At 40.5% G+C, this 60,948-nt stretch overlaps 2 protein-coding genes across 4 annotated transcripts; both read left to right on the forward strand.

Moving 5' to 3' along the window:
* Positions 1 to 2,734: 2,734 nt before the first annotated feature.
* On the forward strand, positions 2,735 to 7,846 carry wdr89 (WD repeat domain 89). Of its 2 annotated transcripts, none has more exons than XM_036575137.1 (3): positions 2,735 to 2,796; positions 4,333 to 5,048; positions 7,121 to 7,846. In XM_036575137.1, exons 2-3 carry the CDS (start codon positions 4,349 to 4,351, stop codon positions 7,615 to 7,617), a joined length of 1,197 nt encoding a protein of 398 aa, XP_036431030.1. In that variant the 5' UTR covers positions 2,735 to 2,796; positions 4,333 to 4,348; the 3' UTR covers positions 7,618 to 7,846. The 2 variants fall into 2 exon arrangements, with proteins under 2 accessions (XP_036431030.1, XP_036431031.1); XM_036575138.1 differs by lacking the exon at positions 2,735 to 2,796 and adding an exon at positions 3,534 to 3,926.
* A 5,931-nt stretch (positions 7,847 to 13,777) lies between these two features.
* Positions 13,778 to 60,320, forward strand: ppp2r5eb (protein phosphatase 2, regulatory subunit B', epsilon). 2 transcript variants are annotated; one of them, XM_036575139.1, is made up of 14 exons: positions 13,778 to 14,167; positions 33,171 to 33,331; positions 47,503 to 47,699; positions 48,385 to 48,486; positions 51,208 to 51,300; positions 51,451 to 51,581; positions 51,784 to 51,843; positions 52,021 to 52,129; positions 53,783 to 53,836; positions 54,680 to 54,730; positions 55,261 to 55,380; positions 56,561 to 56,688; positions 56,925 to 57,026; positions 58,571 to 60,320. In XM_036575139.1, exons 2-14 carry the CDS (start codon positions 33,175 to 33,177, stop codon positions 58,668 to 58,670), a joined length of 1,404 nt encoding a protein of 467 aa, XP_036431032.1. In that variant the 5' UTR covers positions 13,778 to 14,167; positions 33,171 to 33,174; the 3' UTR covers positions 58,671 to 60,320. The 2 variants fall into 2 exon arrangements, with proteins under 2 accessions (XP_036431032.1, XP_036431033.1); XM_036575140.1 differs by lacking the exons at positions 13,778 to 14,167; positions 33,171 to 33,331 and adding an exon at positions 39,431 to 39,683.
* Positions 60,321 to 60,948: the final 628 nt, after the last annotated feature.

Raw genomic sequence — 60,948 nt, forward strand, 5'->3', positions numbered from 1 at the left:
TGTATATATATATATATGTGTGTGTACATATATGTGTGTGTGTATATATATATATATATATATATATATATATATATATATATATATATATATATATATATGCAAAAGTCAGAGACAATCCTACAGGAGAAAGAAAAAAACCTACAAGTCAGTGGAACATTTTTCCAAGTTGAAATTAACACACAATGTAAAGGACAACCGGTATTTTCAAGTCATTTTTCAGGTCATTTATGTCAAAAACTGAAAAACAACAAAAATGGAGATTTGAGGTATTCTCCTGACAGCAGATACACACACACACACACACATATATATATATATTATAATATATATATGTGTGTGTGTGTGTGGGTGAGAGAGAGAGAGAGAGAGAGAGAGAGAACCTATGGAATAATAGGTTTATAACTGTTGGACAGTTGATTAGGGACAGTAGATTAATGCAGGTATTTTTATTTTTGCCTAGTTTCTCTCTGGTGTCTCGACCCAAGAACAACAGCTTTGAGGCCTTTTTGTGTTTAGTTCACTATGCAGATCATACAGAGCTGATCCATTACTCATCACTCATCTGTTAAGTTGTCCTGGCTGTCACATTGTATGCCTGGGCAGACCGACTTGGGTTGGTTAGTTGTGGGTCATAGTTACATATTACTAACTGTTATTTCTTATTTTCTGTTTTCTTGCTGTACCAAATGTGTCTTGAACAGGTTTTTTGCTGTTGTTCTGTGTGAATCTGCTTCTTTCACCACCAGAGCTTCTAAGAGCTTTAAATAGCAGCCATTCTTCCTGCAAGGTAGTGTGTGGCCTCCCTCCCTGAGCCACCTGACCGCCACATGACACTGACTGCAGCTGTGGATGAGGAGCGAGAGCGCCCACCTGCTGCCCACCTGCGGAACAGCACTGTCTGGCTTTGGAATAAAGAAATGCAGAGGAAACATTAACAGTGTTAAAGCGAATGTGGGTCCAAATTGGTTTAAACTGTTTATCTGGTGATTTTTTTTTAATGTTTTACTAGATTGTGATGTTTGAATAATTTCCTCAGATGCAAAAAAAAAAACAAACTGTCATTTTGTCTGTTTTTGAAGTTAAATAAAATAAAATAAAAATAATGCCAGCTCAGCAAACTGTCATGTCATTTGTCAATACGTTCTTAAATGTGACTAACACTGCTGTTACTACTAATAATGATATCACTATTTCACTTTCTCCTGACTCGTTTACATCCTTTTCACAACTACAGACACAATCAACTTCTTTAATCTCTGACTAATTAACACAAATGGACAGAGGTTTATTTAATTGACCCTTCATTTTTAATATGAAAGCGTTTCTGCTGAAATCAAGGGCATTAGTAGTGTATTTCCCCCTCCTGGGCTGCAGTAACAGCTTCTGCTCTTCTGGGAGGGCTTCACACTAGACCAGTGGTCACCAACTCTGGTCCTGTGCCGTCCAGTTCCAGCCACAATCCGCCACACCTGCTCCAGCTAATTAACTTCCTCAGAAGCTCTTGATTGGTTGGATCAGAGCGTTAGTGTTAGGTGAGGGGAGAGCAGCAAGTAAGAAGTGGGTTTGAACTAAACACTGCAAAAAAGTAGATCTCGAGGACGAGCGTTGGGGACCACTGTCCTAGATGTAGGAACATTGCTGTGAGGATTTGATTGCAGCCACAGGAGCATTAGTAAGGTCACGTACTGATGTTAGATGATCAGTTCTAGATCCCAACTCATCTCAAAGGTATTGGATGGAGCTCCATCAGCTGCCTGAGAACACAGTTCCACTGCTCCCGATGCTGGGGGCCTTATACCCCTCTAGCCGACGTTTGGCATTGGGCATGGTGACCTTACGCTCCTGTGCAGCTCCTCCGGAGTGTCCCATTCTGTTGGTTGAGGCTTTTCTATGGAGATTATACAAACTCTGTGTGCAGCTGAACACCTGTGTCAGCAATGGATGCACCTTATAGTGGTTGAATTTGCTAATTAGAGGTCATACAGTGTGACATACACAGATCAGGCATTACATTATGTCCACCTCCTTGTTTCTACACTCATTGTCCATTTTATCAGCTCCACTTACTGTATAGGTGCACTTTGTAGTTCTACAGTTACAGACTGTAGTCCATCTGTTTCTCTGCATACTTTGTTGGCCCCCTTTTATCCTGTTCTTCAATGGTCAGGACCCCCATGGACCCTCACAGAGCAGGCACTATTTGGGTGGTGGATCATTCTCAGCACTGCAGTAACACTGACGTGGTGGTGGTGTGTTAGTGTGTGTTGTGCTGGTCTGAGTGAATCAGAGACACTATATAGTAAGTGGAGCTGATAAAATGGACAATGAGCCTAGAAACAAGGAGGTGGTCATAATCAGTGTATATGTTGATATATGGCTGAAATATATGTCCCATATTTGAAAACGGACAATTTAAAATAAGTTGGCTTGTGTTACATATATGTCCATGTGTGACTAATATAAGTTGGCTGTATAAGAGAAATCCAAATATGCTAATCTATGCTATATATTTGAAGCTCATATACTACCATATATCAGATTTCTGTGTGGGTTCTCCACTGCTGATCCTTATTGCCCATTTTTCTCTGTTCACATTATGTTTCTGGCCCTAAACATCCTGCAGCGCTGTGTTTAACTGCGCCCTGTATGTTTCGTGATGCACTATCTGTGGGGAAACGGGCGGAAAGTGCATTTGGAAACTGCGTTCCGGGGCAACAATTTCCGTCGAGCAGTTTACGGTGTTGCACACGAGCCCAAGCGTGTTGACAGATGAGTTCAAAGCGGAGCTGAACGGTAAACAGAGCGCGTGCTTGTGTTTATAACTGTGTTTATAAATGTGTTTATAACTGTGTTTATAAATGTGTGTTTTCCGTGCACTTTCCGTGTTTTGCGGTTTAAATTCTGATTAACTCCGCTGTTGTAGCGAAGCTGACCGCAGTTTTCCTGAAGCGTTTAAGGTGGAAAATCGGGAAAAATTCAGAAGCTGCCTGAATATTTCAGCCTCGTGCGGCGTTTTAGAGCCGCTGTTAATAAAAATAGTAGACCTCGAGAATAAAGTCGTAATATTTAGAGGGAAAAAGTAATATTACGAGAAAAAAGTCGTAATATTACGAAAAAAGTAATATTTAGAGAGAAAAAGTAATATTTCGAAAAAAAAAAAGTCGTAATTTTTCGAGAATAAAGTCGAAAAGTGCGCTCAGACTTTCAGAACTGTCCAGTACTCAGCGTTACCCCTTGACACCAGCTTTTAATCCTAATGTTTATTATTCAGTAGCTACTATGAAACAGTAACTACTGTTCACATTACACTGTATGACCAATACCGTTCTTTAGAAATCCTCTAATTAGTTAATTCGGCCACTTTAAGGTACATCAATCGCTGACACAGGTGTTCAGTTGCACGCAGCATCTCCATAGAAATGCATTGACCAACAGAATGGGGGCACTCTGAATCAGCCCCACATGACCGTAAGATCACCAGGTGTGATGCAAAGTGTGGGCTAGAGGGGTCTGTGGAGCAGTTGAATTGCGTTGTGTGGAGTGATGGAGCTCCATCCAGTATCTTTAGCCACTGTTCCACCGCTTGGTGCCAGCTCAGCTCAGCTCAGCTCGACTCTGGTTGCCTTCTTTGTTTTTTCAATAGGCAAAACTGGTACCTTGCGCTATTTTTAGTATCACCACCGTCAAGGTTCTTAGTGAGCTAAGCCGATACCAAAAGGTGAGGCAGAAAAACTAAAGACTGACCAGGTTACCTTCCCTCTTGCATCGCCAACCAGAATCGTCCCGTCGTCTAATGTAGTATTTCCCAAAACTTTTTTTTTTTCCTTTTGTCTTGCTGCCATCATCCTCTTCTGAACAAAATTTGTCTCTTTCAGGTCACGGCAGTGTCATGTAGCATCGCTATGATGTCCAGCTACAATAAGGTATTAAAAGGTGTTAAAACTGCAGAGTCGAGTCGAGTCGAGTCGAGTCGAGCCGTGCCGTACTGTGAGGTGGAAAAGTGCCATTTGGGATTAGTTAAGAATCCAGAACTAATAATCCAGCATCGGTACCTGACATCACTAATGCTCTTGTGGCTGATTGCAATTAAATCCTCACAGCAATGTTCCGACATCTAGTGTAAAGCCTTCCCAGAAGAGACGAGGCTGTAACTGCAGCAAAGGGGGACAAACTCCCTATTAATACCCTTCATTTCAGAAGAAATGCTGAATTTGCAGGTGTCCACATATATTTGGAGATGTAGCTTGTGTAGTTATGAGTGTGAGGAACTGAACTGGGCCTTTTAATCAGTGAACTGCAGGGTGATTTTGTCTTCATTAAACTCTGCAGGTCATTGTCCAGTCTGATGGATTCCCTTGAAGACACCTTCAGGACCCTGTCTATTGCTAGACGCCTGCAGCCAGATGACCCTTCCTACATCCTCGACGTGGCACTGCCACGTAGAACCAGCAGCTCCACTTCTACCCCAGGATCTGACCTGTTAGCCGCGTGCTGCTCGAACCACACTGTCCGTCTGCACAGCAGAGAGACGTTGCGCATGTGCGGGGAGTACCAGGGCCACACGGGGGCCGTCTTTGGGGTCCGTTTCTCCTCGTCCTCTTGCGACCTGATCTACACCGGGTCTGTGGATGGGACGCTCCGGTGCTGGGACGTCCGGCGACCCGGTTCTGCCCCGGCCCGAGTATTCCAGAGCGATCCGGAGCACGCCTACTGCTCCTTCGACGTGAGCTGTAACGACAGGCTGCTCTGCGCAGGTACAGAGCAGGTGGGCGAGGACAGTTTTCTGGTGTTTTGGGACACTCGCATGGTGGGTGATGGTGGGACCAAGACTGAAGCCAAGCAGGACCAGTTGCTGGGCGTGTTCTCTGAGTCGCACAGCGATGACATCACGACCGTGCGCTTTCACCCATCTCGAGCAGACAGACTGGCGTCGGGGGCGACTGACGGCCTGGTGAACGTGTTCGATTTGAGTTTGGGGAAAGAAGACGACGCCCTCGTCACAACCTGTAACTGTGACTCATCTGCTGGCTCCCTCTGCTGGTCAGGTAGGCAGTTCGGATTCACTCTGCCTCTGTAAAGAGTCCATATCAGGGGTCAGGGGTCCTGACCACTGAAGAACAGGGTAAAAGGGGGCTAACAAAGTATGCAGAGAAACAGATGGACTACAGTCTGTAACTGTAGAACTACAAAGTGCACCCTATATAGTAAGTGGAGCTGATAAAATGGACAATGAGCGCAGAAACAAGGAGGTGGTCATAATGTTATGCCTGATTGGTGTATGTAAATATATAAATGTAAAAAACAAAAAGTGGGTGGGGCTAAACTGCCGTAGACTGAATAGCCAGATATATGTTATGCGTTGGTTTTCATGGCATCACAAAACGGTGAATTCAAAATGGGCTGTTTTTGCAACTTAGTAGCCATTTTTATAGACAGAGAAGTAAATGTCGGCACCGATGAGGCAAAACACTATGACCACCTGCCTAATATGCTCTGACCTGCCTAGGCATGGACTCTGCGAGACCTCTGAAGGTGCCCAGTGGTATTTGGCACCAAGACATTAGCAGTAGATCTTTTAAGTCCTGTAAGTTGTGAGGTGATGCTGCTGTGGATGGGACTTGTTGTTCCAGCACATCCCACAGATGCTCAGTTGAGAGCCGCATAATTTGGAGGCCAAACGTGTTCGATTTGAGTTTGGGGAAAGAAGACGACGCCCTCGTCACTCCAAGGTCCAGCTCCAACACTCGTGTGCCCATTGTAGGTGCTTTCAGTTGCGGACAGGGGTTACCATGGGCACTCGGGTGTTGGAACTGGACCTTGGAGCAATGGAAGAAGGTCCAGTCCCAAACACTTGAGTGCCCATGGTAACCCCTGTCCAACGCTCGTGTGCCCATTATAGGTGCTTTTAATGGTGGACAGGCGTTAGCATGGGCACTCTTAACTGGTCTGCAGGCCATGCAGCCCTATATGCAGCAGGGTGCGATACACTGTGTGTTGTGACACCTTCCACATTCCTCCATCATTAAAAACTTCAGTGTCTTGTGCCACAGTAGCCCTTCTGTCGGTTCAAACCAGACAGGATGACCTTTGTTGCCTTTATGCATTAATGAGCCATGGGTGCCCAGCACCCTGCCTCTGATTTGTGGTTTGTTGTTCCTTGGATCACTGTCGGTAGGTACTCACCTCTGACTGGTAGCTCCTCAAAAGCTGTGCTGCTTCAGAGATGCTCTGACCCTTAACGGTTTGTCCCTGGTCTCAGTCGCTCAGGTCTTCACGCCTGCCCACTTCTCCCGCATCAGGCACATCGACCGCGAGAACCACTATTCGCTTACTGTCTAATAAATCCCAGACCTTGACATGCACCAGTGTTATGAGATATCATTATTCTCTTCATCTGTGGTCGTAACATTTTAGCTCATCAGTAAAAATACTACATCAGCTCCTTGGGACCACCGGTGGTTCCAAAACGCATTTCGTCATATTCTTCATAACTTTAATAATTCATAAGCTACATTCATATAAGAGCTGTAACTGTCTTCTTTCCAGTCAAATAGATGGGTGATGTAATTTTAAACCCTTATAATAAAAGAAGCTGAACTTTTTTTATCTGCTGAAAGTCGACCCATTTTTCCACAAATCTGGGCTATAAACTGTAAACAGATGGCGTCTCTTCAGTGATCTGCTCTGTAAACATTATTTTATATATAAAATAATACAAAGATCATCTAAGATTTTTGGCTGTCAGCTGTAAATTGTAAGCATATAGCAATATGTGTGATCATAAAACACATGTTCTGTTAATTTGAGGGGAGCTTTATAAATAAATAAATAAATAAAAATTAACATTTTTTTCATGCAGTTACTGAATAATTTGCCTTACGATTTGGTCATGGAAATTCAGATGGAAAAACCAAAATATACCCTGGAGAATAAGAGGTTAAAAAAAAGTGAGGGAAATTTGTTTTTTAATGATATGAGCCCTTCAAAAGAAGAGCATGGTGAAAAACATTCGTCCATCTGCTTCTGGTCATCTGTTTGACAGGCTCTTTTCCAGAGCTACTGATTTGTTTACAAGTCGCACAACATAACTCATGATTTTCTGGACTCTGTTTGACAGGAACAAACCTGGACCGGCTTTTGTGTTTGAGTCATGATGAAGGCCTCCACCTGTGGGACTTGTCTCGGCTGGACAGCGACGATCCCTTGACCCTCCTCAGTTCGCTTGATGCACGGACCCTCGTCTCGCTCCCCGAAGTGGCTTCACTGGACTACTTTGTGGGCGGGACTTGGTTAGAAGAGGCGGGTCATCTCCTTATCATGGGCGGGTCCCACGAGGGAGAGCTTCACCTGCTGGAGTGCAGCGGGAGTGAACTGAAGCTGATGACGTCATTGAAAGGAGGGCATTCTGCAACAGTGAGGTGTTTCCAGTGGGATCCTGTCAGCGGGGCTCTGCTGACCGGTGGAGAGGATGGAGAACTTTTGCAGTGGAAAGCAGGAGCGGAGGAAATTAGTGTAGGAAAGAAAGGCTCATTTAAAAGCATCTCATCCATGCAGCTTAAAACGAAGGCACACAGAAAGCATGTCACCAAACGAGACAAAACACTGACCGCATGATGAACCGTGCCAAGACTTTTTTGTAGATCGCTGGCATTTTTAACTGTACTTCTCACATGTACTACATAAGATAAAGGGCTGCACAATATGGACGAAAATATTACTATCATGACTATCGTTGTTGACGGAATCTCCAAAATGACAACTTTACACAAGAAGGGAAAAAACTTCTTTACTTTTAATGTAAGTCAATGGAACCAGACTTTTTTCCCAAGTCATTTTGGGCCGTTTATCTTGGTCCATTCTTCATGAAATTTACACACAATGTAAAGATCAATTTTCAAATTATGTCAAAAAATGAAAAACCACAAAAAATGGAGATACGAGGTTTTCTTCTGACAACAGTGTTATACTGCTACACATTGTGACTGCAGTATGTCTTCATACATTAAAAAACATTATTAAACCTTATTAAAGGAATCAGATTAAATGGCTTGGCCAAAAATTGGATTTACACAATTTTCCACTTAACCCAGATGTGGTCAATCAGGCAAGACATCTTTTGGTGTCTAGACTTTGCCTATTTTCCTGTTTTACTGATTTTTCCAAATTTCTACATGATAAAATGGTTAAGATGTAAACAAAGTCATTCAGAGTGGTTTGGTGTGAAACGCTTCGTTCTAGAGAGTCAGAATTGTTCACAGTGGTGGTGATAGGAACCAGACGTCCACCTCTAAAAGCTCCCTCAGAGAAGGTTACTACACAAAGAATTTTTTTGGGGATTTATCAATATTTGACAATTGGCTATATTTGTGTTGTAGTCATGGCGACCCCTGGTTCCTATCACCACCAGACCAAATCGAAATCTTTCAATTTGTCTACAGTGACCCTTTACACCAGGGGTGCCTGTCAGTCCTGGCAGGCCGGTGTCCAGCACAATTTGGTGAATAACCTGCTCAAACACACCTAATTTAACCCATCTGTTAATTGTCAGGTTTAGTGGGTGTGTTTGAGTAGGGAAACCACCAGACTGAGCTGGACACTGACCCTCAAGGACCAGAGTTGTGTACCCCTGCTTCACACACTAGACCACTCTGAATGACGCTGTTTGCATCTCGACAGTTTAGTTGTACAGAAATCATGAAAAATCAGTGGAACTCCTTTTTGGGGTCATGCAGACTTGTTGATGTGGTTTAGGCCGCAGTGGTTTAGGGCACCGTGTAGCCAAACACTGTGAGCTGCCACTTTAAATCACAGGTGCTGTGCCAAATTCGGGCTCCTCTTTGCATGCCCACCCATCACGCTGTCATACGGACAAATTATGTTCGTGATTTCCGTTGTTTTTATGTATAAATAACTGTTAATCTTGAATTTTATAACTGAAGAAATGTGTTTAAAAATAGAATTAACAAAAATTGTGACTGTAATCCACACAGGGAAGATTTTGAAGTTTGCGCTTTGAGCGAGTTTAGAGACGTTTTGAAAGCTATGGAAAAGATTTGGGTGACTACTGACGTCTAGTGTTTGTTAGCAACGTTAGCCTCGTAGTCGTTTTAGCCTTCGGTGATATCAGTATTGCAATACAGCGATAACAATGAACTAATTGTATACTTTGCAGCCCTAATTGGTTCCAGTTCACTACAACATTCTCACATACAGGTTTTCACACGAAGTTTGCATAATTTAAAAAAGGACTGACTGTATTTTACACATGCCAGCCTCTGTGCCAGCTTTATGTTCGTTATGATAAGCTGTGCATTTATATTGAGTGATTGTTTTAGAGTGTGTGGTTAGAAATGGGAGAACTGAAACAGTGCAGCAGTGCAGAAGTCGTGTTTAATATTTTATTAAGTGAATAAATTGTGGGTTCATCTCAGTCCACACCATTAGGATCCTTTATCACTGCTGATCAGCCAATCAGGACTTTATATTTTATCACCAGCAAGGCACACATATTAAACGATTTAACATAAATACAGAGTAGCTGTAGACTAAGCCAGTCTAACTTTAACCTTGAATACCAAGCAGTGTAATTCAAAATTCAAGAGTTTTATTGTCATATGCACAGCAGAAGCAGGCAGTTAGACTGTACAATGAAATTCTTACTTTGCTGTTCCTCCATTCACCAATATAGTCTTAGAAAAAAAATAGAGTATAAGAATATATTAAATACACTGAATAAGTATAAATACACTAAAAACAAAAAAGTAAAAAAAGGGAAAAAAAGAATATATATAGAATATACATATAAAATATCTAATATATAAATATATAAAATAATATTTACATAAATATATAAAATAATATCATCTGGATTCATATCAGCCCTCCTTCCTGAGGGACGTCTGGTTTTTTATGGTAGAAATCAAAGGCAAAAGGGGGCCATGAGGGGAGTAGCTGCGTTCCAAAGTCTAGGGTAGTAGTGGTCGGTAGGACCGTCTTATGAAGACTCCTCCAAAGTAGCCTATTGGTCACACAAATGGAGCAGCCCTAACAAGGCTGTGTGGTGACATCACCAGAAAGGCCCCGCCCCTTGCAATTGCAGCACAAAACTCAAGAGGGAACCAATGAGAGAAAATGGAGCCCACTGCATGGAGTTTGTTGCTTTTTCATTTCTTTACGGAAATGGAGGAGATGTTCTTATGTAGTACGATAAACTAAATATTTACAAATACTTCTGATTAAAATACGATCTTTGGATGATGTACAATATATTGAGGAATGCTTTAATTAATGGGTCACTTTACACTTTATAATGTAACGAAGACGAATTTAAGGACTGAACAACTTACGCTGTAAAACAAGCTCTGCTGCAACGGCTTCGTTTTGCGCCATTTTTGCGATGCTTTTTTTTCCCCTTCAGTCGCTTCTCATTCGCCAGCTTCTTGTTTGAATTTTCCCGTTCCACCTTAAATGGTGCCTGAGACGCCAGAATGTAACTGCTTCACCATTTAAGGTGGAACGGGAAAATTCAAACAAGAAGCTGGCGAATGAGAAACTGACTTCAGCTTCGTGACTTTTTAGTGTTTCAGTTTCTCGTTGCAGATTAAATCAGGAAACCAGCTGGAGTGATTATAAATGTAAATAAGTCCATTTGTCTCCAAATTATCAATGCACTTCTTAAATCTCTCTCTTTAAACTGTGTTGCTATGGTGACCAGCAGTCTGCGAGCCAGTATTCAGGGTTAAAGGGTGAATTAGCAGTTCTACATTAACTCCAGAGTTTAAGACCATTTATTGTTAAACTGTGTTGAACGATCAGCAGAGCTTTATTTTACTGTAAAGGAGGATTATTTTATTTTTACCTACAAATCTAATTCAGCTGTGGAGCCACAACGGGACAGTAAAAGAGCTGCATGTTGCCGACCCGAGTTAGACCTTCAGCTTCTATGCAGGAGCTCATGCTGCTCATTCTGCTCATGATTCAAAGCCACATTGCACTTCTACAAACTCTTAAACTGAGCTGTGAGAATTAGAACCCAGTGATAAAATGATTTGTTTTCAATATCTTGACATGTAAATTGAAACAATCCATTTATTCCAGTGTTAAACAAATCTGGAATTTGTTTAAAATTCTCGAAGTGGTATTTTTTTATTTTTTGGTACGAGCAATTTCTAATTGTAGGTATGTAGATTAGATTAAGATTAAGTGACCCTTTCACCTCCGCATTTAACCCATCTGTGCAGTCAAACACCACATACACACTAGTGAATGCACACACGCACACACTAGGGGGCAGTGAGCACACTTGCCCAGAGTGGTGGGCAGCCCTATCCACGGCACACGAGGAGCAGTTGGGGGTTAGGTGCCTTGCTTAAGAGCGCTTCAGTCAGGTACTGTCAGCTCAGGGAATCGACCCGGCAACCTTCCGGTCACAAGTCTGGTTCCCTAACCTCCAAAAATTTTAAAAACTGATTTCTTGACATGAAAAAAAATCTAATTAACAATATCATTTGACGCTGATGTTGTGGAATAACAACAGAAACCAAATTTGTGTTTTTCATACCGAACAACAAACCTTTTGGCAGTTTTACAGTTTATTCTTAATGAAATGTAGGGGACACCAGGGGTTGTTTTTTAAAATGTTTGCTCTCTGCAGTAAATCTCAGGCATACCGTATAAATTAACAAAGTTTCTGATTACATGATGTAATACATCAATAGTTTGGGTTCAGTTGGTTATTTTGTTGAGGTAGATTCACTTCTTACAGTGATCTACTACAGTACGGCCTTCTGACTGTGTTATTTACTGTGAGATGTAGTTTGCGTGCATACATACACAAAATATTATGTTTATGACAGTAGCCTGTCTCTTGGGCAGGCTGACACATGTGCCAACTAACCCCGCCCACATCAGGACACAGCTCTGTATTTACTTAGCTAGCCGTCATTACATATTACTGTTTCTACAAATGAACATGAGTGCAATTCAGTATCTCGCTTTAAAGCATTTCTATAATGAATTTACTCAGTGAGACTTTTTGTGTTTTAAAGGGGAATTCCACTGATTTTTCAAAATTTCTGCATAATAATTCTGTGTGATTAATGATTAAATCTTTGAGATGTAAACAGAGTCGTTCAGAGTGGTTTGGTGTGAAACACTCTGTTCTAGAGAAACTTACTGAGTCAGAACTGTTCACAGTGGTGGTGATAGGAACCAGACGTCCACCTCTAAAAGCTCCCTCACAGAAAGTTATAACATGAAATGGTCCTGAATTCACTGCCTGATGCCTGAGACATTGTTTTATGGTACTTCTGAGAGAGGACTTTGGCCTAAAAATGTATTTTTAAAAAGCTATTCATGGCGGAGGAGTACATTGTGAGGCAAAATAGTCCCCAAGGAAAACATATTTTTTTCAGATTTCCCTCTATTTTACCATCATCAACATTACATATAAAACTCACAAGGCATGTGTACGTTCACTGGTGGTTTGGATAGTAAATTAAAAGGATATATTTGTATATATGTGTTGTCATCATGGCAATCCCTGGTTCTTTAGTAAAGGGAATGGTTCTTTGCCTGATCAAATGGTTCTTCAGATTGACAGAGAATGTGTTATATCAGAATCAGAATCAGAATACTTTATTGATCCCAGAGGGAAACTGCAGTTGTTACAGTTGCAACCATTAATGTAAAAGAATAAACAGTAATAATTTAAAACAAGAGAGAAATTTGCAATATGTACACCTTTAAATTCTTACAGATACAGTAAAATGACAGTGGCTGTGATAAATAAATATGAAACATACTGTATAAAGCAATTATTGCACCTCTGAGTTATTGTACACATAACTAAGAAAATTACATCATTATTATTTTTATTACACATATAAACAGTACAATTTGAATATTGCACAGATGAATCATAGTGTCACACATTGAGGGAGGAGTTATAGAGTTTGATGGCCACAGGTATATGGCGCTCCATATATGGTTCTATAGCACACCAAAAAGGGGATGTCAAGCTTTTTGTTGCTATGTAGAACCATTTTCATCCAGGTTCCACATAGAAGCATATACAACTCATTCTCTCTCAATGAAAAGTCTTACCAGGCAGAGAACCATTTAAGAATGAAATGGCTCCACAGTGGACTCATTGTTCTAAATAGAACCATGGTTTTTAGAGTGTACAATGAACCATTTCACAACAAACCACTCTGAATTACTTTGTTTACATCTCAATGATCAAATTATGCAGAAATTTTGAAAAGTTGGTGGAATTCCCTGCTAAGTTATCCCACCTTAACCGAGCCCCTGACAAATGGGGTGGATGTTGGTTACATTTTTTTTCCCCGTGTTGAACCAGAAGTTAATAACACTGTGCCAACACAACCCCTGTGCTAACCAACCCCGTTCTCCTCTACTTTGTAGAAAGAGTGCAGCGATGGGTTTGGCTGTTCTTTGCCTTGGCTTGTACAGGTCTAACTTCATTCCACACGTTAACGTTTTCTACCCGTTTTCCGCCCAGGCCCATCCTAGCTAGCCAATCCTAGGGCAGGATGCCAACTACTTCCAGCCAATCCTCGAGCAGCGTGGGCGGGGATTGCCTGAATACAGGTGGGGAAAAAAATAACGCCCCTCCTTGCGCCACACTCGCCAACCTACTTTCGTGTTGCGTTCGTCCCGTGATTGACGTCGACGTCGTCCAATCAGACCGCGAACAATCTTCAAACTGGCCAATCACGATCGCCGGCAGGCCCAGCGCCGCTCTGTGTTATGCGTGCCATGGACTCAGCCCTGTAGTATTGACAATAGGGTGAAAGGAGATCATTACCCTTAAAACTAGAGACACTTAAGGAAATTAAACATAACCAGAAAACACGGGCTGCACTGAGGGGACGCAATTTCATCAACAAAGCACGCGATGTGTCCTTTTTTCGTTTAAATGCATCCATATTTTGTCATTGATGGGATTATTTCACTAGAAGGTAGAGAGCTAGTTGTGGGATTGGCAGTTTAAAGGCCAAGATTAAGACATTTTTTGCCTTTCTCTCTTGGTTTTTCTGCCTCTTAAAACGGGACCGGGAGCCTTTTTCGTGTTAACAGAGAAGTGTTAATAAAGGATCACTCATCATCATCATCTTCGCTCACCTAAACACAGAGGATCAAGGTAAAGTTTCTTTACTCGCTCTCCGTTTTATCGTTTACTTTCTGCAGCGCCTGGTTTGGTTTAACGTTAGCGAGCCTAACCGAACAGTTAGCCTCAGTGGAAGCAGAGCTGGCCGGCGACTCGCATTCATTTACGATTTTTTACCTGTATTTCCTTTTAGTTTCTCCCTGGTATGAGTTGTTCACACACGCGTAATTTCTCATGGTTGCTTTTACGTTTTTATTTATTATTTTATGTATTTTACATTTGTCTTTGTCCCCCCGCTACGCTTCCTTCCCTGAATGTATTCGGTTTAGCCTGCTAGCTAAGCTAAGCTAACCGCTAATTAACGTTACAGCGCATCCTACTAACCACTTCGCCCAAAGGATAACGTTACTTTTAATACTTGTGTCTCATTTATAAAAGGTTGTTTTTTTTGTGTGTGAAAACTAATAAATACTCACGTTTATCTTTTAAATCTAGCTGGTGAGTTGGCCAGCTAGTCAAGTAGACCGCTAGGCTCAGACGAGGCAGATTGTCGGCTTCCTAGTCGCCAGCTTCTTGTTCGAATTGCCCCGTTCCACCTTAAGTGGTGCGGCAGTTACGTTCTAACTGCTGCGCCGTTTAAGGTGGAACGGGGCAATTCGAACAAGAAGTTGGCGGATATGCTAGGCTAACAAGCAAAGTCAGAGGTGCAGAAGGACAGGGAGGCTGATTATTTGAGCAGATTTCAAGCTCGTCGCAGTTAATAAGGCGCATATTTGACACATTTAGCTGCTCATTGGTGATCCTGCCGGGGCTTTCATGTTGTTTTGGAGGCTAATGTTGTTAGCAGGCCTCCGAGTAGCGTTAGCCGGAGGTCCACGGCTCCCACATCAACGTTTTCCAGTCATACTCTGGAGTAACGTTACTTTGCCATGCACTGCACATTTTAAACATCCTCTCCAGCCTTCCAACACATTTTTAGCTCCTCAGCTTCTTACCGAGCCTTTAATGAGAGTAATGTGGGTGTGATGGAGCCGGAAAACAGTATAACGTACAGTGCAGGAGCAGGAATGTGATCCAGTGCTTTGGACGGCGTTGGTAGGCAACTTAGGTTGGTCACAGTCAACTTGGAGGTGTTTAGTATTAACAATACTACAGAAAGTGTCTGTCAAATTGTTCTTAGAAAGCTTGTGATTAACCGTTGGCAGATTTAGAAAGTCTGCGTTAGAGTAACTTTACTAATCAGGCCTCTTTGCCCAGCTTTTTACCCCACCTTCTTGGATTTGCTTAAAGGGGAACTCCACCAGTTTTTCAAAAGTTCCACATAATTAAGTTGTGAAGATGTAAACAAAGCCATTCAGGGTGGTTTGTTTGAAATGATCCGTTTTAGAGAAGCATACAGAGTCAGAATTGTTTACAGTGGTGGTGATCGGAACCAGACGTCCAGAAAGTTAATGCACAACAAGGTTATGAATGCCTGAGACATTGTTTTGAGATCAAGTTCTGGCCTAAAACGTCTTGTTAATTCATTTATTTTCATCCATGCATGGAGGATGGGTACACACACGGCGTTGTAAGGCAAAATGGTAGTTTTTCCAGATTTGCCACTGTTTTACCATCATCAGCATTACATATGAAAACTCAGACACGTGTAGGTTCACTGTTGGTTTTGGATAGTAAATAAAATGTTGGACCATTTTATATTAAACCACTCAGAATGACTTACATTGCAACAACAGTTTTATACAAAAAATGAAATTCCCTTTAATGACAGCCAACGAAGGCTCTCACTTTCCTTCCTTTGTTGCCATTTTAATCATAAACATTAATGGTAAGTGCACAGGGCACTGAGCTGAATGTGCTTTTTCAGTGCTGCTTATTTGTATAATGGTTAAACGTGTCTCTACACTTCAGAGTGGTTAAACACACATTCAGGGGGGACGTTTTTGTTTTCACGTTTAAAGGGGAAATCCTTTCCCCCCCAACATTTTTGCATATAAAAATGGTTAAGATGCAAATAAAGTAATTCAGAGAGATTTGATGTGAAAAGCATCATTCTAGAGAAACTTACCAAGCCAGATTTGTTCAGTGGTGGCGATAGGAACCAGACGTCTGAAGAATTTACTGCCCCCAGAGGCCAGAGCGCCGTCCAGACAGACACCAACAAGTACGAACATTCACAAATTCGCAGTTGTTCTTAAAATGTCCAGAAAAAGAACTGAGAAGTGACTGAATCAGAGTGAATGAGATGAAAGACAAACATTTTTGTTTGTTCATGTTTGTCTGTGTTTGTTTGGTCAGTGTACTCTTGTCTTACCTTGCAAATGATTAGGGACACGATTCAGTTTCGCCCTAAAGCATTTTTTAAATCAGTTAGTGTCAGAGACGTACATCTAGGGCGTTGTCAGGCAAAATAGTCCCCCAAAAAAGTAATTTAAAAAAAATATATTTTACTGTTTTACCATCAACATTACATATCAAAGCTCAGAAGACACGTCTAGGTTCACTGGTGGTTTTGTATAGTAAATAAAATTGTATTCGCATTGTAGATATCGTGACCCCTGGTTCCCATCAACACACATGTGAACTGTGTGTTGGTGAGAACACATTTTTATGAAGGTCTGCACCAAACAGAGGACTCAGCCTCAGAGCAGCACCAGATGAACAATAGCGAAGCATTATATTTTGTGACGTGGGCTGCAGGAAGCAAGTTGGGCCGGAGCTGACTAGTTACATTCAATCTGACAAATAATCAAATCAATTGAGCACAAAAAAGGAGAGATGCTTTATTTTTATTGCACTTATTGCAGAGCCTGTAGACATTGTCTTTTCATGCAATGTAAATGTAGGATTATATATATGATAAAGTGTGGAATAGACTATGATGGGGCAGTGAAAGTTAAATGTAGTTAATTTGGTGGAGATAAATGTGAAAATAGCCAAATTTCTGACAAATCAAAGAACGCAAAAACACCCATGTGTAATATCGGTGCGCATCGGTGTGAAATCAAACTTTAGACTTCAGCCAATGTACTAGGTACATTGGAAAATGTGTATATTTAGAGTGTATATAAATATGCAGGGTGATTTAAAAGATTAATCCGATTTCAAAGTGATTTATTTCCCTTGTAAATCATTACGGAGCAATGCAGTGAACTGTAAACGGTTTAAGTGAGCATAAAGTTTATAATGTAATTGTACAAGGTCTCAGTATGAACCTCCTCCAGCTGTACAGACAACATCAACACCATAGTCAGATTCATCCTATACTGGATTGAGCATGTCGGGTGTCGCTGCACTCACGGCTCTTTCAGTGCGATTTCGGATGCAGTGTTGTGGAACCAACGCCGAACGCTCTGAGCTGTTGGAGCTTCACTGCCCACGAAAATCACGTTGCACAGTTATGACGGATTCACTCTTATTGAAGTGGAGAACGCAGAACGCTTTCTGCTCAGGGGTCTCATCTCCTCTCAGACTGAAGGGAGCCATCTTCCACTGACAGTCAGAAACTCTATGACCCCCTCTTTCAGTTGGTATGTGATTGGTTCCTAGGCGCCTCATGGTTGTAATAATATGGCGCTTTGAAATCGGATGAATCTTTTTGAAGCACCCTGTGTGTGTGTGTGTGTGTGTGTGTGTATGTATGTACATGTATATATGTATATGTGTATGCACACACACATACATACATATGCACATAAGATCTTTACTCACTTTTGCACTTGTATAAATATGATGACAAACATGATTTGATGTAAGGTTTGAAAACAGCCTTTACATCTTATACGTGCTTAATTTCCCACATAATACTCTTCTGTCCAATACTGAGGTGTGATGACAGAGGTTTTTGACTCGGTTGTTTTAAGATAGGGTTGAGGGGAAGGTTGGACAGTGTTAGTGAACTTAGTGAATACATATATCATTAAACACCTAATTTCTGAAGCTTTTTTAATATAAGAGTTTGATGTAGTTTATAAACTTTGCAAATGTTTTCCAATGTATCTTTAACCCAGTCCATTTTCCCAGTTTCCCAGTTACCAAACAGTTAATTTAGTAACACACTTACACCCGCCCACCTATACAGCCTAGAGCAGTTTAGCTCCACCCATTTACACTGAAGTAATAAGGAGTGTTTCAGCCTGGGCCACTTTTTGAATGAGGCTTGTTTAACTCCACATACAGAGAGGTTGGAAAACGGCCATGTAAAAATGGATTATGACTGTTTGTGTTGATATATGTAACAAAAATGTCAGAGAACGAGAAAAAGGCAGGATCTGAGCCCTTGAAGGTGCTCCTTCTGAACTTCATGATGCCTCGGCGTCTTTAGGTGGGCACGTGGAGATACTACTAGAAACGTTCATTCAAAAGTGACAAGCAAGTTTGGTATGCCACTGTAGGGAACGTGTTCAAATTAGCTTTGGGCGTGTCGAGTCGTTTCGGTTCTCTCAGTAGCTCTGTCACGTTTTGGGTAGACGCAGATTAACCCATCAATATCCATGTGTGAAACGTTAAATTTTCTTTGGTCCATATGTTCTCAGAGCATATCTGGGCATAAATTGGTCTAAATAAGTGGCTAAAATGTGAGTTTAACTCATTTTTTTTGTTGTCACATTGGGCTCCTTATTTTTAATACAGCTATGGAATTTCTAAGCTTGGCTGTGAATAGATGTGTGAAAATGAGAGATAATGGGGGAAAAAAATCCTGTTATGTTCATCCAGAGTGCAGCTAGACAAAATCTCATCGCTTTAGACAGTCAGAACAGGTTCTGAGCGTCATACTAAATGCGTTTTTTGTTCATGAATGGGTTAATTAGAGTTGCAGGTTTACCATGAATCATTTATATGCATTGAACCAAGAAAAGCACGACTGGTATGATGAGTGTTGCAGCTGAAACGAGCAGCAGGTTGGAGGAGTCCATGAGAAATAAGTCCTCTAAAGATCTACGCTGCCACTGTACAGTTTTAGTTTTCTGCCACCAGCGAAACGTTGGCAGTTAAACATGATTATCATGAAGATTTAGCTGTTTGAATGTGTAACTGAGCTGGTTTGAAGCCGAATGATTGGTTGGGGAGCTTCATATTCCACAGTTGCAGTCTATTAAAACTGCTGCAGCAGTTCATGACACTGTTTAGGACTCTCTTGTGGTCTACAGAGCAGCGTCTGTGAAAGGCAGTGACTTGAGGTTGTTTCTTTTAACGACAAATTCTTATCGTGCTTCAGTGCAGTGCTAACTTGGTGCTGTAACCAATTAGTGGTTAAGTTAGTCTCGTACTGGTATGTAGTTCTTGACGTCTGTTTGAGTCAACTTGAGTCGGAAATCATAACACATTTTTCTTCTGTACCGTGACGTTTTTTGACTGCTACAAGGAGCGTCTCTGAGCTAGCAGAGCGTTTTAGCTCAGTGTTGGGTATGGTGGGGTAAGGTGAAACACTTTGTATTACAACCCTATTTCCAAAAAAGTTGGGATGCTGTGCAGAATGTAAATAAAAATAAAATGCAATGATGTGCAAATCATTTAAACCATATTTAAAGCAAAACATTACAAAGACAACTTATCAGATGTTGAAACTTAGAAATTTTAATGTTTTTTGAAAAATATTTGCCCGTTTTGAATTTGATGCCAACAACACGGTCCAAAAAGTTGGGACGGGGGCCTGTTTACCACTGTGTTTCATCACCTCTTCTTTTACCAACACTAAGTGTTTGGGAACTGAGGAGACACTGCTGTAGTTTTGAAAGTGAAATGTTTTCCCGGTCTTGCTTGATATCGGGTTTCAGCTGCTCATCAATTCAGAGTCTCCTTTGTCGTATTTTTCATTTTATAATTTTATGTTATCACTGCAGACAGGCCAGTTTAACACCCAGGCTCTTTTAATATGGAGCAGTGCTGCTGTAACACATGCAGAATGTGGTTTGTCATTGTCTTGCTGAAATAATCAAGACCTTCCCTGAAGAAGACGTCGTCTGGATGGCAGCATATGTTTCCAAAACCTGTATATATCGTTCAGCATTAATGGTGCCTTCACAGATGTGCCAGTCACCCATGCCATGTGCACTGATGCCCCCCTATACCATCATAAATACAGGTTTTGAACTGTGCACTGATAACACGCTGAGTGGTCTTTAGCTTGGAGGACACAGTGTCCATGATTTCCGAAAAGAATTTCAAATGTTGATTCGTCGGACCACAGGACACTTTTCCACTTCACCTCAGTCCATTTAGATGAGCTCAGGCCCAGAGAAGGTGGCAGCATTCCTGGATCCTGTTTATATTTGGTTACTTCTTTGCGTTTAAGAGTTTTATTTAGCATTTGTTGATGCAGTGATGATCTGTTTTCACAGACAGTGTTTTTCAGAAGTGTTTCTGAGCCCATGCAGTGATTTCCACTACAGAATCATGTCTGTTTTTAATGCAGTGCCACCTGAAGATCACGGCCAGTAAATACTGGTTTTTGGTCTTGTCCCTCACATACAGAGATTTCTCCAGATTCTCTGAATCTTTTAATGATATTATGTACCGTAGATGATAAGCAAAAGTTCTTTCTATTTTATGTTGAGAAACGTCATTCTTGAATTTTAGTCTTTCACAGAGTGGTGAACTCCTCCTCATCTTTACTTCTGAAAGCCTCTCTGGGATTCTCTTTTTATATACAATCATGTTACTGACCTGCTGCCAATCAACCATCAGATGTTTCTTTTAGCATTAGACAGCTTCACCAGTCTTTTGTTGCCCCGTCTGAACTTTTTTGGAATGTGTTTTTTGCATCAAATTCAAAATGGGCAGATATTCTTCAATAAACAATAAAACTTTTCAGTTTCAACATTTGATATCTTGTCTTTGTACTATTTTAAATGAAATATAGGGTTTAAATGATTTGCACATCATTTGCATTTTGTTTTTATTTACATTTTACACAGCTTCCCAACATTTTTGGAAATGGGGTTGTAGGTAGGGGTGGGTAAATACATTTTAATCCTTATTGTGATACAGTACCCTTTTGAAATGACCAGTACCCACTGACCAAGTTACAAAGAAAGCCTAATTAGTCTTGCTTAAGTGGATTTAGTGCAGTGCAGTAACTGAAATGTTTAATAAAAGTCATTATATGCATTGACAGTGTTTTCAAAATGTGGTATATTGTGGCTTTTTTTTCTGTTCCATCTTATTAAATCTCAGAAAAACTAAATATCCCGATACATTTCATATGTCATGAAATTGCCTTTAAATATTGCAATATGGTAGGGGGACACAACGATGTTGGAGTCATAACATGGAGTCATAGCATGACTGATATTTGATGATATTTGATTTTCCTTTTTTTCTTTCTTTATTCATTTTATTACGTTTATAATCTTACAGAAAAAATGTTACATTTCTCCAACATACTAATCCAGGTACATTACAATTTCTGCTGTTTGTGTCGGCAGATGTTTGCACATATATGAGATCTGCATCGGCCCACGCTTTCCTTATTAGGCATCCCTAGTTAATACTTTTTGCTGTCTGGTCTGCAGTGATGAAGCCAAAAATCAGAAGTTGGTTTAGAGTCAGATGCTGAATTTTAACCTGACTTAAAAGTTCTGAATTTGCATATCAGTGACCATAATTTATGATTTGATTAAGAAAAAAAAGCTTTCATGCCTGGTCAAATGTATAAAAATCAGACCAATCACTAATTTAAAAAAAAAAAAGTTTTATAAACAGTTCATTCTTAAGGCCTTCCAGATGCGACGGTTACTGTCTGATTATCAGTATACTGAAGTGAAATTATAGGAAATCATTTAAACAAATGTAGCCTACTTTATAAAAAACGTTGTCTTGTTGTTTTAAGTTACATCACAACCGTAACTTACTGGTAGTCTGGCACATTACATTCTGGGGTCAAACTTCAAGCCAGAAGAAAGTGGATACTCTGGCCTGAACGTTAATTTATAGATTATTTTTTATAAAATAGTCACAATTTAAATCACACTCACAATATCAGTCCAAAAAAATGGCAATTTGGTATTTTCCCCAAATTGATCAGCGTTATCCTAAATGGTTCAAGGCTTGGACCTACGGTTCTAGGAAAGTAGTGAGGGTAGAATTGCTAAAATTCAACAATATTTTCCAAAAGAAGTACAGTATGAAGTTTAGGGTTTAATTGTATCCTCTTTTTTTCTCTTAATCATCTCTGTTGCTGCTCTTTCGACAATATAAAAGAATGTATCTACATATTGCAGAAGTTACCCAGACATCAAGCACATTTCCAAAAAGGAGTCTTGGGCTCCGTTTACACAGCAGGTAAAAGTGGCCCAAATCTGATTTTTCTGATTCTGTTTTTTTTGTTTGGCTGTTCACATTATCTTTTAAATGTGATCTGTATGCGACATCAGTCCGAACAGATCAGCTCCTAAACCGACCCGCATGCGCAAAAGAACAGTGCTTCACGTGGCTCGTCCAGAGGTAAACAATCATGACAGCCAGAGAACGCCAGTCGCTCCCGGAGGGGTCAGTTTCATCTTGCCCAGCATCACAGGAGCTATTCTAAAGTTCCAATGGCTGATAGCTGGGCTCATCACCCCCAATGCGTTCGAGTCTCCTTAAGAAGGGCACATTATTCGGCCACGGCCACTTCTTCGGTTTGTGTCCTCAGATACTTTACTCTTTTTTTGACCCTGCAGCCTCGGTCTCCTCCGGCCGTGTCGGCCGTTTCGTTCTAAACCTCTTCGAACACGGAGCGGTAGCGATGAGTCTCTCCTAATTTTTGGTACAGAAACATCAGCCTAAATGTTTGAGTCTCCGCAGCGTGAAATTATGACGAATGTTGAGTTGGACTGACGTAAAAGCCGCATGAATTCTGATCTGGCTGTTCAGACTGAGTTGCATTGCCGCAGATCGGATTTCAGTACCACATATGAAAGCGTCTCAAATTGGAATAGAAAATGTCAGATTCAGTGTGTTTATCTGTTCACACTGACACACAGACACACATCTGTGTCACATACGGAGAAAAAGATCTGATTTGGGACACTTTTACCTGCTGTGTGAACGTAGATTTACTGTTTATTTAGTTTGCAGTTAGTTTTCTGTGCTGAGCTCAGGGCTCACAAACACTCCCCTCAGCTGTGATGCTGGAGTTTGTTATTCAAAACCTAGACTATATTCAGAGACCATACAAGTCCAACCACACAGCACAAAGACAGGCAGCATCCCATGCAAATCTCATAACACTTTAGACATACAGATTAACCTGAACAGCCTGCAGATCAACACTGCTGTCTCTGTCACTGGTTGGGCTTCCATGCCCATATTTGTATGCATATTTTGGCTCAGTGAATAAACAGGATTTGATTTTAATGGCAAACATTTGAACAATGTCTTCTGAGACGTTTGTACGCTTGAGACGGATACACTTTTTACAGATAGAAAAAAATACGATACATCACAATGGAAACACATTTAGAGTAAATAACGTAAAAATAAATGTAGAATAATGAAGTGATTTCAAAGTTAAAATGCCACAGATTTCTTAACATTTCTGCCTAATTAAAATGGTTGATATGTGAATGTCATTCCGAGTGGTTTGGTGTGAAATGGTTCGGATGTCTTTACGGTGGTGGTGATAGGAACCAGGGGTCGCCATGACTACAACACAAATATAGACATTTTATTTGCTATCCAAAACCACCAGTGAACCAACACGAGTCTTCTGAGCTTTTATATGTAATAAGTTGAGCCAGTTATGGAGTTCGCTGAAAATAGTGTACTGTGACGAGAAGCTGCTCAACATTGAAGATTTCTCTGTAAACTGTCTGTATTTTTAGAAATGTTGTCATAAATGTTCCACAGAGAGTTTTATTCTCTTATTCTTTTAATTCTCTGTAAAAATTGTTCACAATTCTAGTATTTTTTCTGTGCAACGTTTCAGTTGTTCACTTGAACCCATTTCGACAGCTGGATGGAAACCTGCAGAAGTATGTGGAGCTCTAGAACCATGGTTCTCAAACCAGGCACTAGCAGTGAAGGTGGTGATGAGTCATTCAAAATATTTCAGCAAAATGAATCAGTTGCTCCGATCTGATTCAAAGTTGTGAAACCCAGATTTCACACGTGGCCTGATCTGGGCCAGCGCTCTCAGGAATGTGTATGTATTTGGCACGAGCTGACAGCTTGGTGGAAAGCAAAATAAAACGTAAACAGAAATAAAAGGGAACAGAATAAAACGGAAAAGAACCGTTCATAAGTTCGTTGTTTAAGGAACTCAAAGTATTGTATTCTACTGAGTTTAGTCTGTTTAACCACATCATTTAACTGTTGCTGAGAATTCAGCCTGGAGAGTGAAACCTTAGTGGGTTGAGGCCGTCGTAATGCCAAACCATTCGAACAGTGAAACTTTCTCTCTCCCAGACACTTTCCCAAATGGTGTTTACAAACATGTTCATCTTTAAAACTTTCATTTCAGACTTTTAATTTGGACGCTTTGTCAGTTCATCATTAATATATCGCTGTTGTCGGAAGAAAACCTCGTTTGTCCAAAATGGTAACTTTACAGGAGAAAGGAAAAACAATTTACTTTTAATGTAAGTCAATGGAACCAGAATTTTTTTCAAGTCATTTTGGGTCATTTCTTTTAGTCCATTCATCATGGAATTTACACACAATCTAATAGGAAACAGGCTTTTTCAAATTATGTCAAAAACTGAAAATCGTTCAAAATGGAGATACGGGATTTTCTTCCAGCAGCAGTGATATGCAAAAGCAATAGGGGCTCAAATCATTCTGATTGGTCCAGTATGTGCATTTGAAATGGTCAAACTCTGCTTTGGACACAGCGTTTGATTTTGTCTCGCTTGTCTCTACCATCCTCAGTCCTCAGGAGCCCCTCAGGTTTGCTTCAATCCAACGTGCCATACATTGGGATTCTATCCTGTTTATTTTTAATAAATACATTCAGATTTATTGCTTTGTCTGATTTAAAGACATACATCATCCATTTCTTTTAGTTTCAAGCTCTCTTTTAAGCTCTACTTGTTAATTTTTTGTGTTTTTATTTACTGAAAACAGTCCTAATACATTTCTGCAGATCCATTTTCCAGCTTCTCTCTATGCCCTAGAATTAAACAGGCTGTTTTTGTTCTTGTGCCTTTAAGATGTGAGTTCTGTTCTGATTGGCTGTCCTGTATTGAGCCTCATTCAAAAAGCACTACAGAGTGAAACACTCTTTATAACTTCAGCATGAAAGAGTGGAGCTAGGCTGTCGTTTACGAATAAGGCCAGAAACACTCTTTACATAAGTAAACAAAAGCAAATTACAGCACCAGGTCAGCTCCTGTCCTGCTGTACAAACTCAGCATGAGCTCTTACTATACTGTGGCAGTTCGGTACTCAAGGGGGCAACAGAGGACGAATCAGGACGACTGTGAACGAGATGTGTTATTTCAGCAGAGCAGCTTGAGGTGTGTGTTTGTGTATGTTTCTTGCTTAAGGCCTCGTTCGCATGGACAGTTTTATATCAGTAAAAAACAAACCTCTTGCCATTGATTTCAGTGAGAACGACGGGCTGACAGACAGCAAACACCAACACATAGTAGTGCATGAAAATTATGCTTCAATAGCCACGTTTACATGCAGCCTAATAATCTGATAATAATCCAACTAATAGCTCAATCGGAATAGATTACGTCCATGTAAACACCTCAGTCGGAATAGTCTAGTCCGATTGAGGCCATTCGGAATACAATTTCTATCCGACTGATCGAGGTGGGTAATCCTGTAAATAATCTGTTAAATAGAAGAATAATATCTGTGTAAACGCCTGAATCCGATTACATTCCAATCGGAATGTGTAAGTACGTTCTGATCATGTTTGTCGCGTCATGGCAAAAGTTTATACCGTTCAACATGGCGGAGCAGAAACTGGTCTGCAGAGGAGACGAAGTTTATGCTCTGATCTTTAAAAGACGGCGGTGGGACGGACGTCCAGCTTATGTGTCTCAGAACACGACGTCTTCCTCTCGGCCTTCTTTAATAAAGACATGTGAAGGACGTTTTCCTGAGTCTGACATCATTTTAAAGTAATTAAAAACACAAGCACTGCTCACTGCTGCTCATCTCACTCTGACTGGACTCACGTGATGCTGGTTGTCATGGTAACGTCTACACTAAGCGGTTCTCTATGCATGCGTGTAATTTTGGATCAGATTACTTGTAGTGAGCATGTAAACGGAGATTAGTGAGCACAAACACCTCAGTCTTAATCTCTAATCGGAATGTATTCAATCAGATCTTTGCATGTAAGCGCAGCCAGTGTAGGCTTCAGTCAGTCCTGTCAGCTTTATGCAGCTCCTTGATTTAGTCATGTGTGAAGAACAACTTGCTTGATTTCATGAAAAAGTTGCAATGACCAGCTGTGGTTTTCACTTAGGAGCTTTGAGGTTTGAATGAGTTTCCCTCTTGCAACTATATCTCTGAATACACACACAGCCATAACAAGCCAGCGATGTCTATCAGTGCGTTTCTTTGGATGGATATCGGTATTTCTTGTGAACATTGTTAGTGTCGAAACCAGTATAAATTTCTTGCGTTCACAAGAAATTTTGGCATCCATCCAAAGAAACGCACTGAAACACATCGCTGGGTTGTTATGGCTGTGTGTGTATTCAGAGATATGGTTGCAAGAGGGAAACTCAGGCCCAACCCCATTTCTTATTTTTACCCTGTTTACCTTGTTTTTGAGTGTCACCTTACCCCTTGGAACTGAGACACAAGTTGTAGTGGCTGAAATCTTCCCTACAAAATGGGACCCTCAAATAAAAAAATTAAAAAGAAAACAAAACACTGCTTCATTAACAACTGCTAGTGCTGCTCTGTAGGCGACCCTGCCAGTCTGCAGTGACAGCAGAGGAGGGTAAAGTTCAGCTCCTCACTGCTGGGCTTTAGTTACATTTAGGGCATCATATGCCTTCAAAGAGGGGGCAATTATTTATTATCACCCATCACTAATTTTTCAGTCATATGAAGCTGAATCAGCTGTTCGCCAGCTTCTTGTTAGAATTTTCCCGTTCCACCTTAAACGGTGCAGCAGTTACATTCTGGCGCCTTGTGCATCAGAACTGCTGGACTATTTAAGGTGGAACGGGAAATTTAGCTAGCTAGCTACCGAGACATCAGTGCACTACTAGAGCTGTTTTATGCTTGTTATGAAGAAAACGACCATAATACACTGAAACGACATTAAACTAAAGTAATACAGTGGTTATCGTGATGTTTTAACGGAGAAAATTCTCACATTTGTGGGTTTTTTTGGTCTCTTGCGCAGCCATCTTGCTCGTCGTTGTTCCTTTTTTCCTCTCATAACTCTCTGTTTGGAGTCTGGAAAACCTTCATTTGGAGCGCCATGTAGCCCCAACACTTCGCCCTACCCCTCATCTCAACAAGAATTGGGACACCCTGCCCCTAGACATGAACACGCAAAACAGAGGGGTAGGGCTCAGCAGAAGGGGTGAGGAGTGAAATGGGATTGAGCCTTAGACTGGATGTGGTTTGAGTTAGTGCAGGTCCTGCAGGCCTCATATACAAAGTATTTCCAGGGTTGTCAGACACTCATTGGCTGTTTTATCCAAAATGCCTACTAAATAGCGCTCTGTGTAGTTTCAGTGTCTGACTGTCTGACTTGATTTGGACTTAGTTGGGTACCAGCGCCACATACACTGTCATGTCCGTGTCGCTGCTGTGCTGAGAATGACCCACCGTTCAGATAATAAAGTTAATAAATTGTACTGCAGCTTATTTTATTTTTAATGTTAAGGTTTCCAATTTTCAGTTTTTGTAAATTTCTGTAAATTTCTGTAGAAAACATTACACGGCATATTTTTCAATGTGCAAGCAAGTCGCAAAGATGAATGGCATTAAAGATGCGCGCGCGCTCTCTCTCTCTCTCTCTCTCTCTCTCTCTCTCTCTCTCTCTCTCTCTCTCTCTCTCTCTCTCTCTCTCTCTCTCTCTGTTACATAACAGACCAGCTGACACCATTATACGCATGTGAAAGGATTAAGAGAGAAGAGAAGGGAGGAGCAGAGAGAGAGAGAGAGAGGGGGACAGAAAGAGACAGTACAAGGGCGAGCAAGAGGTCGATAGGAAGTAAACAGGCTTGAACAGGAAGTCAGGTGGAGCCAAGACAATCCTTCAGCTTTTAGAAAAGGGGGAACAAAACACAGTTGACGGTAGAGACTGTACCGGAAAACAGGTCGGGTTATCACATTAGGTCAGAGACCAAATTAGAATAATTCAGTTTGATCCATTTTTACACAAATAAATAAAGAAAACTAAATAAAGTAAAGAGAGAAATTAATCGATAGATTATTAGAGAAATTAATTATTTTTAATACAGAAAAACTAATCAGTTATCAGACCATATGGATGGTGTTTCTCCAGGCTTGTTCCTGATACCTCTGGTTGTTTTTGTCCGTCTTGTTGTCGGCTGCACTTTTCAGCTGTTCCAAGCACGATTATCTCTTCTAATGAATCTGTTCTTCTTATAATCTGTCCAAAGTAAGAGCTTCACTTTCGGCTTCTAGTGAGAGGCGAGGCCTGATTTGGTCAATAATCTATCAGTGTGTCCCAATTCAGGGGCTGCATCTTTTGAAGGACGTGTCCTCTGAAGACTGTGAGACCCGCGAAGGCTAAACTGAAACGGGACGGTCTGCTCTACGGTGGATTTCCTGTTTGCGTCACAGCACCGCTGTTCCCACCCTTACCGCTGCGTCACGAAACACCCCTCCTGTCAAGTTCTTTTAAAGTTCTTTAAAGACGGAGCCAGAAATTCTGATTTTATTTTAATTTTTTCGTTTATTAGAGCTGGAGATGCTTCTCTCTGCTTCTTGCTCCCTAAAACAAAACGAAACATGAGCATAAATTTAGCTTCAGACCACATCGGCTTTTTTAACATCTCTATCATTCGCTATTCGACTCAGTTTAAACCCAGTACTTACATTTAAAGCGTCTCCTCAGCCGCCGTTCGCTCCTCTGCTGACTACGCCATGTTCTCGAATCCTTGCCGGCACCCAATGAACCTCTGGATACGCCGGCTGGCGAAAAATCCACCCGTTGGATCCTACGTCGCCATGGAGAAGGACACATTTCTCGGCCGCATATGAAGGAGCCTTCGAAATGGGACAGTCTAGTCGCACCATTCTGACGCAATCGGCCCTCAGATGCGGCCTCCAAAGGACGGAGCCCCTGAATTGGGACGCAGCTTATTTGTTTTACTTTGCCACTCAAAGTTCTCTCAAAAGTCTTCAACACCGAAGTTCAAAGGAATCAGTACTTTTTCTCTCCTGCTTTTTATTGTTCAGCTTTCACAGCCATGAAAGACCTCAGAGGAGACCACGTCCTGGACTGTTCTGATGCTTTTTGGAGAGACACTTCATTATATTTGAAGATCTTTTCAAGCTCGTCATCCTCGCTCTGCTGAGTGCCCGTCTGTGTTGTATGTGATGACCGCTGGATTGTAGGGTGTTAATTATTGACCCAAGTAGGCAAATGCTGTCCACCACTTCTGCATCTCCAACACTAAATCGTTAAGTTAACTGTCTTTCCTGTTGTGACCTTTTTTCTTCATATTGAACTGAAGACCAGTTTATTCCAGTCTCTTCAACTTTCTTGAAGCCTTCCTGAGTTTCTGTTACGAGTGTAATGTCATGTCATTTGCATATTAAAGGTTATTGATTAATTATTGGCTAATTAACTGCACCTGGGGTAGGTAATGAGTCATGTTGGTTTTTCACCAAACTATTTCTGTAAACTATAAAAAGAGAGGTTCTTTAAGGGTTCTTTAGTAAAGGGAGGTTCTGTATAGAACTGACAATATAAACAATAGTTTGAATGCTTAAAAGGTTCTTTTCATGGTTAATTTCCTCTCCATGGGAGACAACCTGCTGTGTATGGTTATTTAAAGAACCTTTGAAGATGGTTCCGTATAGCACCATACAGTATAAGTTCTGCTATTGTTGCACGACTCACATTTTATTAAATACTACCGATACCTGTGGCTTTAGGTTGGAGACCAAATCAAAACTCATTTAAAATTGTGTTGTTCGTTCGATTGTTTGATTCATTGAGTGTTTTAAGATCATCTGTGCTTAAAACCACAACCACAAAGGCTGGACAGCCTACATCTGGCCATCCAGCTGTCCAGTGTCTGCCCAATTTAATCCCAAGAACTTTATATGTCACTAATCATTTACAGACTGCCGGAGTAAAAGGCCTTTCCCGGCTGTCTTATTATTTAAAGGAGCAGATTTCGGTTATCAGTAGACGCTGATAACCAGCTGTAATTACACTGAAAGACGTTATAAAGAGATTATGAAGCTATTTGCCACTCAGGCAACAGTTATAACGATTCCTGTGAATCAGGAAGTCCAGTAGGAACATGACAACTCACTCAAGGGTCAGTAAAGTTGGTGAACTTGTAGCCAAGGATAGTCGGAAGCTGCAGTTGTTCTTATAAACACTTTGGGGAGTTTTTAAGGAACAGGGATAGATTTTCCTCGAGGTTAGGAATCCAGGTTTTTTGCCTTGTGTGTTTTGTCACTGGTCTTATTCAGCACAGTTCATCATATATCTTTATGTCTAAAGACCAAATTCTTTATCCATCAAAATGTATTGCCTTTGTCCACCTCTAAAATGTTTTGAGTTTTGATGACCTCCTTGTGCAGCAGGGGGCGTGGTGAAATATTAATCACTAAACAATAATAACCAGTAAACCGACAATGACCTTTCTTCCTCTCACCACTCCCGCTTATCAATGAGCGCGTCTACATGTACTTAATAATCTGACAACTGCGAAAAATCGGACTTTGTCAGTAATCCGATTAATGCTTTTACATGCACTTAAAGTAATCAGATAATGTGGAAACTCTGCGTCTACATGAGTCAGACAGTTATCAGATTTCTGCTTTGAAACCGGCCAATAAACTCAGTTTTTGTTTTTTAACTTTGCACCACTTTACCAAAAAATATGAACCTATATCATCTAGAAGATGAAGAATATTTAAATTCCTCATTTCGTCAAGCATGTATTCGGTTTCAGCGTCGCCCCAAAAGTGTTTTGCTGCGTCTCGCGGCGACGCTGCTCGCTTATTTCCGGTACAGCAGTCTGTTTTTGCACATGTGCCGACTGAGAAATCCAAAAGAAATCAGAGTAGGAGTTCAGATGCACTGAGAAATCTGATTACTGAGCTCAAATCCAGCCTCTTTATTAGATTTCTTAATCAGATTTCTAGATCTTACTCTGATCTAAGAAATCATTTGACTAATCAGGTAACTGCAGAAATCCGATTATGATCAGATAATTGAGTGAATGTACACGTGTTCACTGAGAGAAAACACTCAGCTGGCTCAGAGACCCTGTCTTGGAAATTCACTGCAGCGTGGAATGAATGTTGTGTTTTGCCTCCACATTGACTTGAAGATGGTTTTCATGCAAGCAGTTCACAGCGGCATCCAGTGCTGTACACTGAGGTGACAGTGAAGCTAAAGCGAGAGGTTAAAGGCGAATGAGCACCAATTTCTAACGCAGAGTTAATGCATTTTTGATGGAAGGAAAATACATTTTGCATTCATATGCCAAAGTATGAACACCCCAGTCAAATGACACGTTCCAAGATTTTAAGTGACTAAGTTAAAACATCTGCATGGAAAAATGAAATATTTTCTGCACTTTTTTATCAGAATTGAAATAACATTGTGACGTTATGTCTCCATTGATTCTGCGATCAACAGCATTGTTGCCAAAGAGTGTGTGTGTGTGTGTGTGTGTGTGTGTGTGTGTGTGTGTGTGTGTGTGTGTGTGTGCGCATGTTTAACAGTGTGAAAACAGCGAGATCATTAGAAAGACGGGTGAAATCGAAAAAAAGGTGATATCGAGAAAAAAAATAGGCATGATACTTTCTAGTTTAAAAAATTACGACTGTTATTACCTGTTATCCTCCAGTATATTTAAAATATTATTTTATATAAAATAATGTAGGATTATATTTTATAGATTATATAGATTATATTATGTAGATTATATTTTCTTAATAATGTAGGATATTTTACTTTTAACTCAGCCACTGAGACTCTTCAGCTGTGTGGAAAACGCTGCAAAGTATTCTCAGACAGTAAATCACAGTCAGAGACAGTGGGCAGTTTACTGTGGTGTGTGGCTTTTTTAAGGCCCCATAATAACCCAGGGTTTCGAGAATAAAAGTGAATAAAACAGTTTGTGTTCATACAGTTTTATAAACAGTATTTCCTGTGATTTAGCCGGCTGTTAAGTGTGAACTCCTCTCTAGTTCTGTTTCGGATCTCTTTTCCAGTGCAGTGATTATTGCCTGTAGTCATCAGGTTACTTGTCAATCATTGCTCATCTCCAATTACATCTTCCTGTCACCCAGGCCTACAGTGGAGAAAAAAATTCAGCTAAGCTCAGCAAGTCTGATGTTCGTCAGGTGCTGCAGAAAACTGTAAAAAGCACCGCTGCTTGGTCTTAAAATGGAGATTTTTTAGGCTTTCAGTTTAGGACCAAACGTCCTAGATTAGGCTCACAGGTTGATATTGTTTTAAATTTTTTATTTCTTTATTTATTTTAAAGTTGTGTTTTGTTTTTTTTTCCTTATTTTATCTTAGGTTACTATATTGTTAATTTTTTAATGGTTTATTGATTGATTGATTTTTATTTATTTTTTTACTACAATGATAATTATATTTTAGCATTTATGTTTTTACTATCTTAACTTCTCAATCCCTGATCTCTGTTTTGACTCAGCTACGCTGTAAATGAGGGTCTCCCTCAATGCACTCTGAGTTTAAATGCAGGTTGATTGATTGATTTGATTGATAGATATTTTTAAAGAGGTTTTTTTTTTTACGATAATATTGAATAAATATGAACTATACTGTTGTCTGTAAATTAAGAAAAAATAAAGTTTATATCGCCCACCCCAGTAACTCGCTAACTAGTGTATTTAGCTGCACGTAGTGAGGATCCTGCTTGACCTTGTGTCTGTTTTTCAGGGCTATGTCCTCAGCAGCCACCACGCCTCCATCAGTGGACAAAGTGGACGGGTTTTCCCGAAAATCTGTCAGGAAGGCTAAACAGAAGCGCTCTCAGAGTTCCTCTCAGTTTCGCTCTCAGGGCAAACCCATCGAGCTCACACCCCTCCCTCTGCTCAAAGGTAACACACACACACACACACACACACACACACACACGGCCTGTTTATCTGTGTATTGTGAGGATGGTCAGGACCGTCCTTTGTGGCGGCTGTAAATCTGAGCAGGACGCTCAGTATCAGCTATAAACTGCTTTTTACTGTCGATGACTGTAAATAGAGCTTCCCTTTGGAGCAGGTCACCATGTGGTCTGGTCTGCTCAGTGGCTCATACCTTTGAGTCTCTGAGTGACTTCACAACAAAACACCAAGACAAAGTCGACAACATTGATGATTTTTTTTCCATCAGTGTGCATCATCCACAAACAGTGCTGTGTAATACTGATATGACGCGAAGCAGGCACTTTCAGCCGATGGCACTGCTCTACAGGCAGATTATATGGCTTCTATAAGTTTACACCAATAAAAAAAAATGAAGACCTCACTTGTTGCACCCACAGGAGAATAATGGTGTGATTAGTTGATCACTGGAGTGAGAATAGAGAAAGGGCAACTGGGTAATGGCGCATTACATTCTGGGTAATGGTCACCATATTTTAGGATACGCGTCTTAAAACAAATCAACAGAGAAAATCACGAATGGACCGGACGAAGATCAAGTGCAAGATGTAACCTCGATCAGGCATGTCAAACTGGGGTCCTTGTGGGTCAAAGTGCTGTGGCGATGCGTTTACCCTCATCTGACGCTCTGGATTCAGTTTATACAGGCTTTGCTTATTAGCCGATGAGCTGAATCAGGTGTGTTTAATGAAGCAGTGTGCTGAAGTCTGCAGTGTTTCGGCCTGCAAGGACTAAAGTCTGACACTTGTGACCTGGATTAACCCATTAATGCCAATACTGGAGCTTTTAAATTGGCCTAACTTTATTTAGATAGTCTGCAAAAAAAAACAAAACCTAATTTTTGGGAAATTTTCAACAAAGCGTGGCACTTTGAGCACCACTGGTGCATGACTTGTATTGATATAGTTTGCTGTTTGAGAATGTTTTATTTTTTTTAATTGCTATTAAATTATTTTCACAGACTTTTTTTTTTTGCCTGAGGACCACCAGAAGGTGCTTCGTGGTCCACTTGTGGTCCATGGCCCAGTGGTTGAGGAAACCCTGCACCATAGTCCCCTACAGATTATCTACAGATGTTCAGATTGTTCTTTTGAAACTCAGTTGGTTCTGAAGTGGTGGGGTTAGAGTTAGGATTTGGACCAGGGTTAGGGCTAGGAGCAGGGTGACGGTTGGGCTTAGGTTTTGGGTTGAGGTTAGGGTTAAAAAAATTATGGTAAAATTGTCTACAAAGCATTTTAGGTGGACTATCCAAATAAAGTGTTACCTTTTAAGTTCGCTACAGCAGTTCTCAGAGCTTCACTGAGCACAAATCTGAAAACTGTGCCAGAATTGATCAGATAGTTTGGCTACAGCTTCAGATATTCTTAAGCTACATGCACATTACCAGGTTGAAGTGGCACAAATCTGATTTTTTTGCCCTAATGTGACTCAGATCTGATGTTTTCAGAGCTGTGTGGACACACACATCCGATCTTTTCAAATCCGACTTTCATACGTGGTCCTAGATCAGATACGTATCCGTTTCGTGGCCATGCGACCATAATGCAGGTCTCCAGACTGCGACTAAAATGACCATAATTATTAATTTGCGAGTAATAAAATGAACTCGCCAGTGTCGACAGGTAACAACTCTGGATTAGTATTACTATTTTTTAAGGGTCACTGTTTATTTCTGTTGTTCTGTATTTATTACTTTTTTGTTTTTATAGATTTTTATCATTTTTTAAATCTTAAAATGCAACTGATGGGCTACATTACAGCATGTGAAGAACTACCCTTCACCAAATTTAATCTTGTTAATGAAAAGTAGCGGACTAGACGAGTCGAGAATCAGGCACGGTGGAAGACAGAGATACTTAAAGGGGAATTCCACCAATTTTTCAAAATTTCTGTACAATTCAGTGGTTGGGATACAAACAGACATGCAAACTGTTTTAATGTGAAATGGTTCATTTGCAGAGAATTTACAGAGTCGTACGGTGAATCTGCACGTTTTCTGAGTTTTTATGTAACGTTGATGATGGTAAAATAGTGGTAAATCTGAACATTCTTTGGAGACTAGTTTGCCTTAGAACACCCTTCATGTATCCCTCCACCACGCATGGATTAAAATATTTGATTAAGACACGGTTAAACCAAAACATCACCAACTTACTGTAAAACAATGTCTGAGACATCAGGCGGTGTATTCATAACCATTTCACATGATACTTTTCTGGGAGGAAGCTTTTAGAGACATTTAATTCCTCAGATGTCTGGTTTCTATCATCACTGTGAACAATTCTGACTCTGAAACCACTCAGCGTGACGTTGTTGACATGTTTAACTATGCAGAAATTTTGAAAACTCAGTTACGCAACATTGTCCTAGTCGGCATGTCTGGAGTTTTTCCTTTTCTCTCTCTATTCATTGCCGTTGTATTGGCCTGATTACAAATCCTAAATGAACGACTGGGATGATGGTGAGAGTGAGATTTAAAATCTGACTCGTCTCAGCCGTCGTAGACACTTTACACATGACCCGACCTCCTGCGGCCTCTGAGGATTAAGGGTAGGAAGAACAGCGGGGACCGCCTAAACCTCACAGCTGGGCTTTTAATTAAATGTCACAGAGCTGAGTGAGTGGGATCATTACTGGGATGTAATCAGATGAACTGTAAGCTTTTATTAATGCAGTCAACATTGTCATTTTATTTTTCAGCTCTATACTGCTACTGTTTTTCATGTGTTCATGATGCTAATGGAAGAGTGAATGGTGTTCTCCAAGGAACAGAGATGTGCTGTGGTTGCAGGCTGGTTTGTTGTTGGGTTGCACTTTTTCATAGTGCGCAGTAGAGGGCACACTAGATTAAATATGTAGCAGCCCCACCATGCAGACAGTACATGCTTCAGTCCGATGCTGGAAAGCCACATAAAAAGTGAAGCTGATGTCTATGCAGGAATTATTTTTTCAAAACTTACTTAATTTTAATTTTATTTTTAACAACTTTAGAGTTGAAGAATGTTGAACCATAATCATAACACAGCCCTAATTACTAAGGCTATGTTCAGACTGTCATAGCATGTCCAGATTGATTTTTGATAGTCTGGACAGCTAAAAAACCACAAATACGATTTTTGCAAATCAGACTCAAACCGCATTTGGAGGTGGTTTGAACTGCGATTCCACTCAGATTTTTACAGATGCATCTCACTCTGGACACTCTGGCCACTCAAATCAGATTTCAAAGCGTGTTTTGTGTCACTCGGAACACGACATACAGTGACTATGTCAAATCCAGAATGAAGGAAATGCTGGCATTCGAGAAGAGCACAAAAGGTTCATGCTTATGCCCGAGAATTCTGAAGAGATTGGATGGTGAGATGATGCACCTCCATCTGTCCTGCGTCTGCATTTGAAATCCACGTCATCAGCGTAGCTATGTAGTAACACCACCGTTTTTGCCACGGCAACCCATGTAGATAGACTGGTGATGTCTGGACGCTCAAATCCAATCTGGTCACTTGCAAATAACAGTGCAGACAGTCGTCTCAGAAGATCCGATTTGCAGACAGTCTGAACGCAGCATGTGTGCCAAACTCTTGATACTGTAGGTTGAAATTTCTCATAGACAATTCATAACATCCAGCGTTTTAAATATTGTAGCAGTTTGGATTTAGACAGGTTTGAAATGTGCTTGTCCTGTGCAACTTCACTGGTTTCAAATGATTAGTAGGACGCTAGGAAACTGTAAATGAAAAATGATCCAATGCGTTAAATGCTACTCAACACTGTCAGTGTCTGTGTTTACATGCAAAGATTTTTGCCAGTCTGATTTAATACATTCTGATTACAGATGCACACTCTATTAAACAATCTGATGGAAAATCTCTGTTTACATGCTCACTGCAAGTAATCCGATCCAAAATGACGTGCATGCATAGAGAACCACTTAGAGTAGACGTTACCATGACAGCGAACATCACGTGAGGTCCAGTCAGAGTGAGATGAGCAGCAGTGAGCAGCGCTTGTGTTTTTAATTACTTTAAAATGATGTCAGACACAGGAAAACGTCCTTCACATGTCCTTATTAAAGAAGGCCGAGAGGAAGACGTCGTGTTCTGAGACACATAAGCTGGACGTCCGTCCCACCGCCGTCTTTTAAAGATCAGAGCATAAACTTCGTCTCCTCTGCAGACCAGTTTCTGCTCCGCCATGTTGAACGGTATAAACTTTTGCCAGAGCCAGTTATGAGTTCTCTGTTCTTGCTATGACGCGACGCACATGATCAGAACATACTTACACGTTCCGATTGGAAAGGTAATCAGATACACGCGTTTACATGGCTATTACTCTGCTATTTAACGGATTATTTACAGGCTTACCCACCTCGATCAGTTGGATTGAAATTGTATTCTGAATGGCCTCAATCAGACTAGGCTATTCCGATTGAAGTGGATACATGGACGTGTTCTATTCCAATTGAGCTATTAGTTGGATTATTAATGGATTATTAGGCTGCATGTAAACGTAGCTAGTGTGTCATTAGGTGCAGAATCAGTTCTTTTTGTTTTTTTACTTTTAAATATGATAATGTCCCAGTGGACTGACCTCCAATCAGCTGCTTGATACTATTCAGTTTATGTAGTTACTGTACTGTTGTCGTTTCTGTTGGACTGATCAGCGCTACATCAAAACAGCCAAGAACCGAGTTCCAGGTGCAAAAGGTTGTCAGTGCAATACAGGATTTTGTACAAATCTTGAGTTATAGATAATGGAAACACAGTTTTTAGTAAGCGTGTGATGAAATATCAAACTACTCAGTTTTGTGTATTTCTAAATATTTGCAGTTTGAAAAACTAGATGCTCCTAATGTCATTGTTGTTGATACCACTACACCTATATGCTACTAAAGCTGTTGTGGTTCAGTTTGAATGTTATTAAGCTGCAATTCCCAGGTCAGCAACCTCAGGACTGTGTGGTTAACTTTTTTGTCACATAATCGTGAACATGCGCTAGCGGAACTTACTGAACTCGCAGTTCTAGTTCTTATTCTTATTTTCCACCTGCTTATGAATTGACAAAATAACTGTGATCAGCCGCTGAATTATTTGGGGCATTTTCGAGTCTAATTTGGCTAATTAGCTGCCTTGCTTGCTAAGAGTGGATGCCTTAGTGGGATTAATAGCCTCTCTACCTGCTTTTGAAAGCTGTAAAATGGAGGGATATATACACCTGGGTGGCAGTGAATTTAAGGTATCAGTAAAATTCAGCTAGCAGTGGATTTAAGGTGCATTATATTTGAAGGAGCAGTGAAATTAAGTTTCAAGGTGGCAGTGGATTTTAGGTAACAGTGGATTTAATGTGGCTGTGGATTTAAGTTGGTCAGGGTTTAAGGTAGCAGTGAATTTATGGTGGCATTTGATTTGAGGTAGCAATAGATTTAAGGTCACAGTGAATTTAAAGAAGCAGTGGATTTAATGTGTGTGTGTGTGTGTATATTAGCATAGCAAACACCTAACAACACCTTAGCAGCAACTTGGGACACCACAGCAAGCCCTTAGCAACACCTTACCTACCACCTTGGACATCGCAGCAACTGCCTCGCAATATCTAAGCAACACTTTTAGCAACCATCAACGGTTTTCCAAAATTTTAACGTTTTAATGTAATTAGCTTGATTTTTCAAGCCATCTTAAAGTTCGTTAATGAACGTTCCCTTTCTAAGGAACGTGGCACGTGTAGTTGTTCAGCGCTCTAGACGTCCTGATTGTACCCGTGATGTACTCTGAAAAGAGTATTGTCATGTAAAATATCATGATAATGATGTAATCATATCGTCCAGTCCCAGTCCTTAGGTCCTAAATCAACAGCTGTACTGCACCCTGGCTGCCACCGTCTCCCTCAGTCTCTCTCTCTCTGTCCGTGAGGCACTGGCCAGAGGTCCCGTAGTGTCTCTGACCTCATGGGCAGAATGTTTAAAAAGAGGAGGGCAGAAAATAGAACTGAAGACAGAACAGAACGACGGAGGGGGGGTGCGGGGGGGGGTCTTCTTTCGGCCTATCCCTCTCTCCACCCATCCGTAGTTTCCGTGGGGTCAGCTCTGCCCTCGGTAACCCGATCCTGACCGTACCGTCCTGTTGAGGAGCCGCCGCTTTTCCTCTGTGTACACACACGGAGTCCCTGCGCTCGGATTCTTTATTAGATTAATATTTACGTTTAAACACCACGGCCGCAGACCGGCCGTGTTCACCTCGGAGCGACGGAGAGGAGAGAGAGAAGGAGAGACGGAGAAAGGGAAGTGTGAAGTGACTGGGTGAGTGGGGTTTTGGGGGAAGGGGAGGTGAGAGGTGTTAGCAAGGTGGACAAAGGGAGGGGTCAGGCATGTCAGATCAGCACTGGCTGTTATCTTTCTTTCTCTCTCCTGTTTAGTCTGCACTTTTTCTCCACGTTAACGCCGCCTGTCTCTCCTCAGTCCGTGTTTTCCTGGGGGTGACAGTTTTGTATGTTTTTGTGAAGAGGTTGCGCCACTTTTCCTTACCGATACCAATCCCATGGAATATTTCTTTACCCACTACTAAGTTTTAAATTATTTAACCTCTTAAACCCCTTAAAACTCGGCGTTTAATAATTCTAAGGCATGTTATTCAGTTCATACTATAAATCTAATGAGTGACTGCCTATTGCTCAGTATTTAGCAGGAATTATTTAGGTGAGTTAGGTGAATTTTTGGTATATACTGTGAATTATTATGAGTTATTTGGTATATACTGTGTTTTAATTTGGTACTTAGTGTGAACTAATGAATTAATCAGTATCTACTGTAAATTACTTAGTGACTATTATGACTTATTCAGTGTCTACCATAAATTACAACCCCATTTCCAAAAAACGTTGGGACACTGTGTAAAATGTAAATAAAAACAAAATGCGATGATGTGCAAATCATTTAAACCCTACATTTAATTGAAAATAGTACAAAGACAACATATCAAATGTTGAAACTGAGAAATTTTATTGTTTTTTGAAAAATATATGCCCATTTTGATTTAATGCCAACAACAGGTTCCAAAAAAGCTGGTAAAGTTGTGTAACGTTGTGTAAAAAAAAACACCCAGTGGTAAATTGGCAACAGGTCCCAGAGAGTCTTTCAGAAGTAAAGATGAGGGGTTCACCACTCTGTGAAAGACTGCGCCAGCAAATAGTTCAACAATTCAAAAATGTTTCTGAACATAAAACAGCAAAGAACTTTTGCTTTTCATCATCTTCGGTACATAATAACATTAAAAGATTCAGAGAATCTCTGTATGTGAGGGACAAGGCCAAAAAACAGTATTTGCTGGCCGTGATCTTTGGGCCCTCAGGCAGCACTGCATTAAAAACTGTAGTGGAAATCACTGCATGGGCTCAGAAACACTTCTGAAAACCACTGTCTATGAAAACAGTTCATCACTGCATCCACAAATGCAAGTTAAAACTCTAAAACACAAAGAAGAAACTACATAAACAGGATCCAGAAATGCTGCCACCTTCTCTGGGCCCAGAGCTTATTTAAAATGGACTGAGGGGGAGTGGAAAAGTGTCCTGTGGTCCGATGAATCAACATTTGAAATTCTTTTCGGAAATCATGGACACTGTGTCCTCCGGGCTAAAGACCACTCAGCTTGTTATAAGTGCACAGTTCAAAAGCCAGTATGATGATGATTGATGGATGACGTGCACATCTGTGAAGGCACCATTAATGCTGAACGATATATACATGTTTTGGCAACCTATGCTGCCATCCAGACGACGTCTTTTTCAGCTTACAGACTGTTACAAGAAGAGGCGATGAAACTCAGTGGTAAACAGGCCCCGTCACAACTTTTTTGGAACGTGTTGTTGGCCTCAAATTCAAAATGGGCACATTTTTCAAAAAACAATCAAATTTCTCAACATTTGAAATGTTGTCTTTGTAGTATTTTCCTTTAAAATATGTTTTCCAACTTTTTTGGAGATGTGGGTTGTAAATTGTTCAGTGTCTGCTATGTATCACTCAGTTTCGTAGTATGAATTATTCGATATCTACAATGAAATGTTTATTGTTTACTTGATTTGAATTAACTGCTGTGATTTAATTACCTGCTATGAATTGTTCAGGATTTGATATATTACTCAGTACTTACTACAGATTATTTAGGAGCTACTTTTAATTATTCGGTATTTTCTATATACTTGAATTATGAAATTTTCGAGAACTGCTACTGATTCAGCTGATTCCGAGTCTGCCATGAATTACTAAGTACTTGATCTGAATTGTTCAGTGTCACTCATTTATTTTTTGGTATCTATTATGCAGTATTACCAGTTTATTATATATTATTATTATTAATATTATTATTCTATTACATTTTTTTAGTAATTTCCTATGAATAATTAAGTGTCTACTCTGAATATTAGGTACTTAACTACAAATTGTTCAGTAACTACTGTGAATTATTCAATATAGACTATTAATACTATTAATTATTCAATAACTGCTGTAAGACCACTGTGGAAGTTCTGTAGTTCATCAGTCAGTTAACCTAAAAAATGATTTATAAGCTTGCAGTTAGAAAACAAGCAGAGTTGGTTGTGGCACTTAAACTAGCCGTCCAACTGTGTGGTTGAGTGTGTGGTTCATATTATGCTCAGTGCTTGTCTTGGTACATCAGCACTGTTCTAGCGTTACCCAGCGAGGATAGAGTTCTGCTTCAGAGTGACTTTGGTGCTGGATAGTTTAGCTGAATCACAGCACTGAGTGTTTTAAAGCACCTTGGGTTTAGCAGTTTGGCAAGAAATGAAAACCTCTATCCTTTAGGGCTGCACAGTGTAATGTTTCTTAATCATTGCGACTTTGTTGGCTTTCACAGTTCTGATATCGCAGAAGGGTCTAATATGCAAATAAGCCTCTAAGTAAGTATGATTTTGGAGTCTTATAATGAATCAAGGCAATCACAAGATCCACCAAATGTTTTCCACGATTATTATTGTTATTATTATTATTATTATTATTATTATTATTATTATTATTATGCAAGCTGTGCATTCAGTGGGTTCATTAGATTATTTTGGGTAAAATCATTTGTTGGGGATGTTTAAAAGTATTGCGTGAAAATTAATTTTGGACAGATGAATTTTATTATATCTTAGTACTTTTAGAGTATTTCTTGAATTATTTATGTGGTCTAATAACAGCTGTTGGCCTGTTGTCACTGTAATTTAACTGGTGCAGTCCTGTTAAGTTTATATCCAGCATTTAGGGTGGTGATGGGCTGGTTTGGGTCAGTCTTAGGTAGAGTTTTGTGGGGCTCAGTTCAGTTTTGGACTGAACAATTGTGTGGTTTGGGTCAGTTTCTGCCAAAATCTTGTCGGGCTCCGGTTTGGACTCTTGGAGCTGTTGGTCTGGTTGGGTCAGGTAAGGCTTGGACAAATGATTTTGGCCTGTTAGGGTTCAGACCAAACTTTCTGCCCTGATTAATGATCTAATTTGAATGTATAATTACAGTGTGCAGCAGTATGATTGCAATATCGCAATTTATTTAGATTATTGTTTTATAATAATTTATTTATTCACCTCCTTTAAAAACATGTCCATCACTAGAGGGATAAGTAGCTCCAATTAGCTCCCCCCCCACTATCCATGTGTTATTGCTGCATCGCTTCATATGTTGGTTTATAGTCCCTGGAAACAGAGTAAATTATTAAAAACGTGTATATGACAGTAAACTTGGGTGTAATGTTAAACATCCAGCAACACTTGAGCGAAAAATAAGACATAAATATGATAAAACACTTAAACCGCTGATCAGACCTGTCTGAGAACTGTGTGGGCGTGGCTAATGAGCAGCTCGATTGACAGCTCTCTGTCCAACACTCCTTGCCTGCTCCGCCCTTCATACAGAACTGAAGTCCTTATCCAGCTTTTATGTGATGATAACTGGACGACAAAAGTCACGGACGAACAGACGTGCAGACAGACGGACAAAGCAAGAGCAAACAATGTTGTTGTTGGATAAACGAGTGAATGGGCGACAGGCAGCTACAGACAGGTGGTCTAACCTTGCTAGCTTTTAGTTATGCTGGGTTAGCTTTAGCTTGCTAAATTTCTGTGACTCTGAAGCTGTTTTGTATGGGCGGGGCAAGAGAGGCAGCCCTGTGATTGGTCAGGGGAATGCTTACAGAAGCATTACATGATATTAGGGACGCCCAGGTTACATCAAGAGGAGATTAAAATGGGTAAATATTAGTAATTTATTGGTCATTGGAACATTATTAAAGGGGTAAACTTGGTACATATTTACTGTTTGCCTGAAAAAACAAGATTAACAATATTAATTAGTAAGAAAATACATGGTTTAGGTTCCCAGGATCATTAATAGGAAAAATGAATGTATTTTTCTTTATTTAGTATGACAGTAATTGGTTCGTGCAACATTTCTGAACAGTATTTTAAACTGCAGGTAAGTTGAAAGTTGAAACACGTTCCTGGCGAGGGGTGTTTTTAGGTTGTAATCCCATTTCAGTGCCTGTGCGGTAGTAAAAGGTAGCGGCGGCAGGTGTTGCAGGTACCTCTGACTAGAAGAATGTGAACTATGTCGCAGTCTTCGTGTCTCTGCTCACTCCATACCTCCTATATAGGCTTCCTTTGTTCATCATGTCTCATAACATTAAAACCCAAATGCTCACTCTGCCTCTTTAAAACTGTTGACCCTGCACTGCTGCATTGTGGAGATGTTTCAAATACTCCTCCTTTCCCAAAGCTCACTACTCTCTTTACTAACCCTAATTAAGTGGGTATTAAGCTCCCTATCGTGTGCCAGGAGGTCCATTTAGCCGACACGCTTGGAGAGAGTCAGTCAAGCAAGTTGGTTCAGTGCTTAAACGTCTTGGCTCACGGTTGCTGTTTAGCTGAATGAGGTGCCTTTGATTACATTTGGTTCTCTGGTTCTTGACACTAAGGCCCCAGTAGGCTTCATTGTTAATGGACAAGCTATTAGGTCCCTTATCGCTGTAGACAAAATCTAGCACTTGGATGGGGTTGTTGGTCTTACCAGGATGTTCTGTTAAGATGAAACTGGGCATGTTCTGTAGTTCTGGACCTTCAGCAGCTCCATGGATGTACAGTTTTTTGCCGTCATGGTTTTAGGCCTCTCCTGCATTACTGACCAACAGGAGCGACTCTCGTGTTTTATCCACACCCTGTTCAAGTGGCTGTAAAATGTCCAGAACATTTCCTTATTTTCTAGGGATTCACCAAAAGAGAAAAAATGTCGGCAGTATGGAAACAGTAGGGAAAAGAAATGTCTGCCATGTTGACCTGTTTCCTGGTTTCTATGAAGGACATTGGACAAGTGATCTGCTGTCTCGGTTTCTCTGTTCAGGTCGAGTATTGAGGCTACATTCACATAGCAGGTAAAAGTGGCCCAAATCTGATTTTCTCACCAAATCTGATTATTTTTTTTTATAAATATCTTTTAAATGTGATCTGTATGCGACATCAGTCTGAACTGAACAGATCAGCTCCGAAACTGACCCACATGCGCAAAAGAACAGAGCGTCACGCTGCTTCACGGCTCATCCAGAGGTAAACAATCACGACCGCCAACGACGCCAGTCGCTCCCGGAGGTTCAGCCTCATCTTCACCAGCATCACAGGAGCCATCATGAAGCTTCACTGACTGACAGCTGGGCTCATCACCCAGGGTGTGTTTGAGCCGTAAAAAGGGCGCGGTCACTTCTTTGGTTCGCGTCCTCGGATTCTTTAAGCTTTGCTTTCAGACTTTTTACTGTTCCTTGACGCTGCAGCCTCGTTCTCCTGCGGCTGCGTTCGGACATTTCTTTCAAAATCTCTTCAAACACGGAGGGTTTTGGATGAGTCTCTTCTAATTTTTGGTACAGAAACATCAATGTCGAGTTGGACTGACGTAAAAGTTGCAATGAAATGAAGATGAAAGCGTCTCAAATCGGAACCGAAAATGTCAGATTCAGTGTGTTTATCTGTTCACACTGACACACATCTGTGTCGCATATGAGAAGATCGGATTCAGGCCACTTTTACTTGCTGTGTGGACGTTGCATAAAAGAGGATATCGTTTTCCAGAACTCCTCCATCACAGGTTTGATACCACTTAAAAATGCAGCTTTTGGATTTGGACATCACAGTAAATGACCCTGTTAATCTTAAGGAAAGGTGCAGGACGGCTTTGTGTGTGGAACGTGCATGTGGGGTGGATCATAGTGTGTGGTGTGTGTGCTGTCATTCAGAGTGCTTTACAAATGAGAAAATAGTTGAAAAAAATAATTAAAACAAACTTAAAAGAGAAAATCATGAAATTAAATCAAAAATCAAATTAGAAATTAAATTGGGATAGGTAAGTAATCTAATTTAAAACTAAAAGTTAGATTAGGATTTAAAAAAAAAAACTTTACAGGAGAAGAAAAGCATTTTTAACTTTTAGTGAAAGTTGGTAACAATTTTATTGTAAGTAATTTTGGTTGGTCTGTTAATTATGAATGTGACAGCATAAAAGCAGCTGGCATTTTTAAATTATGTTTAAAAAATGAGTGTGTGTGTGTGTGTGTGTGTGTGTGCAGTTCTATATATGATCAGGATTTACAGACACGTATGGAGTAGTTAGGGTAGCGTTTTGGTGTCTGTGCTCTGTATCTGCTGATAGAGGACCCTTAAAGTAAACGTGGTATCGATGTGACCCCCTTATTACCCCTGTAATCCTTTCAGTGAGATGCAGTGGCCAGTGTGCGGTTTAAGCGTTGATCACATACATCACATTTCTGCCTCCCACTCCACCTGTCAGAATATCTCTCTCACCCTCCCTGTCTCTCTCGCTCTGTTTCTCCTGTGCTCTCTGCTCTAATGCCAGTTTAAGGATCCGACACTCAGACCTTTTCCATCTCCCACATAAACTTTCTCTCTGTAGACGCACTTCATTAATCTCGGTATCTCTCGCGCACATCACACACATTCTCTCTACCAGTAAACTAAGACCACTCCTCATCGTTTACAGCCGGGGGGTTTCCCTGCACGTGTGAGTTTGAGGCACATGCTGTTACTTTATATGTACAGCTCTTCCTAGATATCTCTTTCCCCAGAACTTGTAACGAGCTCTGACTGGAACTCTGTGTCTCTTTCCTGCTCGTGGCGATTGTGGAGTAAACCAGCGTTACACACACATTGGAGGGAATTAAAAATGTGCTTATTTTTCCAATAATCCTATTATTGCAGTCTTACCCTCCTTTTTTTAGGCCTTGTAGATTCTTCAGAGCTAATATAGGGAAACGTCTGTATTGCCAGATAATTGCTTTAAAAAATAAACATCTGCATCAAACAGACATTATCTTTTTATTTACGTTTTTAATTATGCTCTCATTGTAAACAAGCTAAGATCTGGTGATATTCACACTATGCTCAGAAAAGTATACTGTGACGTAATTTGTTGTGATATTATTGATAAATATTGTCATGTTGTCCAGCCCTAATTGTAATAAGCCTACACACTCAGTGAGTTTGTTTAGGTGCACTTAATAATCCGAAAACCGCTGGACATCAGATTTTGTCAGTAATCCGATCAATGCGTTTACATGCACTTGAGTAAATGAACGTGAACGTAAGAACAGACATCATCTTAAAAATTAAGAATATTTAAATCAAGCATGCATTTGGTTTCAGCGTTGCTCCAAAAGTGTTTTGCTGTGTCTCGCGGCGACGCTGCTCGCTTATTTCTGGTACCCCCGTCTGTCTTAACACATGCGCAGACTGAGAAATCCGAAAGACTCAGAGTAAGAGTTTACATCTGATTATCTGATTACTGAGCTGAAATCTATCACTCTTTTTTAGATTTAGACCTTACTCCTATCTAAGAAATCAGATTTGTTTAATAAGATATTTGCAGAAGCCGTATTATGATTGGATTATTGAGGGCATGTATACGCACTAATTGACTTCTCTATTAAGGTTCCAGGTTATTACCCTTTTAAGTGTTATTACTGCCACTTTGTTTACTAATTAAATGTAATTATGGGATGTAAGACTAAAGGTGATGGTTCTTCCTCAGGTTAACATTTTATTGTGTGTGTGTGTGTGTGTGTGTGGTCAGACGTCCCTGCTCAGGAGCAGCCGGATTTGTTCCTGAAGAAGCTGCAGCAGTGCTGCACCGTGTTTGACTTCATGGACACACTTTCTGACCTGAAGATGAAAGAGTACAAGCGGTCCACGCTGAACGAGCTGGTGGACTACGTCACGGTCAGCCGGGGCTACCTCACAGAGCAGGCCTACCCTGAGGTCGTCAAAATGGTGAGCACCTTAATGAATCAAACTTACTGACTCAGATTTCTGTGGGGCTGTGAGTGTTTATATGTAATGTTGATGGTAAAATCAGTTTTATTATTTTTATATATATATAAAATGTTGATAAATGGTAAAATGGTGGAGAATCTGAAAAATGAAGTTTTCTTTGGTTACTATTTTGCCTTTCAACACCCTGCATTAACCTCTCCAACATTCAAAAACAAAGCAGGTTTTAGGCTGAAACCTTCTCAAAACTATCATACAATATTTCAGGCGCCAGGCAACGTATTTGTGTTCGTTTTCCTGTTATAACTTTCTGTGATTGAAGCTTTTAGAGGCAATAACAATTCAGATGTCTGGTTCCTATCACCACCACTCTGAACAATGCTGACTCAGTTTTTCTAGAACAGAGCGTTTCACACCAAACCACTCTGAATGACGTTGTTTACATCTTAACAGTTGAGTTCTGCAGCAGTTTTGTGAAGGCATGGAATTAGCCCAATGCTAATTATTTGTTAGCTACATTAGCCTCATATCTCCAGTGCAAAACTAAAGAAGCAAACTTCAGACATGAAACATGTCTCAGCTAATCAGCTCCGTTTGAGTAAATGGTTTTTTTTGCCCGTCTGTTACTTAGAAAATAAATGAGTTTTTCCTCATCAGAACATTTTTTGCTCCTTTGCTCTTTCAGGTGTCCTACAACATTTTCCGGACTCTTCCACCCAGCGACAGTAACGAGTTTGACCCAGAGGAGGATGAACCCACTTTAGAGGCTTCATGGCCACACTTACAGGTACCCGCCGCTGGCGCTGGGTGTGTGTTTGTCTGTGTTTCTGTCTCTGTGAGCCCACGTGTAGCGCTGTTTTCCAGATAGCGTGATGGGTTTAGTGATTTCACTGTGGAAGCATGCGTGGTGTTGTATTGCCGACCGCAGTGTGGGACACGTCAAACTGTGCCTGTCGGACACTTCATTGCAGCTCCAGTCAAACGTCTAGACGCGCCTACTCTTCAAGGGTTTTCCTCACCTTTTATATTTTCCACATTTTGGAATAATAGTGAATTAAATGTAAATTAAAAAGTAAATTATGAAGTAAATAAAAAGTGTTAAATAAATCCAAGACATCTTAGATTCTTGAAAGTAGCCCCATTAAAGAAATGGGTCAGCAAAAAAATCAAATTAACACAATTTCCAGCTTAACCCAGATGTAGTGGATGAGCTAAGGCAGGTCTGGCCCCCAAATTTAACTTCTCTCTGGAGTGGTGAGGCTAACCTTGCTAACAAACACTAGAACTCATTAGTCACCTAAATAGCCCAGTTCATTTCTGTGAAAATACTATTTAGGTGACCATTGAGTTCTGATGTTTAGCAACGTTGGCCTCATAGCTCCAGAGGCAGCATCTCTTGTCTGATCAGCTTCAACTGGGATAAATTGATTTTATTTATTTGTTTGTTTGTTTGTTTATTTATTTATTTATTTAATGCCAGATACATTCAAAATGTTTAATACATTCATTGTCCACTTTTTCAGAAACCCCTACCGCCGCCTTCCACTCACTGACCACTATGAGCTCCACCTACCTTACAGCTTCTGTTGCTGCACACTTAATCCTCTATACCGTTCATCACTGGTCAGTTTCTGACCACAGGGCTGCTGTTCTCCAGATATTATTTGAGTGGTGGTTCATTCATTCTCACCACAGCAGTGGCACAGAGGGAGTGTGTGGTGCTGGTACGAGTGTTTCAGACACAGCGGTATTACTGGACTTTTTACACACGACGGTGGCATTGCTAGGTTGAGAGTGGATCACCACCCAAAAATGTCCAGCCAAGAGCAACACTGTGGTCGGACACTGACCACTGATGACGGCCTAGAGGATGGAAAACACAAAGTCCCTGTGTACACCTGGTCACTCGATGTGACTAGTACCTGGATTGATTGACTGGATAAGATTTTAGCCACGTGTTTATACTTGGTAGTCAAATGCGTTTCCGGTTAGTCTGCAATCCGATTGCTGTGTGGGAGGGAATATGCGGATCTGCTCGTTACGCAGGATCCTCTGATTATCATCCTCATTGACTTTGATCATGTGCCAGTGATGTACTGCCTGGGGTTTTGGTCGTACCTGGAGGGGTTTTGGTCATACCTGGAGGGGTTTTGATTGTTCTTGGAGGAATTTTGTTGTACTGGGAGGGGTTTTGGTTGGTAAATGTGTCTTGGAGAGTCAGATGCTATAACGTGGCTCAAATGCGTCTTTGTCCACCTCCTAAGGTGGTTTGAGTGATTTGGATTTGTACCTGTTTAAATGCGTGTTGGGTGCGTTTACACTCATCCAGATATAATCCCGATACTCAAGACACATGAAGTGACCAGGTGTAAACAGGGTCAAACTGCATCAACAGATGAGCTGCAGTGTCTCTGTACACCAGCAAGGCGGAGCTGCAAGAGAGGTGTTTCTGATAAAGTGGCCGCTGAGTGTATACTGTTCCATCTCTTTTCCCTCTGTAGCTCCTGGTGTTTTTCTAGTTGTTTTGTTTTCTTTGCATGAGATCCGCCGCTTTCTCTTTCTCTCTCTCTTTCTCTCTCTCTCTTTCTCTCTCTCATCCCAGGACTCCTTTAGAAATGAGATTCATATCTCAAGGAGAATCTTCCTGGTAAAACCTCTGTTTTCTTTGATTTTGTTTCATTATTAAGCCGTAGTGTTTATTAACGAGTTGGATATTCCCAGAATTTGCCCCTGATCAAAAGCCCACAGTGCTGCCCCCTGCTGGCAGTATACCCCCCCCCCACACACACACACACTTTATGCTCTGTGTCTCCTGACCTTTTGACCCTTCTGCCCTTCCCTTATCACCATTAAATGAATGTTGGTGCACCTCTTAACACATTCGTCTCTCTCTCTCTCTCTCCCTCTCCCTCTCCTCTTTTTGCTCTCTTTACACTTTCTTTTCTTGTACTCTCACTCACCCTCCTTTCTGTCTTCCTTCTTATTTTTCCTTCTTTTCTCTCTACTTTCTTCTGTTCCTTCACTCCTTTTCTCTTGTACTCTTTTCTGTTCTCTCTCACATCCTCTCTCCTTTTCTCTGTTACTTTCTCTCTCTTTCTCACACACATTCTCTCCTTTTCTTCTTTTTCTCTGTTACATCCTTCTCTCTCTCCTTTTCTTCTCTTTTTCTCTTTTACTTTCTCTCACACACACATCCTCTCCTTTTCTTCTCTTTTCTGTTTCCTTTTATTTCTCTCGCTCTTCTCTCTTTTCTTCTTTTTTTCTGTTACTTTCTCTCTCTCTCTCTCTCTCTCTCTCTAACTCTCTTACATCCTCTCTTCTTTTTTCTGTTACTTTCTCTCTCTCCCTCACACATCCTCTCTCTCCTTTTCTTCTTGTTTCTGTTACTTTCTTTTCTCTTTTTCTTTCTTTCTTTCTTTCTTTCTTTCTTTCTTTCTCTCTCTCTCTCTCTCTCTCTCTCTCTCTCTCTCTCTCTCTCTCTCTCTCTCTCTCTCTCTCTCTCTCTCAGCTGGTGTATGAGTTCTTCATCCGGTTTTTGGAGAGTCAGGAGTTTCAGCCCAGCATTGCCAAAAAGTACATAGACCAGAAGTTTGTCTTACAGGTGAGTGATGTTTCAAACAGACACGTCCAGCAGATCCATGTCAGTCACACGCACTGTGTTTACCCTCCGCGCTCGTTCTGCGGTCTCTTAGTTTACACTTTATTCCTCCTGGTCACGCTCGTTTATCTTCTGTACTCGTTTCCTCCTCAGCTGCTGGAACTGTTCGACAGCGAGGACCCGCGAGAGAGAGACTATCTGAAGACAGTCTTGCACAGAATCTACGGCAAATTCCTGGGGCTGAGGGCTTTTATACGAAAACAGATAAATAATATTTTTCTACGGTGAGGACGTCTTACACACGATAACAGCAAAAATCAAACATGATCACTTTCTACAGAGCTAACAAGTCATGGAATAGACTAATAATCTCAGACTCGTTTATATGGTTTCTGACACTGTATGACATTGATATTAAATGTCTCTCTCTCTCTCTCGCTCTCTCTCTCTCTCTCTCTCTCTCTCTCGCTCTCTCTCTCGCTCTAGTTTTGTTTATGAAACTGAGCACTTCAACGGAGTAGCCGAGTTGTTGGAAATTCTGGGAAGGTGCGTTGCTGAGTCTTTCAAATGAAGTGGTCATTATCAGGACTATCATAGTTACTTTGTTAAAAAAAAATAATAAATAATAATAACGGATCCGTTTCTCTTGTTCTCGTTCTCTCTCTCTCTCTCTCTCTCTCTCTCTCTCTCTCTCTCTCTCTCTCTCTCTCTCTCTCTCTGCAGCATTATCAATGGTTTTGCTTTACCTCTGAAAGCAGAGCATAAGCAGTTCCTGGTGAAAGTGTTGATTCCTCTCCACACAGTTAGGAGTCTCTCTCTCTTCCACGCACAGGTACGGAGGGAAGTGTGCCTGGGCAATATGCTCCTAGCAAAAGGGTTCTATATAGTACCCAACAAAGGTTCTGTGACTCTTAATAACAGTGGAAGCCTTTTGGTGCTATATGGGACCATCTGTGTTTTTATTTATTATTATTATTATTATTATTATTATTTTATTTTATTTATTGTTTCAAGCTATAAAGTTAAAAGTAAAGTTTTGCCAACATGAAGATCCATTTAACTATGCAGAGAACCTTTTATGCATTCAGATGGTTCTTCGAGCCGTTTGTTATGAAGAGAATTTGTGAATTGTCCAGCCATAAATACACTCTATTTCTGACAGAGGTCCATTACCAGACATCACAGCCTCTTCTGTCTAGAATTATGGCCAAATAACACTGAGTGCATTTTGTTGCACTTATTAATCTGATAACTGCAGAAAATCAGATTTTTGTCAGTAATAAGTTTGATGCGTTTACATGCACTTGAGTAATCGGATGATGTGAAACTCCGGGTTTACATGTGTCAGGCAGCGATCGGGTTTCTGCTTTTCAACCCACCAATAAACTCTCAGAAGAGGAAGGACATGACATAAGAAAGATTCATCCGATTTCAAAATGATTTATTTCACTTGTATATGAACCTCCTCCAGCTGTACAGACAGCATCAACGCCATAGTCAAACTCATCCCATACTGGATTGAGCATGTCGGGTGTCGCTGCACTCACGGCTCTTTCAGTGCGATTTCGGATGCAGTGTTGTGGAACCAACGACGAACGCTCTGAGCTGTTGGAGCTTCACTGCCCACGAAAATCACGTTGCACAGTTATGACTGATTCACTCTTATTGAAGTGGAGAACGCAGAACGCTTTCTGCTCAGGGGTCACATCTCCTCTCAGACTGAAGGGAGCCATCTTCCACTGACCGTCAGAAACTCTATGACCCCCTCTTTCAGTTGGTATGTGATTGGTTCCTAGACGCCTCACGGCTGTAAAAATATGCCGCTTTGAAATCGGATGAATCTTTTTGAATCGCTGTATGTTTGAAATATGAATATACATCTAGAAGAAGGAGAAAATTAAAATTCATTTTGTTAAGCATGTCGATGGTTTCTTCTTCCCTTTAAAAGTGTTTTGTTGCTGTCTCGCGGTTGCTGTGTTAAACACCGCTGGCTGTTTCTGCGACAGCTCTGTCCTCGGTCTTTGCGCCTGCGCAGACTAAGATAAACGAAAGAAATCAGAGTAAGGGTGTTCATGTGCTGAAAAACACGATTACTGAGCTAAAAATCCAGAAATCTGGTAACGGTCTTTATCCCAGAAACTGGTGTGTGCTTTTTACATGACCACTCATGGCTGTAACTGCTGAAATCTGATAGTGGTCGTGTTATTGGTGTCCATGTAAACACACTCATTGATTCTGTAGGAATTAACTGAATCATTGACAACCCTGTTATCTTACACTGTGTATCGAACACCAGGAATGCAGAGAGCAGTCAAGTACTTTTGCTTCTGTGCTTGTAAACTAGAAGCCACTGTTTTTAGTGCCTGTGATTGCAGACTAATGAAGCAAGATCTCTTGCCTGACATTCATAAGGAATTTGAGGAAATTTATTTCTCTCTGGTGATTTACATTGTTTTTTTTGTTTTTTTTCCCCTCTGTTTTGCAGTTGGCGTATTGTATTGTACAGTTCCTAGAGAAAGACCCCACATTAACAGAACCAGTAAGTGCTACAGCCCTCTGTTTAAACTTTTTGGTGTGTTTTATTATTCCTAAATTGCCCCTTTTACCAGTAATCTAAACACTTGAGCCTTATTCCTGGATTAATTTTACACGGTGAGGTTCTGTACTTTTTTCTGATTTAGCTGTGTGATAGCTTAGTGATATTTTAATCCTTTTTTTTTATAATAAAAGTGGATAAAATATGTTAATGTGGTAATAATTTAATACATTAGGAATCTTTCAGTGCTTGTGTGTCGTTTTTACAGTCTGATGGTTATAATTGTGGAGTGATTTTAATCCAGTATGAATCTGCAGTGTGTGTAGTTTTTACAGTCTGACAGTAATAATTGTGGAGTGATTTTAATCCAGTATGAATCTGCAGTGAGTGTAGTTTTACAGTCTGACAGTAATAATTGTGGAGGGATTTTAATCCAGTATGAATCTGCAGTGTGTGTAGTTTTTACAGTAATACATGGTCTTCTGTAATTGGCAGAACCCAGAGCTCCCTCAGTATAGTACTCCTGTTCCAATCCACCTCACATTAATGGAAAAACAGAAACTGCTAACATAAACAGCTGTGCTAGGTGTTGTTATTGTTGAGTGTGTCCTGTAGTATAACACTAATGTGAACAGCCAGTCCTTGACCTTTCGGTCTGATCTCTCTGTAGGAATTTGGGGAAATTGCTCAAACACTCTGACTTGCCAGTTGGCCAATTAAATCCTGACAGATAACATTACAGGACTTCCACTTATCAAACAAACCCAACTTTCAGTCTGGCTTATATCTCACGACTCTTTCATACTACACAGTTATTTATCTCTTTCCTCTCTCCCTTCTTTGCAGGTCATTAGAGGCCTTCTCAAGTTTTGGCCAAAGACATGCAGTCAAAAGGAGGTAAGCTCAGATCTAAGCAGGCTGCTGTTAATTTCAGGAGGGGTTGAGTAGGTGAGTGGACGGATGTAGTGATGGTGAGCAGCTTTGTCACAAGTTTAAAGACGTCTAACTTTTCTAAAGTGCAAAACTGAAAGAGCAGCTGATAAAAGCTCTGCTTTGGGTATAAAGCCAAAGCTCGCTCGTTTTATCCCCGTGTGATGTCAGCACTCATCAGCGCTCAGACCTTTCAGGCATTTAAACCTTTTAAAGAGTTTTGACGTGTGTTTTTAACAACAGTTCAGAAAGAAACCTGTCAAATCATGATATCAAACCTGCTCTTCATACCAAGGAGGACGTGAAGCTGAGTTTATGATAACTAGCTGCTTTATGATAACTAAACTTTTTTCTGGGTATTTTTCTGACAGAATTGAAAAGTAACAGTGGAAAACATTGCAGGGAAAATGATAAAAGAAGGCATGGTGTGTCCACACTTTTGATGGTCAGTGTGTGGACTTTGGGTGTAATACAGTGTGTGTGTGTGTTGTGTGTAGGTGATGTTCTTGGGAGAGCTGGAGGAAATCCTGGACGTGATCGAGCCCACGCAGTTTGTGAAGATCCAGGAGCCGCTTTTCAAGCAGATCTCCAAATGCGTGTCCAGCCCACACTTCCAGGTAGCCCATTCCCATTCAGTGTCAGTCCTGGAAATCATTCCTCTAATCGAGTTAGACCACCGTTCCTGATCTCATTGTGGCATTTTCATTTCGCTGCTGTCGGAACAAAACCTTGTATCTTTACTAAACTTTACTATTAATGTAAGTCAATGCAACCACAATTTTTTACAAGTGATTTTGGGTTGTTTTTTGTGGTCCATTCATCATAAAATTTCCACTCAGTGTAAAGGGTGACAGGTACTTTTAAAATCTCCTCAAAAACTGAAAAACAACAGCAGGGATTTGTAGTGCGTTAAATTTCATTCTCAGAAACTTCTCACTTATGCTAACTGTACGCTAGAAGACTTTGAAAAGACTGTTGAAAGACTGAAGTCACCCTCTAAAGACAATGTCACAGAGTTTCTAGTCACAGATTATGATTTTGCAAAGACTGGGGATCTTGCAGGGTCACTGTTTGCAAGACTGCAACTAGATTTTTAAATTGGTTTCCCATCATGCATCTGGTGGAAAAGAGGAACACTTTTCCTTCTCCACTCTGTAGTGGTACAAATGGGAAGACACGCTGGCTGGGAGTGTAAAGATCTGGGGCTCAGCCCAGTTCACTGTAGAACAGTATATTCTGGTGGATCATCACCCAAAATTATTTTAATTAACCTGTAAAATACTTAGTAAATACTTAGTTACTTTTTTATTTAACATACAGATTTACACATCAACAAAACATGCAGCGATTCAGCTTTGTTGATTGTGTTATGATGTTACTAAATCATAAACACATTGCACATTTCCTTAGATCACTGTTTCGCTCAGTGAATCTGAAATATTGAAACAGCCAGTTTATATTTTTAAGTTAAGTTTATTGTTTTAAAGTGAAGCAGATTTACCTTTTTTACAGAGCTTTGTCGCTCACACAGGCATTTTTGCCCCTCTTTCTTTTTTTTTAATGTTTGTGACAGTGGAATCGCTGAAAAGTCACTTGTTGTTAGATAAAAAAAAATTCAAAATTTGACTTCAAACTTTTGCGTCTAAACATTAATATTAAACTTTTTACATCTGCTGGATTTAAATCAGACTTCAGTGTTTGCCGTTCTCCTTGCTAGAACCGTTCTGTGTCTGATTCAGTTGATTTCGTGTGTGTGTGTGTGGTGTGTGTGGTGTGTGTGTGTGTGTGTGTGTGTAGGTGGCTGAGAGGGCTCTGTACTACTGGAACAACGAGTACATCATGAGTCTTATCGAGGAAAACTCCAACGTCATTCTGCCCATCATGTTCGCCAGCCTGTACCGGATTTCCAAAGAACACTGGAATCCGTAAGTTTCTCTGTTGACACAAACGCCGCCTCTCAAAACAAAGGCGTGGATTTCCTCACTAAACTCTTAAAGATGTGCTTATAAACACTTTATAGCTTGATGGATTTTATCAGCATCTTTTTTAACATTTTAAACTATTCCACAATACTTTACTTTTCTTTCTTTTTCATTTTGTCTTTCTTTTTGATGTTTTGCTCTTTCACACTCTTGATTTGTCGCTTCCGTTCTCTTTTCAGGGCGATAGTAGCTTTAGTGTACAACGTTCTGAAAGCCTTCATGGAAATGAACAGCACTTTGTTTGATGAACTCACTGCCAACTACAAATCAGATCGTCAGAGGTAAGAGAGCGATGTCTCACTAGCGGGTTGGGCGATCTTGCAAAAAAAAATATATCACAATCCTTTTCTCAAGTTTGATAAGCTGGAATACAAGAAAAGCACTAGTGGTGCCCAATTTATAAATGCTTTCAGATACTTTGCAGTGAACTTTTACATACTGCACAGCATTGAGTCAAGTTAAACAAGTCCAATTATGCTCTCCTTTTAATGAAATGTACAGATGATCAGTGTTCTTTGTATTTTTCCCCCTTGACATCCACTTATAACATTTGTTTGGTTTTATTTACCAAAAATGGTCACACGTCTCTTTTACAGAACCGTTTCCAGCCCCTTTTTATTCCTTACTATCCTTTACAGATATTAGATGAATTAGCTCTGTTCTGATTGGCTGCTCTGTATTGAGCCTCATTCAGAAATCACCCAAAGCTGAAACACTTCTTATAACTTCAGTGTGAGTGGGTGGAGCTAAACTGCTGGAGGCTAAATAGCTGGATACATGTAAAAGAGTGAGTTTTTATGACATCACAGAAACTGGGCTGTTTCTGTAGCGTAGTTTCCATTTATCAGGGGTCGGCGATATGCGGCTCTTTCACCGTCCTGTTGTGGCTCCACAGCTGAATTAGATTTGTAGGTAAAAATAAAATAATCCTCCTTTACAGTAAAATAAAGCTCTGCTGATCGTTCAACACAGTTTAACAATAAATGGTCTTAAAAAGAAACTGTCAAACACTGAAGTCACAAAGCTGAAGTTGCACCTTGTTCACCAGCTTCTTGTTCGATTTTTTCCCGTTTCACCTTAAATGGTGCCTGCTGCACCATTAAGGGTGGAACAGGAAAATTCAATCAAGAAGCTGGCAAATGAGAAGCGACTTCAGCCTCATAAAGTCAAACGTTGAGAGACGTTTTACAAGAAATTGTTCTACTTTTGAAAGTTTCCTGTCAGAGATACGAGAATAGCAGCTATAGCTGAGCTAAAGCTGAAAGCAGAGCGAAGTACTTCTGTGTTCTTGTTTATATTTTTTAGCCTTTACCAACACATCAGCACATACTGAGACATATTTACAGCCAAGACCGTAAAATGGACATTAAATGGTGTGGCTCCCAAGGTGGTTTGATTTTTGCTAAAAGGACAAACTGGCTCTTCTTAACGTTTGGGTTGCTGACTCCTGCCATAAATGGACTGGAGAGTGAATGGTAGTTTTGAAACTTTAACAATGTACAGCAAACTCCTTTACTTCAATAATAAATATATATATATATATATATATATATATATATATATATATATATATATATATATATATATATATATATATATAATTTTTTTTCCCCCCAGTGATATGAGCCCTATAAGTACTGACTATACAATTCAATATTGTGTCTGTTAGAGATCACAGTTTGAGTTGAACGTTGCTACGCTTCCATAACTTGTTAACAACATTAGCCAACAAGTTGAGGGTAAAGTTGTGAAGTTGTTTTTGCAGAGCTGTTGTTTTAAGGAGGATCAGACGTGTTTCCACTCACCGCCTCTTATTTTCCTCCAGAGAGAAGAAGAAAGAGAAGGAGCGGGAGGAGCTGTGGAAGAAGCTGGAGGATCTGGAGCTGAAGCGAGGCCTGCGGAGCGACGCCATTATTCCCACTTAACGAAGCGCCAGCTGCCCAGGATCGCTTTCCCAACGCCTCCGGAAAACACTCCCAGAACGTTGGCCAGCGCCCGCAGAGTCGTTTTTGGGGTTTATTTTGTTTTATTATTATTATTTTTTTCCTTTCTGTATTGTGCGACTTACTTTACAGTAGATTCCCATTGTCTGTTTCATTATTTCAACAGCACTGTAAATAACTTTATTTTTTTCCTGCTATTTTTTTCCCTTGAAAATATTACACTGAACAAGAAAATAAAATTAAAGTAAAAAAAAAGGACTTAAAAAAAGAGAAAACGATAAAAAAAGAGCCCCCTCACTGGAGCGGGTCGTCAAAGGACTTGACCGGACAGTAGGACTTGAAATGAACTGCTACTGTGGAGATTTAACAACAACAAAAATCAGCAGCAAAAAGAAGCTATTTGGACCCTCCTACCATTCGACCCTTCATGACTAAAAGACCCCCAACACCTGGACACACACACACTCCTGCAGTCTCTCGCACTCTTTCTCGCTCTCACTCACTCTCTCGATCTCTCCTTTTCTCCTGTACCTTCTCCCTCCCTCCCTCCTTTCCTCCCTCCCTCTCACTCTCTCACATTCATCTCATTCATTTTCACCTCACTTCTTTTTTCCTCTCTCTCTGTCTCGTTCTTTCTTATTCACTCCCTCTCTTACAGTTCATCCCCTCTCTTTCTCTCTCACTCTCACTTTAACCCTCACCTCCCTCCCCCCTCCTTGTCTCTGGATTGATCCTGAGTGGTCGTGTCGTCCTGTCGTTTCCGTTTGGAGCTCTGTAAATGAAATCTGGATGCTGATGAGGTTCAGTAACGGTAACCAGCAAAGAGATCACGCACAGCCCAGCTCACTGATAAACATGTTTTAGGTTGTTCTTTTTTTATCTTTCTGTTCTTCGGGTGCTGCACAGAGTATTCTGATCTGATCAGTTCTGTCCTGGTTTGGGTTTCTGGGCTTTCCTCTCTTCAGCACCAGTCTGGCACTGGTACCAGAAAACTAACAGCTCGTTTAAGACACACACACCCCACTGCTACAAGACATGGCGGATCTGGCACCAAACCAGAGGTTCGTATCGGCGTACGTGTACGTGTGTGTGACTGAGAGGGAGTTTCTTATAGTGTTGATCTGTTCATTGTAACTGAAAGCAGCACACTGATATGTTGTATCTAGTAGAACCAATGACTCTGTATTTGAGCTTATATATATATATATATATATATATATATATATAAAATGAGTCATATATATGGTCATTGAATAGAACCTTTAGCATATATATTATTTTTCCTTAGGGTCTGTCAGAGTATCCGATCTGTTGAGGTATTACTGAACACCACCTCATGGTATTTAAAAATACTGTTGTTTTTTCTTTTCTTTCTTTGCTTTTTACTTCTTTTTTCGAATTTGACCATTCTGAGTTAGTTTTTTAGTTGCAGGTTTTTTTGGGGGGGTGGGGTGGGGAGGGACTGCTGCAGAGTGAGTGAGGGTGAAGAAGGGGACTGTGGGAATGTGGAGGATCCGACCTGCCGGATCCTGGAATAAATGATTACAGAAAGTCAAAAAGGGTTGAAGAAATACAAATGTTTAATTATTTTAAAAATAAAGACATATTAAATTAAATCTGTTTTGAGATAAACTGGCGATGCACTAGAGCTTTATTTGGGACTGGGTTGTGTGGGATATGTGCCTGTGTGTGCGTTGAATGAGGGAATCGGTTTCCAGGTGGTGTCAGAAATAGCGTCATGAAATACAGTGTGATTTAAAAGATTTATCCGATTTCAAAATGATTGATTTCACTTGTAAATCATTACAGAACAATGCAGTAAACTGTAAATGGTTTAAGTGAGCATAAAGTTTATTATGTAATTTTACAAGGTCTCAGTATGAACCTCCTCCAGCTGTACGGACAACATCAACACCATAGTCAAATTCATCCCATACTGGGTTGAGCATGTCGGGTGTCGCTGCACTCACGGCTCTTTCAGTGTGAGATCATCCAGTGTTGTGGAACCAACAACGAACGCTCTGAGCTGTTGGAGCTTCACTGCCCACGAAAATCACGTTGCACAGTTATGACGGATTCACTCTTATTGAAGTGGAGAACGCAGAACGCGTTCTGCTCAGGGGTTGCATCTCCTCTCAGACTGAAGGGAGCCATCTTCCGGTGAGTCAGAAAGTCTATGACCCCCTCTTTCAATTGGATTGTGATTGGTTCCTAGGCGCTTCACGGGTGTAAAAAATATGGCGCTTTGAAATCGGATGAA

Source organism: Colossoma macropomum, unplaced genomic scaffold, assembly GCF_904425465.1.
Source record: "Colossoma macropomum unplaced genomic scaffold, Colossoma_macropomum, whole genome shotgun sequence".
NCBI classification, from domain to species: domain Eukaryota; kingdom Metazoa; phylum Chordata; class Actinopteri; order Characiformes; family Serrasalmidae; genus Colossoma; species Colossoma macropomum.

Excerpts from the sequence above, each read along its gene's own strand:
- wdr89 (XM_036575137.1), top strand. The coding sequence starts at position 4,349 with ATGGATTCCCTTGAAGACACCTTCAGGACCCTGTCTATTGCTAGACGC. Across the intron at positions 5,049-7,120 it reads TGGCTCCCTCTGCTGGTCAG|GAACAAACCTGGACCGGCTT; the intron begins GTAGGCAGTTCG and ends TCTGTTTGACAG.
- ppp2r5eb (XM_036575139.1), top strand. The coding sequence starts at position 33,175 with ATGTCCTCAGCAGCCACCACGCCTCCATCAGTGGACAAAGTGGACGGG. Across the intron at positions 51,844-52,020 it reads TTGTTGGAAATTCTGGGAAG|CATTATCAATGGTTTTGCTT; the intron begins GTGCGTTGCTGA and ends CTCTCTCTGCAG. Across the intron at positions 52,130-53,782 it reads TCTCTCTCTTCCACGCACAG|TTGGCGTATTGTATTGTACA; the intron begins GTACGGAGGGAA and ends TCTGTTTTGCAG.